The sequence below is a fragment of the Malania oleifera genome, chromosome 4 (assembly GCF_029873635.1).
Source record: "Malania oleifera isolate guangnan ecotype guangnan chromosome 4, ASM2987363v1, whole genome shotgun sequence".
NCBI lineage: Eukaryota > Viridiplantae > Streptophyta > Magnoliopsida > Santalales > Ximeniaceae > Malania > Malania oleifera.
Genome location: NC_080420.1, coordinates 17,447,071 through 17,519,159, shown reverse-complemented (window position 1 = coordinate 17,519,159; position 72,089 = coordinate 17,447,071). Strand labels below are relative to the sequence as shown.

Sequence of the window (72,089 nt, the reverse complement as noted above, 5' to 3'; positions counted from 1 at the left end):
TTTCCCTAGATGGTTGTATGTCATGATTTAACCCCTCATGACAGGATTGTACGGCCCGAAGGTTGGATCTATCCTGGCTGGCCGACCAGGGTAAACCACTCTACTCCTCAGTCAGATCGGCCCTCCTCAACCCATATCTGATGGGGAGCCTGTCCACAACTAGGCACGATCGACCTCATACCATTTACTATCTGAGTTAAGTGGTTGCACTCTGAATTGAATATCTGTATATCTGTAGCTACGATACCGTACTCTACTGTCTGATCCATCAGGGTCTGATACTATATAATACGTTTCTATATACAACTAACTGTTTCACCATGATTTTGTAATAACTATATAAACCATGATGCTGTAATAATCTGTAACTATATCAACTGTATTTTTCTTAGATAACTATGAATTTACCTATTCTAGTGCTATAAAACTGTAAAATCATGGTATTCTAAAAGATGATGTAAACGCATTTTACTGCCTGTATATTTTGTAAAACATATTCCTGAAAATACTATATAAACATGTTTCTATACGATATTCATACTCTCATGCCACAGAATAATTTAAAACACTTTAATCTCAATAATAAATTGCATAAATTTCTGCTCTGAATAATAATCTGGTAAACACATAAACTTCATACTAAAATCATACTAGGTTTTCCTAGCATATCATGTTTCTCTTACCTAACTGTCGAAAAGCCCCTATCGTATACTGATCCTACACCCGCATGGCTTCCTATTCCACACCCCGAAAACCACATTTGCAAGAACAAAATATCAATATTTCTTGGCCTACATCATTTCCTGCAACTGCCAGAAGACCAAAAACTGACTAAAAGACCTTACCCTGATTCTAGGAAGAAATTCGACTCAATCCCATCGACAATCTGCCCCAGCAGACTTAAAGAGAACTTCGCCAGGAGCGTCGTGGTGGCCTCAGATCGTCGATCCGGTGACTGACAAGGCCGAAATCGAAGAGAGATGGAGGAGAGGCAGTAGGAGAGAGAGAGAGAGAGAGAGAGAGGAGAGAGAACGGCACTGAATTTTTGCATTTAACCCTGGTTTTGCACTATTTATATTGCGGGATTTGTCGACGAGCCACGTCACCTCATCGACGAGTCTTGTAGAAAGTTCGTCAATGAACCTACCCACTCGTTGACGAATTTTAGACTTCCCAATAATCCTCTCTCGGTATCTTCTCGTCAACGAGGTCCTGCTTTACCCTCTTCGACGAATCCCCTGTATTCGTCGACGAGGACCAAGGAAAATTTTTTGTCATTATCCCCAAAGTGCAATGTCGTCAACGAACGCGAAGTCGACTGCCTCCTTCTGTTACTGTTTCCATTTCCCTCCCTCTTTATTATTTAAATAACATTATTCTTCGGGTCGTGACACTAACGGTATATCCTTAGTACGCAATTCCCGTATTTTCAGATCCAAAATCTGAACTGGTACCTCCTCATATGCCGGAGTATCCCTGATCTCCAACAATTCATAACTGATCACATGCGAGGGGTCTAGAACGTACCTCCTCAACATGGACACGTGAAACACATTGTATATCTTGGACAGCGCTGGGGGTAGTGCTATTTTGTACGCCGTCGAACCAATTCTCTCTAGAATCTCGAACGACCCAATGTATCTAGGGCTCAACTTGCCCTTCTTTCCATACCTCATCACCCCCTTCATCGGAGCAATCCTTAGGAATATCATATCACTTACTTCGAATTCTAACTTCCGTCAGTGAGTATTTGCATAACTCTTCTGCCGACTCTAGGCTGCCTTGATCCTTTCCCTGATAAGCTCGACTTTTGTAGATGCTTGCTGAACAAGTTATGGTCCCAAAATATGCCGCTCGCCTACTTCATCCCAGTACAATGGAGATCTGCACTAGAGACCATACAAAGCCTCATATGGTACCATTCCAATGCTGGTATGGTGACTGTTATTGTATGCAAACTCAACTAATGGCAGATATCGGATCCAACTGCCCCAAAAATCTAACACACATGCCTGTAACATATCCTCGAGAATCTGAATGGTTCGTTCAGACTGTCCATTCGTCTAAGGGTGAAATGCAGTACTGAAAGTGAGTTGAGAACCCAACGCTCCCTACAAATTCTTCTAGAAACGAGAAGTAAACCACGGATCCCGATCTGAAATGATGGACACGAGCACACCATGTATTTTGACTATCTCCTAAACATAGAGTTCTGCCAGCTTATCTATGGAATAACTGGTTCTAATCGGAATGAAATGGGCAGTCTTCATCAATCTATCAACCACTAACCATATGGCATTCTGGCCATGCAATGTTGAAGGCAATCCTGATACAAAGTCCATCGAGATATGCTCCCACTTCCACGTAGGGATGTCTAGTGGTTAAAGTGGTCTCACTAGCCTTTGGTGTTCTACCTTCACCTGCTGACATGTCAAGCACTGACCCACAAATTTAGTAATTTCCCTCTTCATGTTACTCCACCAGAACGATTCTCGCAAGTCTCTATACATCTTCGTGCTACTTGGGTGAACAGTATAGAGAGAACGATAAGCTTCCTTTAGAATCGTCCACTTTATCTCTGCGTCATCTGGCACACACAATCGAGTGTGAAATATGAGAACTCCATCTTTAGCAACATTAAAATCTGTGTGCTGCTCATCTTGTATCTTCTCTACAATCTCCATCAACTCTACATCTTTCAACTGAGCTGTTCTGATTCTTTCCCGTAAACTCGGTTGAACCACCATACTAGAAATGAGTTCCTGATGATTCCCTTCTACAAATTCTACACCCAACCTCTCCATGTCCATCACGATATGATGAGAAGCCATAATTGTTGAGGTTGACGTACCCCCAGATTTTCGGCTCAATGCATCAACTACCACGTTCGCCTTTCCTGGGTGACAGCCAATGGTGCAGTCATAATCCTTTATCAACTCGAGCCATCTATGCTGCCTCATATTCAAATTCTTTTGGGTGAAGAAGTACTTAAGACTCTTATGGTCAATAAAGATCTTGCACCTTATGCCATAAAGGTAGTGTCGCCAGATCTTTAATGCAAACACAACTGCTGCCAACTCCAAGTCGTGCGTAGGGTAGTTCTTTTCGTACTCTTTCAAATGACGAGACGCATATGCAATGACTTTTCCCTACTGCATTAGTACACAACCAAGTCCCTTTTGTGATGTTTCACTGTATATTACAAATCCACCCTCACCTGATGGAAGAGTCAACACTGGGGCAGTGACTAGACGTTGCTTCAACAACTAGAAGCTCCGCTCGTACTCGTTAGTCCAGTCAAACTTCACATTCTTCCTTGTGAATCATGTCAAAGACCCTGATAATCTAGAGAACCCCTCAATAAATCGGCGGTAGTATCTGGCAAGACCTAGAAAACTTTTAACTTCCTACACGTTCTTCGGTCTTGCCCAATCAACTATAACCCCTACTTTGCTCAAATCCACTTAAATCCCTTCCTTGGATACCACATGACCCATAAATACAACCTGCTCTAGCCAGAATTCACATTTCTTAAGTTTAACAAATAACTTTTTTTCCTTGAGCACCTGAAGTACTAGTCTTAGATGAGCTTCATGCTCCTTAGGGCTCCTCAAATAGACCAAAATATCATCTATGAAAACAATAACAAATTGGTCTAAGTACTCGTGGAATACCCTGTTCATCATATCCATAAATACTTCTGGAGCATTCGTCAACCCGAACGACATAACCAAGAACTCGTAATGGTCGTACCGAGTCCAAAAAGCAGTCTTCGATACATCATCTGATCTAACCTTCACCTGATGATATCTAGATCGTAGATCGATTTTAGAAAAAATCTACGTATCCTAAAATTGATCAAACAGGTCATCAATTCGGGGTAATGGATATTTGTTCTTCACCGTTACCTTATTAATCTCTTGGTAGTCAATCCACATCCTCATCGACCCATCCTTCTTTTTTACAAACAATACCAGTGCACCCTAGGGTGATACAGTCGGTCTGATAAACCCCCTGTCTAGAAGCTCCTGTAGTTGCTCCTTTAACTCCTTTAATTCAGCTGGAGCCATTCTATATGGGGCTTTGGAGATTGGTGCTACCCCTGGGATCAAATCAATTGCAAATTCCACCTCCCGATCAGGAGGCAATCCCGATAAATCCTCTAGAAAAACATCAGAGAACTCCCTTATCACTGGGATATCTTCCAACTTGAGTTCCTCCTTCGGCGCTTCCTTCACCATTGCTAGGTACCCCAGCATCCCTCTAAAAGTAACCTCTTTTCCTGGACAGCCAAAGGATCCGTGGTGCCAAACGCACACACGACCCAACAAACACAAACTCCTGCTCCCTAGGGGGTCTGAATACGACCTCCTTCTTGTGACAGTCAATGCTCGCGTAGCTGGATGCTAGCCATTCCATGCCCAGAATAATGTCAAAACCATGCATATCAAGGACTATCAAACTAGCAGGCAACACTCTCCTTTGAATCTCTACTAGATAATTCCTGATCTCCCTGCTGCATATTAACACTGACCCTGTCGGTGTGCCCACTCCAACTCAATCTCTAACAATTGAGCCTCTAACCCACATAGTTTAACAAATCCCCGTGACACAAACGAGTGGGTTACACCTTAATCAAATAAAATAATGGCACTATCTGACAATATGGAAATAGTACATGTCACCATATTGCCGGCGTTCTCCGCATCTCCCGGTGTAAGTGAGTATACTCGTGCCTGAGCTGCACCTTGCTAGTGACCACCTCGAGGTGCCTATGGATGTCCTTGATACTGCGTCTATGGTGGCGCGTAGTTCAACACCGCATATACATACACTCTCACATCTTAGAGAGTTCACATATTGGATCTCACTTGGGCGTTAAATCCATATCATTTGTGAGTGCACATATTTAAATCATATTGTTGTACAAATCTACTAGTGTTAGAAGCACCTTTACTTGTACGAAAAAGCTTATTTGATTGTAATCCAGACGTGACTTGAGGTGGGAATTCTCTATAAGGAGAGTGTGTAAAGGTTGAGGTCGGCCCTAGTAATTTGACTTGGTTATAACCGGTGTTACTCCACCTGTTAAGTGAGAATCAGTGGTAATCCTCGGGCTTGCGAGCTGCGGCGGAGACATAGGCACGTTTGTCGAACCCTAATAACATATTTGGTGACACTTTTACTTTACTTGCTTTATATTCTGATTCTTGCTTGATTCAATCTCTTTGTTGAATATACTGCATATCTAGTTGACATGTAATTGTATTTGATTGAGAAATACCGAAACTGTGTTGCATGTGCTAAAAATAGATTGATTAATAATCTCTGAAACTTCATATGTAATTAGACTGCCCCTAGGTTGTGCATGATTGCTACTGGCTTAGATAAACCTAAGAAGAATTTTTAAATCTCCAATTCACCCTCCCTCTTGGGATTGCACCAAAGTCAACACTAGGCACACACATGAGACATTTGTGTTTGTCAATATCAAAACAGAGATCAAACTCAAAAAGTCAACACACTCCTATTAACCAGTTAAATTATAAATACAACTGAAAATTTCATTTTCCTTACCTCAACTTTGGAGTGGTGCCTAAGATCCTCAAACACCCAATCTGCTCTGATTAAACTGCAGAGAATCGACGCCGAGATCTCGAAATGACGTTCTATCTTCCATTCAGGCTAATTTCGGGACAAAAATTAGAGAGAGAGAGAGAGAGAGAGAGAGAGAGAGAGAGAGAGAGAGAACCGAAGCCTAGAGAGCGAGTGAGAGAGGGTTTATTTTCTTTCTAAACAAATGAGCTGCTGCCCTTTTATTAGCCTTTATCTCAGACAAAACTGTCGACGGTTTTCCTAAAATTGTCGATGGTTTGGCTTTTAACCTTGCAAATTATTTACCATTTTACCTTTACTAGCCCGTGGTAACTCAAAATTGTCGATGATTTTCTGAGCTCATCCAAAATCATCGACGGTTTGGCCTATGCCAAACCAAATTTCCTTTTTTCTTTATTATTTGTATTATTACTATTTTCCAGGTCCCTACACAATCCTTCAATAATTTCATGTCATAAAATTAAAAAAAAAATTAAGATAAATGATATCAACCTAATAGCTTTGGTGTATTCCCAAGAGGGGGGTGAACTGGGTATTAAAACTTTATTCCTAGGTTTAACTAATCTAACAGCAGTATTACACAAACCTAGAGTCTTTCTAATTAATTATGAACCCAATCAACACAAATGAATCAAGCATATAACATACATGTGCTGAAAATAAAAGTGTGGAAAATAAATTTGCTGAAGTATAAAGAACACGCACGATATGTTATCGGGGTTCGGCTAACTGTGCCTACGTCCCCGCCTCTAGCTCGAAAGCCCGATGATTCCACTAATGCTCACTTAACGGGTGGAGCGGCACTGATGACAACCAGATCAATTAGCACAGGGCTGACCTCAACTTTTACAAACTCTCCTTGCGGGGCAGAGAAGTCCCTTGGTCAAATTCACAGGGCTGACCCCAACCCGATCCTTCCAGGTTAGATCAAACCCCCTCAAACCATAGCCTATAAATACAACATTATTTTTCTCAATCAAGTTGGTACAATGATTGTGCTTTCATGTAAAGCAGATATGTACCCCAAATATGCGCAATATAATCAATGCACCTCAATGATGTAAGAACTATAAGCTCGGTGCTCTATGTGCGCAATCAACACTCAGCCAGATATAATTACAAGTATAGAACTATAAGCTCGGTGCTCTATGTGCGCAATCAACACTCAGCCAGATATAATTACAAGTATGCTTAAGAGTGTTCTAACAAGCTATTTTTTTGAAACTAGATATATCAAATCTCAATGCTAGATTAGGGTTTCAAAGATGATGCAAACAATAATCAAACCAACTCAAAAATATTTTCCTCAATAAAATAGGCACAAGAGTTGTTTGAAAAATTATAGCTTGTAAAATCTTTTGCACACAAAAATATAGGCTTAGGTTACTTGCAATGACAATGCAAGAATCACAACCTTCCAAGTCTTCCCGCACTAGATTTATCAAGTTTAATCAATGAAAGAACTTGATGCTTCTACTCTCAATAAAATCAAACAATCAATATAATCTAATGAGAGTATTAACAAGTATGAATGAAGCACAAGCACACAAAATATACTCACAACACTTGCAAGATAAAGAAGGATGATGTGTATGACTCTTTTGAAGTAGTATAGGCTAAAATAGGGTTTTGGATTTTGAGAGAATTTTGCCCTAATCAAATTTTCTAATCCTTTTCTAATTATGACAAATGAATGGGTATTTATAGGCAAGGAAGGATTTTTGACCGTTGGGGACCCAATGGGAATAATTAAAAATGTTTAAAACGGGTTTACAAAAATTAACAATAAAAATATTTTAACCCGCAAGGTTCGGGTGCCCAGCATGAGGTTCGGGTGCCTGAACAGACTCAGTCACAAAATAATTTTAAAAGGGTTCGAGTGCCCGAAATTATGCTTGGGTGGCTGAATCAAAGTCAGTAGCCTTTGGCGCGCGATTCGGGTGCCTGTTGCTAAGTTCGGTTGCCCGAGGTATTTTTGAATGCAAAGGTTCGATAGCCCGAGTTGGTGAAAAGTGTTCTGACATGGATTCGGTCGCCTAGGGGAGATACGTTCATTACAGGTTTGGTCGCCCGAAACCTAGTCAAACCATTGATATCCCAATGGTTCGGGCGCCCGAGGTGTTTTGAACACCTGGGTTCTGTCGCCCAACCTCTCTCAAGTTTTTCAGTTTAAGTTCATTTTTAGCCAATTTAATTCCCCTGATATGATAAGTGATGTTGGGGACTTATTTCTGCATATATGCTGGGACCTAGGGTCTTTCTAAGACCTTTTTAAATACGCTAGAAAATCTGGCGTCGGTTGACCGAAGGGTGTTCCCTAAGGTCTTTACAGTCTTTGAGCTTTAGTTCCTACATGCATGCCATGCATTAATTATTACAGACCGTTCCTATATTACTATTACAAACCCAAATTATACAAAATATAAATTACAATGAATCTTCAGGGTCTTTAGTCTTCGAGTCTTCATGTGCCATCAAATGATCTTGTTATTATGAACCCGCACACAAACTTGATAGACATTAAATACCAGAGTATTTGTCATTATAAAAATTGGGAATGACCCATAGGGTCAACAATCTCTCCCTTTTTGATAATGACAAATACTTGCCTACTTCTCCCCCTTTTGGCAACAACAAAAAGGGTCTAAATGAATCATTTAAGTATATAGGCAAATAAAAAATAATTATCAGCACACAAACTCTATAACAGGTCATTTAAAGATTTAAATGACATGACAACTAAATTGAACCATAAATATGCACAAGTCATGGCAATTGAAACATATCATAAGACCCGTGAAAGATTTGAGTTTAAAACACACGGCATATGATACTAAATAGTAGGTTTGAGCATAAAAACGATCTAATTAGTTCGCATGCATTTTCAAGTAAGATCCATGAACCAGTTATGCAACATCCGTTGTAAATTTTTAAAACAAAAAAAAAAACAAAAAAAATAACTTCATGACCTAAAATTGTAAAGCATAGATAACACAAGTCATGAAAGCCTTTAGCACACAAGCAAGAACTAAAACATGTTTAGTTTAAAAGTATTTCTTGTTATAATATAATAAATATATATAAGATTTTAATTTAATGCAAGCAAGTACAAGTTTTCTGGTTTGTCCATTAAGCACATACTAAAATATAACCAGAAAATCACAACCACAATGATCCTAAAGATGTCAAACAATTTATAGTAAGGATCACTTGACAACTCAAATGACTGTGGCAATAACAACACATTTCAAATTTATGATTTGCTATAAGAATAACACATTTAAGCACATGCCACAATACAACTTAAAGCACATCTAAGCTTAAAAATGGGCAAGCACAACATGATTATGATTTTAGCTTAAGGTTTCCCCCTATGAATTTGAAGACTAGCTTAGATAAAATGAACAACTTATACTATTCAAAGATTTAATTCATTAAGCATGTCAAGCAGTATAAGCAATCAATCTAAATCTTTAAAATCTCAGCATTTGTCAATTACATATTATCACTTGATTAGTATAGTTGTCCCTATAGATCATAGATGCATCAGAGAGTATATAATGAGGCATGCAATAATGTCCATGACCCAAGAACATTCCATATCAAATCATAAGCCTTTAAGCACTGGATATAATGTTTAGAGTATACTTAAAAGCCTCAATATTTAGTAGACGAAAGTGATGCATATGGATCATTTATGCGCTTCCTATAGGGATGGATCTTAGCCTTTTTAAACGATTGATGATTATGCTAGGATGAAGTTTAATTATTTATTTGAGTTTTCACTCATCCTTTCAAAAAATATTTTAAAGTTAATTTCATCATAATCATCTTTAACACAAAGTTTTGGTTTGGGAAAAATTCTGTCGAAATTTCGGCAGCATGTCGTCTATAAAATCGGATATTTCCAAAATTTTCATGCACCAAAACCTGATAGATTCAAGCAATCACTTCAAAAAAAATTCAATTTGAGCATGCGAGAACCTATAATCCACTACTAGCATGCAATTTTCATTAACTGCATCCGCCATGCAGGAGGCTTTCAATAACAAGCATGCAGTCATGTAGTATAATTAACTCAAGATATTCAATATAGCTTAATAGAAGTTCGTGCTAGAAAAATACATAAACTATCCATCAACAAAATTTTAACAATTTATTAAATCAGGGATAGTAGACTACAATGCTGATTTCATAAGGGCATATGAGCATAAAAGGTATGATATCAAGAGAGCATTTTAATTTATATATATGAAGAATAAAAACTCCCCCTGAATTATGCACTCAACTAATTTAATGCCTTTTTCATTTTCTATTTTCTTTTGCCAAGAGTTATAAGATTTTCAATGGTTTAATCTTGGCGTGAATGCTTTAGGCTTATTAGACCAAAAGGTCACAATGTATATTCGTTTAAGTGTGATAAACTTACGTCTACCTCTTTTCTTATGATTTTCAATATGTGAGAGAGGCCCAAGTTCAAATGGCTTTTCATTTTTAATGTTCGAGCATAGATTTCTCAGACATTTGCAATTTCATATATGTTGAAATCTATAGCAATTATATTAGCCATTTAACTTCACTAAAGATATGAAGTTCTAAAGGATATGACTTAACGTTTTGAGAGTTATGCGTGTAAAGTAGATTAAATACTCTTAAGGATTATAATTTCTGTTAAGTTCGAAGAGTATTCAATATAAGTGGACATGATTCAATATATTTTTTATGGAAGTGGATATGTCCAACCGCTTAGGCAAAGAGCAACTAGAAGTATATGAATTTTTGAACACTTCTTTTTCGTGATTGGAAAGTATCCTTCAGATATGATCACATAGAGGAGCAAGGATACGAACCAAGGAAAGGGTGAAGCCCTACCGAATATGATCGTGGTTTGGTAAGGATTTCCTATGGATGAGATAAACCAAAATTAGAAGATTTTTATATTTTTGGTTCAAAGGGAATATTTTGATTTAATCAATAAAATTTGAATCCCTTAGTGGTTGCCTCTAATCTTTGATTACGAGGGATGTCTTTTTAAACAAGCACTTGTATAATAGGCAATTGTGATCATTAGTGCTTAAGCCTAAAGTAATGAATGCTACTTGTTCAAGGCTTTAAAGTTCAACGATGGGTTTAGGATTAAATGATATATAGTGTGAGGTAAATCCCCTAAACCACAAGCTTGTGCTATGGACAACTATAACTTAACTTAAGATGATTTATCTTTAAGCATGAGTTAAGCATTTTGAATTAAATGTTAGGCATAGATGACATGACCATTTGGAAGTGGATAAAGATTCTTAATATAACAAAATAGGTGAGCGCGTATACTAAGATTTTTATTTTAAGCAACAACCACTTCCTAAACCTGCAGTCATCACAACCCCCTAAACCTAAGCCTAGAATCTAAGGAAACATTTAATAATAAAGTAATATTAATTTAAATCCATTTTTCCTTAGGACTTACGGGGTTTGCTTTCATGATCATCCATATCATTTCTTTGTCTAGGCCTCGGGCACTTCTAAATAGACAATTATAACTGACGTGCCCTTTCACTCTATGGTGCAAGCAAGTTTTGAATAAATGTGAAAGTTTGTGCTTGCATACCCAACTTTTATTACATGTGGAGTGGAAAAATTTATGACGATGGGATTTAGAGAGTGAACCCTTTTTGAAAACATTTTTCTTCTTAACTTTGAAGGGTTTATTATGATTATTCTTTTCATTTTTAATTTTGAAAGCAACTTTAGAATAATCATCTATTTCTTCATCTAAGCAGACAATAATCAAAGTCAGTAGCCTTTGGCACGCGGTTCGGGTGCCCATTGCTAAGTTCGGTTGCTCGAGGTTTTTTAAATGCAAAGGTTTGGCAGCCTAAGTTGGTGAAAAGTGTTCTGACATGGGTTTGGTCACCTAGGGGAGATACGTTCATTACAGGTTTGATCGCCCGAAATCCGGTCAAATCGTTGACATCCCAACAGTTTGAGCGCCCGAGGTGTTTTGAACACCTAGGGTTCGATCGCCCGACCTCTCTCAAGTTTTTAAGTTTAAGTTCATTTTTAGCCAATTTAATTCCTCTGATATGATAAGTGATGTTGGGGACTTATTTGTGCATATGTGCTAGGACCTAGGGCTTTTCTAAGGCCTTTCTAAATACGCCAAAAAATCTGACGTCGGTCGACCGTTCCTTAAGGTCTCTACGGTCTTTGAGCTGTAGATCCTACATGCATGTCATGCATTAATTTTTATAGACCGGTCCTATATTACTATTACAGACCCAAATTATACAAAATAAATTACAATGAATCTTCAAGGTCTTTAGTCTTCAAGTATTCACATGCCATCAAATGATCTTGTTATTATGAATCTGCACACAAACTTGACAGACATTAAATATTAGAGTATTTGTCATTATCAAAACTAGAAATGACCCATAGAGTCAACACAACCTTTTTTTAGATTTAGCAACAACAACAAAAAGTGCAGATCTTCTTCAAAATTTTAAGAGTCCCATCCATCGTACCTAAAATCTAACTAAAAGATATGAATTTCTCCTAATTTATACTATATATAAAAGTATGAATAATGTAAATTATTTTATTGCCAAAAATATCTTTACCTTTTGAAAATAAGGCTAATATTTTTTTATGAAATTTAATTTTTATTAGTATGAATAATATGTAGTCAAAAGTTTCTTAATCTTTCAAAAGTATAACGAAACATTTATAAACAAAATAAATTTTTATACTGTATATAAAAGTTGAGATTTTATAAATTATTTTCTAAAAATCAAATTTAGAAATAAAATTATGGACCGAAAAGTTTCCTCATAGAATTTATTTCAATTTTTAAAAAAAAAAAAATCTTTAATTGATTGCTAAGTAAATAAAATGAAATAATTATAAATATTTCAGGTATCAAATTATCACAATTTAGAAATTGTAATACATATTAATATTTTCATTGGCAAAGTAGATTAAGATTTTTATAAAAATAAAAAATAATTAAAAAAAGTATTTATTAAATATTTTATCCATAATGATATATAAATATTAAATTTACTATATATTTCTCACAATGTTAATTAGAACATCATATATTCATATCTTATATTTTTAATTGTTTTTCCTATAGTGCATTTACTTAATGTCATAATTATATCTCATTTTCAAGATTTCATACTTTAATGCTTGCAAATTAAATTATAACAATATAATATTATTTTTTCAAAATTTTTAGTTAACTTTATTAGGAATTATAAATCAATACTATAGATAAAAACATAGTTCTACCCTCGCAGGCCTCCATATGTTAAATTCAATTTTCAAGAATTTATATATTTTTTAATTATATTAATAATTTTTCATTGGCTAGATTTTTATCTCATGAAATACTATTAGCCATTCAATTACTTATTGCATTTATATCTATATTAGAAGCGAGATGTTATTTATTGTATTCCTCACATCTAGCTCATGACCTTAAATTTTGCAAAATTATTTAGTATATGATAGTTATATTCAATCCTTATTTAGTTTGTTTTAGTTTAAATACATTTATTTCTTGTTATGTATTTTATATGTTTTATATTTTCTTGTCACAATTGCAGATGATGGAGGACATAGGAGTTAGGGATGTGCATAATTTGGTGAAAATCGAATTAATCGAAATAACCGATCAATTTCGATAGGTTCAGTCCGATTTGGTTTTATATTTCGATAAAATTGGTTATTCGATTTTTGATTTGGTTATTCCCTTTTAATATTTATCATTGTTTTTTTATTGATAACTTTTTATTTTTGATTCTCCAATTCATTTATTTAATTTTGATTTTTTTTTGCCTGCATGTAATTATTTGATTTCACTGTCATACATTATTGCTCATGATACCTTCCTTAATGCATTTGAATTTGCCCATATGACCATACATTACAAGTAATGAAGAGGAAATGTATTTCAAATTTTAATATGTTGTACTCCCATTAATAAAATTATATATATAACAAGAGTAGACATTAAAAAAAACCATAAATTTTTAATTTAGTTATTGTTTATGATGAAATAAATTTTTAAAAATTAAGTTATCATTATCTATTGCAAAAATTAAATAACAAATTATATTAAAAGTTTATGGGGAGGTTACATAACACTAATCATTTTATTTTTAGCGATTTTTCAACATATTAACTATTTTATTTATTATTTCATAAATTAATTCATTTATGAGTAACGGTTATACAAATTTATTACTCCAATTATTTTTACCAATTAAACTAGCAATAGTAGTTAAAAATTAAATAAAAAAAATTTTACCTAAAAAAGGTTTAATTTAATTATTAATAGAGAGTGTTTTTTTTTCATACAAACTCATAATAATAGTTAGCACTCATGAAATTCTCAAGCAATATAAAAATAGGAATATCTAACATTTAATAGCATTAAACAATAAAAAAAATATCAAGTTCAATTAACATTAGTGGTAAAAAAATATTAATTTAATTATTATTGAAGGTTATAAAAATTAAATAATAAATTTATCAAAATGTTTCAAAATAATAATCATTTTATTAACATGTGAATTAATTGCTATTAACAATGCATATCAACGGCTATATCAAACCGTCGAGGGTTTCATCAAACCATCGACGGTCACATTTGTCCGCTACAAATTTAAGTGAGGAAAATTCGAGACAAATGATCACAATAAGGACTAAGGAGGGAACGTCAAAAATCTAAAATCAATATTTGAGAGTTATATATGCCAATAAATCAGAATTTATTAATTCAAAAAAGAGTATATATGGCAACAATTCAAATTTTATCTTTAATAATGAAATTTATAATTTATTATTTATTGTCTCTTATGTCATGTAATTGTGTGTAAATATTCATGTTTATGTTCTTTCTAAAGTATGTAGTTTTTACGGTTCAGTTATTTGAATAAAAAAATATCATTATTCTTCATATTTTTTGTACATGTTTGATGGTAATGTATAATTATAAGTATTTAATTAGATTTTCATTAATTCTAAAGATTTTTATGAGAATTACTAATGCTGTTGAAATTTGTGTATTCCAAAAGATTGGGTGAATTAGGTATTAAGAAATTTTTTCTTAGATTTAACTTAGAGCCTATTTATGTTATTATAAACCATTTAGGCTGACGCTTTGGGCCCCATCTCTACCGCCAATGGGTCCAATCTCCTGCAGCCTTTCTAGTTTGGACCAATCAAACAGAGAACTTGGTCATAGAAACGGACAGCTGTCGTCCACCGTCGTCATCGAAATTAAATCCCTCCCTCTGACCGTTCTCTAGTTTTTATTTTTAATTCCCCAACTTTCGTTTTTCCAAAATCAAAGAAACGTTATCTGGTTCCGACCTTGGGGCAGGAGCATGGGATCTCGTTAACGGTGATCCTCCGTATTCTTAACCGCCCGGCGCCATTTCTCTTCATTTCAAACTTCAGGGTTCAAACTCTCCCTCCCTCCCTCCCTCCCTCCCTCTCTCTCTCTCTCTCTCTCTCTCTCTGTTTGTTTCTGGGTCTTCAGTGGTGGATGATTAAAGGGAAGAATTGAATTGGGGGTATTGGGTCCCATGTGCCCATCTTTCTGCTTCATTCTCTTCCCAAGACTCCAAATCTTCAACAAGAAAAGTATTGGAAACCTTTGAAGGCAGCAGAACAAGTTAGCTATGCTTCGTTTCTACTTTATTTTTCTTTTCCTTTTATGGCACTGTTTTCTCCCCTCTTCGTTCACAATTCTTCTCAACTCTCTTTATTTCTTTCTTTTCCTTTAAAAAAAAATTCATCTACTGTTTCTGATAAGAATCTGTTTTTTGTCAGTTTTCCTATTGGCCGGTGTAGCTAATTCTACTCCACTTGTAATTTTCTGCTATTTCTCGTCTCAGAATCCTGCATCCATGGCTTGGAGGGTGAAATTTCAGAATTTCCAGAGAATCTTTCAGGTTTGTAGTCTTCTTCGTAGTGGGTTATGTTTTTTATTTACTTTATATTTTTTTTAGCCACTGGTTTGTAATCTTTCGGGTTTAGTTAATTAAGTTCCATTAATGGTTGTCTTTTTGAAGATTTTAAAATTAATATTCTGCTTTACTTAATATAGCTACTTACCCTTTCTCTCTGTGGTTTTAGTCTTTTAGATGTATGGCAAGTAGGTGTAGGTGTGGTTTTGTCTGATGCTTCTTTTTTTTTTTATTAATCTTTTCTCGCCGAATGAATAATGATGTGAACCTAAATATGGGGAAAATTGTTAAGATAATAAAATGGAAAATTATGGTGGATCTCTAGAAGGGTTGCACTTGCTTGTCTTATTACAGGTCTATGGTGTCCATGAAGCTCTCATCCCTTTTGGGCATGAGGGTTTGTTTCTAATTTTCGCATGATCAGCAATTTTTTCATTTTTTTTTTTTTTTTTGAAGTTGGAGGTTTGAGTTGCGCATGCAACTGTTTTTCAACTCCAGATTTGCTTAAGTTCTTTAATTGTGTTATTGTTCAATTACTGCTGATTTTTCTGTTTTTATTTCAACAAACCCAAGATTAACCAATTTAAAGAACAATAAAGTGACATTTTTATCCTGAATCTGCAGAAATTTTAATGCTTAAAAATAAAAAATAAAAAGAAAGGAAGAAAGAAATGTAGAGATACTTCCACTACTGTATGTGCAGTTTTTTTTTTTTTAAAAAAAAAATTCCCCGTGTCTATCTCAGATGATTCAACTTGGACGCAATTTTTTTATCAAGCAAGTTGTGGCATTCATCACAAAGATTATTTAGTTTAATAACATGCAAAACATAAGTTGTGTGCAATAATGATTTCCAAGCTAACAAGTGAGTCCAATTGTCCTGGGTTTCCCGGAAAAGGGAAAAAAATATCCTCTCTGTCTCGGGCCGTGCCCTTTTGCAAGAGATACTTCAATTACTAGCTGCATAGTATTTTCTTTGTGCTTTCAGCACTTTTATCTACCTGTACTTGTGGACTTCTGGCAGAACTCAATGCTTGACTGTTGCTATCAGTGCCAATCTAAGTTTGTGTTTCATCTTTTCAGGGCAGTGGCATGAGGGAGGTTGAGCTTGGTGCGCACACAATCAGATCTCATGGAGCCACTGTTGCAAGAGACCACATGCATGACTGGCTCATATTGTTGCTTCTTGTTGTGATAGAGGTCATTCTTTTAATCATTCATCCATTTTACCGCTTTGTGGGAAAGGACATGATGTCTGACCTTAAATATCCCTTGAAGGATAACACTGTGCCTGTATGGGCTGTCCCTGTAAGTTTTCCTTTACTGTTCGTTTCTAATTTTCCATTGCATGGAGATGAGTATAGTATGTTTGGATGCCACATAAAATTGAAAATTATTTCATTTGTTCCTCATAGGGGTAGAAAAAGGTCCGCTTTACTTTTTATAGCTTCGAAATAGCTTATTTCATTTTATCTGTCATTGGTCCATTTGTGGGATTTACAGTAGATATCATAAAGTTAATGTCAAAATCAAATATAATTTAAATTTTTGGGTGATGACTCCATTTCCCTTATTTTGGCCATGCATCTACTCAAAAAGAGTGGACATTTTGCTTTAGCCGTAAGGAGAAATAAATGCATGATTTCATTTGCTCCCTCAGTTGCCTAGAGCTTTTGTTGATTTGTTGGATGCAAACACTGTTGATGGATTTTCAAATTTTCCCTTTTATCAGATGTATGCTGTTTTGTTGCCCATTGCCATTTTTATTCTTTTCTATTTCCGTCGGAGAGATGTATATGATCTGCACCATGGTATTCTAGGTAAACATATTCTTCAGTCCTTAGGGAACCTTCCTCATTCATTATTTATTCTCCTTGCATGAGGAAATTTTATAGATATCTGATGACTTAATCTATCTGCAAGAGCAGGCCTCTTATTTTCTGTACTGATTACCGCGGTTATTACGGATGCAATTAAAAATGCGGTTGGCCGGCCTCGTCCAGATTTCTTTTGGCGTTGCTTTCCTGATGGAAAGGATGTATGTTCCACTTGACTTCTTTTGTACTTCTTTTACTTTGTACATCAATATTCCTTCTTTATTGCAGTTTCTAGTTATGCATATTAAGATTTTTTTTAAAAAAAAATTGAAGGATGATATGGATGGAACATCAGTTTTTTCTTCCCTGTTTTTCTTGTATCCCCATTAATAGGACAAGAAAACTGCCAAATTAATCCTGACTTTCTCAATACCAAAATTGCCTGATATATTGTTATAATTCAACTATGCCTGATTTTTTTATTAAAGTTGGTTTTTCTTTGTGAGAGTTGAGATGTTACTATTATTAGTAAATTTGCTAAGATAACCTGATGGTTTTTGTTTTAATGTGAATACATCAAAGCCTATCCGGAATTCTGGCCAACTTTATTGTCACTGCTAAAGTTCTGACCTTTTTGGCTTTATTGTTGCTGCTGAATTCTGGCCAACTTTTTAACTCTTTTTTGTTTTTAAATTGGATGTCGTTGATAATATCTGCCTGCTTTGATGCTTGAAACACAAAACTTTTCACTGATTCTTGCGGTTATCAACTGTTTATGTACTAATTATTATTTCATTTATCATCTTTCAGTCTTATGATCGGTGGGGAAACGCAATCTGTCATGGTGAACATAGTGTTATAAGGGAAGGGCACAAGAGCTTCCCAAGTGGACATACTTCGTGTAAGCAGCGCTTCTTGCTCTGTGCTTAAATATATAGTTTAAGCTGATGGATTTGAACAAAAGTTTGTGTTGAGAATGACAAAGGGATTCATGAAATGGAAAATGGAAATAACATCATTCACTGTGAGTTGCATGCTGCTTTGCTTAGCATGTTTAAAGCATTTTTCCTACTTCATTTTGTTCACCATGTTGAAACCATTTCTCCTACTTTTGAGAGAAAAACCAAAGCAACCTTTTGTTCTCAACAGGATGAACACAACTTCCAAAAGACCAATTAAACAACTTCCAAAATACCTTGTGTGGGACTTTATTCTTCCATTTATCTGATGAAATGTTGGATTTCTCTGCAGGGTCCTTTGCAGGTTTGGGTTTTCTATCACTTTATTTATCAGGGAAAATTAAAGTGTTTGATCGCAGAGGGCATGTGGCAAAACTGTGCATCGTTTTTCTTCCACTTCTCGCTGCATCTTTAGTTGCCATTTCTCGAGTGGATGACTATTGGCACCATTGGCAAGATGTGTTTGCTGCTGGTCTTCTAGGTTTGTCTCATTGCACTTGCACTTTGTCACTTAGTAGCAAAGAAAACTTAACCTAATGCTGCATTTGGGAGCATTGATTTCGGACCTTAGATTTGGATTTGGGTAGATTTGGACAAATTTCAATACAATTTTATATTACATCTTATCCAAATTCAAGGCCTCTCCAAATATAGGATGAAGGTTTTTTAATATTGACTTAGTGGCTTCTGTATGAACTTCTTACAGGACTTTTTGTTGCAACAATTTGCTATCTCCAGTTCTTCCCACCCCCCTATGATACAGATGGTAATGTCTTTTTTTCTTTTAAACTTATCATTGTTTATTGAATCAGCAATTAATGGCATTTCCATTTTTTTTTTTGTGCACTTACTTTGCAAATATTGTTGCGTTGGTGTCGCAGTTACCTTCAATGCTAATAGAATTTCTCCCTATTTTTATCTTTTGGAAATGGGTCCATAGCCCATAGCTTCTTCAACTCTAAAACATCGTTATTGTTCTCTTTTCTTTTCTTTTTTTTTAATGGCAAAATTTTTTGGACCTGTAAAATCCCTTTTATTTGATGTTACTATCTTTCCAGCAATGCATTGGTGAGTAAGAAGACAGGAATGTAATCATTTCAGTTGTTACTCAAGCCATCTTACCTTTATTAGAATTATTTTTTTAATAAATACATTTGACTATAGTAACTCTTGCACATTTCAACAGTTTTCGAGGAATCAGTACATATAGCACTCAACACAGCTGATACCATGGCACATGCCATTATCAGAATTCAGAAATCAATATAAATGAGGCCATTATTGAAATTTTAAAATAATCGCGACATCGACAAGCCAAACACTTTACATTAGTAAATGTTATGCATTTAAAAGCAGTGGGTTCATTGTCCTTCCTATTTTACAATTTGGACTTGTCTGTCTAGTTGAATTATCCCCAAATGTGGCGGAGACAGAGTTTGTATTTTATAAAAATGGAAGAACTACTTGGCACCAGGATGCTTCTGATGTACAAAATCAATTGGGAAAATATTGTGGACAAGTTGGAAACCTGCCACAGCTTGTCTGCAACCCTGGCTTATGGTTTCAGCTTTCTATTAATTTTTTTGGTGTCCTGTGGCATACAATTAAGCATGTATGAAAGCATTGGGTAAAATGCTGGACTTCTCTTTCCAAGAAAACCATAGGTAAAATATAATACTTGTCTCAGGGAGAGGCCTGCTGGTATTTTTGTTAGTTGTCTTCTGATTTTAATACTGAATTTCCATGAATGATGTACTAAGAGCCTGAGCTTCTACTTCTTCAATCTGTGGACTCCAGGATGGGGGCCTTATGCATATTTCCGTGCCTTGGAGGACTCGCAGACCAATGCGCAAGCAGTCAACTCCGCAAATGTGTTCAACATACAGGCCATGGAGACTCAGGTCATGAACACTGAAGCCAGAAGAAACACCAATACTTTCGTGTTACCCGTAGAGCATGATTCAGGCTCACCATTTGATGAACTGGAATCTGGGAGGCCATTTGGTGCATCCAGTGCCTGATTTTGGCCAAGTGTCTGACAAGTGACTTGGGTTTTTTTCTTTTGTGAATATGTAAATGATAGATTCATTTTCTTCTGAACCTTTGTTTAGGCAATTATTAAAATCTATTACTATTTGTGGGCAAACCGTTGCTTCAGCAATACAAAATGTTTGATCGACGATTATGGTGATTGTAGGGAAACATGAATGCATAGATAATCATGATTAGACAACTTTTTCTCCCATTCAGGATGATGCCTATTTGAAAATTCCATGTACTGAACAGTATTATTCTATTATTGGTGATGTTTGACACTCCACCCACCTAAAAATTGGCCTGACTAAGGAAAAACCATTATTTTATGATGATGCTGATCATTCATTCTTGTCATTTTAAGCTCTATGGAAAGTAAAGCATCGCAAACAGGATGCGGGCAGAGAGTGGTTTTTTAATGCTGCAAAGGTGGAAGAAAGCTTATCTTCATTTTTGTGAATCTAAATGGAGACAAGACCTCTTCCTAATGATTCATGGATGAATTATTTGTTGAGTAGCTAGAGCCTGTGTGAGCTGTGCCGCGTGCAAGCTAGAGTCGTGTTGAGCTGTATCCAACGATTTATTGTAATTCCTCCACCACCATTTAATGTAATTCCTTCAGCTATCTATAAATAGAGAGGTATGTGTAGGTGAAAAATGTACAGAGAAGAGAGATAGAATCAAAAAAGAGAGTGAGGAAGAGTGCAGAGAGAGCTGCTTGAGAGTTTGTATTTTTCTCCCGGTTTCATAGTGGATTGTGGTGTGCTCTGTGAACATAGGTCAATCTAGACCGAACCATGTAATTTCTGGTATCATATATTTTCTGGTGTGTGTTTTTTTTTGTTCATAGATTCCTAACAAGTGGTATCAGAGCTTGGTTAGGAGCAGAAACACTAGATTGGAGAAATTTCCCGAAAACAGAGCCCTGTCCAGTCTCTCGAAATTGAATTTTGAGCCACCATCACGTTCATCTCGTTGAGACAAAGCCAATGGTGCAAACCGGAGCTCGAAAGGAGCCTAGATGGTACCACACGTGCCAACACGCGCCATGTCGGAGTCGTTCATGTCTTCACACGCCGACGAGCTGCCAGCCACGCACTCCACATGTCTTCCTCACCTGGCCGCTTCGACCCGACCTAGTAACCTGCTCCAGACCCGGACTGTACCCGACCCGGATCCATACCGGTTGATCTAGATCTGACTAACCGACACGCGGCATCCCCATCAGTCACCACGTGGCAACCGCAGCAACTGACACATCAGCTCTGCCACGTCATCCAGTGGGACCCATAGAATCTACCAGAAGGTGGGCCCCACAGTGCCACGTCAGCAGTGGACCCCGCACCCTACCACATCAGAAGACGGCATTTGTTAATGGTGTCAGTGACGCTGTCAGGAATATTCCGTCCGTTAGAGGTATATTCCATTAAGTTTGATTGTATTTAACCAGATTTGACCGAGGGTTTGACTGGGTTTTTAAAGCCGTTTCGGAGCCGTTTTTCTGAAGAATTGAACCATTTTCAAGGTTTTTGACCGTTCCGAATCCAACCGTCCCATCCATTTGAGCTAATTTCATCTCTAGATCAATGAATCGAGATGTCGAACGAAAAGAGCTCAAAGATCGAGATGTTTAACGGCAACAATTTCAGTATCTGAAAGATGCAAATTGAAGATTACTTGTTTGTGAAGGAGTTGCACTTACCATTGAAGGAAAAGTCAAGATATATGAATGAGGACGAGTGGGACTTGTGAAATGACCCAAGAAATTTAATCAAGACCTCGTCGACGAATGTAGGGGATTCGTCGACGAAGGTAAATGAGGACCCCGTCGACGAAGTCACGTATAGTCGATGAGAAGAAGCCAAGGGGTTGTTTTCCAAGTTCTGAATTTTGTCGATGAGGAGATGGTGTTCGTCGACGAACCTCGTTCTTGACCTCGTAGACGAGATGACGTGGTTCGTTGACGAAGCCCAAAGTATAAATAGCCCTAAACTTGGATTTTTACGTAGAAAATTCAGCAAAAGTTCTCTCTCTCTCTCTCTCTCTCTCTCTCTCTCTCTCCTCTATAGTTCCTCCCTCCTCTCTGTTCGATTTCGGCCCTGTTAGTCGTCGAATTGACAATCTGAGACCACCATGACGCTCCTAGAAAAGTTCTCTCCAAACCTGCCAGAGCGGATCGTTGGTGGGAAGAACTTGAATTCCATCTCAAATTTAGGATAAAGTCTTTTATGCAATTTTTGGCTTTCTAGCAGTTATAAGAAATGTAGTAGTCGAAAAAATAATGATATTTTGGGATATATTATTTTCAGGGTATTGAGTGGGGAACACTGCGAGAGTAGGACCAGTCACAATAGGAGATTTTAGAAGGAATCAAGTAAGGGAAATATGTTATGCTAAGCAATTTTATGATTCAATACAAATCATATGTTTTTAGCAAATTATTATTCAGACCATATATACAATTTTCAGAGCCTGATAATACTGATATTTAAGTTATGTGGCATAAGTTAAATATTAGATTAGTATTGGATTTATATAATTTTCAGAATACCACGATTTATATTATATGAACAAAAAATTGTATTTTACAGTATTTTCAGAATACTATGTTATACAAACCTTAGAACCATAACATTCAGCTACTACAGTTAATCAAATATTTCAATTATTCAGTTATGCAGAAATCTCGGATATTCAGTTATTACAATTTATTCAGTTCAGTTTATATAATATTATGGTTATTTCAGTTGTTACAAAATCATGGTAAAAGCAGTATTTTAGAAATATTAGTTATTTATATATAGTATCAGACCCTGATGGACCATATTCAACCAACAGAGCACGGTACCGTAGCTATATACAGTTTAGAGTGCAACCACTACTCAGATAGTATATGGTATTTAGAAGTTGATCGTGCCTATGTTGTGGATAGGCTCCCCATCAAATATGGGTTGAGGGGGCCGATCTGACTGTTGGAGTTCAATTGACTTACCCTGGTCGGCTAGCCAGGTTAGGTGTTGCCTTCGGGCCATACAACCCTATCATGAAAAGTTAAATCATGACTTTTAGTTATCCATCCAGGGAATTTTCTCAGTTATTATATATACATGTGATCAGCTTTACAGGAATTAGTCTTACCTATAGATATTAGCAGTATTATGAATAAAATATTTTGAAAAATCAATTTATGTTAAGCAACATAGGTATGATTTATATTGTAGCAGGTATATAGGTTTTATTCAGTTTTTGTTATTTATGGTATTTTTCTAAATCAGATTTTACAAGCATGTAGCTCATTTTCCACATACTAGCAATAACATATTTCGTCTTACTGAGCGTTGTCTCATCCCAATAAATTGACATTTTTTCAGGTGATCCAGTTAAGTGAGCAGATCAGGCTCATAGATAGAGGGGGTTACAATGCAGGCTTGACAGTAGGGTGAGTCTTTTTGGAGAAAGGAGTACTTTTGTATAGTTCTAGTTCAGTTGTATATGTATATTTTGAGAGCATTTTAGCATTTTGGTATTGTGTATTTGTGATTATGATTATTTGAACTCAGCTTCTCGCTGCTTAAGTTGAAGGTTAGATTTAAACTAGAAGGTATTAGAGCAGTGTAAATTACAGTATAGAATATATGTAATTTTAAAAATAAAAAAAAAAATTCTAGCAGGTCATTATAGTTTGGTATTAGAGTCAAGTTGTTAGGTTCTATAGACTTTAGAGTGCAGTGGAAGCAATACTAGAGTATATGAAAGAATTTAAGGTTTGTTCTGTGGTCTAGGTACAGGATTTCTGTGGTGGTTTCTGTGTCTTTCCTGGGGTGATGATTTTAGGAAAGTCATAGTAAACTATTTTCAGGTCGTGTGTCTAGGTTACACGATTTGATTCTGAACTTAAAACAGGGGAGATAGTTAAGTATGAATGTGGGATTTCAATTGAATGAAATAGAATAGTTTTGCATAGGAGATAAGGTTCTTAAAGAGTGTTCTTTTTTTTTTTTTTTTTCAGGATGGATCTAGGAAGCAGTGGCACGAATGCTGGGGAAGATAGGTCAGGACCTTCCAGCATAGGAGGTGGAGATACTGATGTCATACTGCGCAGCATCACCTAGCTGGTGATGGTGAGATGGCCAGGAGCTTAGGGGAGCATAGCTGCACGATCTAGTAGTTTATGTAGATGAAGCCCAAATCTTTTGCTGGAGGGGATGACCCAGTTATAATTGAAAATTGGGTTTAGGAGATTGAAAAGACATTGGTTGTACTTCAATGTACGAATGAACAGAAGGTAGTATTTGCGACATTTAAATTGACTAGAGAGGCGGAACGCTGATGGAGATTAGCGCGACTGATTGATGAGAAGAGGCCGGTTCCAGTGCCAGTGATGTGGGATCAAGTCAAGGAGCTATTCTTTGAGCGATATTTCCCTACTATCGTTTGGAGCATGAAGGCAGTAGAGTTTATGCACCTAGTACAAAGGCAGATGACCGTATCTTAGTACGCAGTTCGATTTATTGAATTGTCGCGATTTGCCCCACATTTAGTACCATATGAAGAGAAAAAGACAAGAGAGTTTGAAGAGGGTCTGAGGCAAAACTTGTTTGAGCAGGTAATTGGTTTTAAAGCTCAGAAATTTGCCGAGGTTATAGATAGAGCTATGATCATTAAGAGTGGTATACAAAAAGGTATAGCAGCTCAGAGTCAGAGGAAGAGGCCTGCGCCTCAGGATTTTCAGGCTGGTTCCAGCAGGGGCCCATGAAGAGGAGGCCGTGATAGGGGAGATCAGAGGTAGACGACAGGACCTCGGGAGAATCAGGGTGTGCATACCTTCCCGATATGCCAGACATGCGAGAGACGTCACTTGGGAGAGTGCTGGGCAGGGAGAGATGTATGTTATCGTTGTGGGAGACCCAGCCACATGGCACATGCATGCCCAAGACCGCCAGAACAGGTTCTAGCTCCTAGGCCCTATAAGGGAGGATATCAGGTGCCTCGTGGAGGCCACTAGAGGAATGTGGCCCCGGCGAGGGTTTACGCATTGACGCCGGGTGATGCTGAGGCTGCTACGGATGTGGTGATAGGTACTTTTACTGTTTTATCACATTCCATTATTATTTTATTTGATTCAGGTGCTACTCATTCCTTTGTCTCTGCATCCTATATTAAATTATTTGGAAGTGAGACCTAGTTATTAGATATAGAATTGTCAGTAGCTACACCGTCTGGATTAGTGATGAGGTGTTAAAGGGTACTCTGAGGCTATCTAATAGAGATTCAGGAGAGAGTTCTACCAACTGATCTAATCGTGTTAAATATATGTGGGTTTGATGTAATACTGGGTATGAATTGGTTGGCAGTTAATCACGCCAGTATTGATTGCCGTGAGAAAGAAGTAATTTTTAGACCTCTGGTGTGTAGGAATTCAGATTCGTTGGTTCACGTCTACGTACTCCGTTGCAGCTAGTGTCAGCCGTGTAGGCGAGCAGATTGCTTCTGAATAGAGGTCAGGAGTTTGTGGCTTTTGTAAAGGAAGTTTCAAAAAATGAATTGAAGTTGGACAGTACACCAGTAGTATGAGAATTTTTAGATGTTTTTTCCAGAAGAGCTACCTGGGTTGCCTCTCGAACGCAAGGTGGATTTTGTTATAGATTCACCTCTAGGGACAACACTAATCTCTAAGATTCCTTACCGTATAACTCCATCTGAATTGGAAGAATTAAAGGATCAGTTGCAAGACTTATTGGATAAGGGATTTATACGACCCAGTGTATCGCATAGGGAGTTCCAGTGTTGTTTGTAAAGAAGAAGGACGGGTCTGTGAGGATGTGTATTGATTACAGAGAGATAAACAAGGTCACTATTAAGAATAAATATCCTCTGCCCCGTATAGACGATCTGTTTGATCAGCTCTAGGGTACACGAGTGTATTCCAAGATCGACCTCAGATCAGGTTATCATCAAGTAAGGGTAAAGGCAGAGGATGTTTCAAAGACAGCCTTCAGGACCAGGTATGGGCACTACGAATTCCTTGTTATGCCATTTGGTCTGACGAATGCTCCAATTGTGTTCATGGACTTGATGAATAGAGTCTTTCACCAGTATCTAGATCAATTTGTAGTAGTTTTTATTGATGATTTACTGGTTTACTTGAGGAGTTTTGAGGATCATGAGGTGCATTTGAGGCAGGTACTGCAGACACTTAGGAAGGAAAAGCTCTATGCCAAGTTTAGCAAGTGTGAGTTCTGGCTTGAGAAGGTTGCATTTTCGGGTCATGTGATTTCAGGAGATGGTATCTCAGTGGATCCCAACAAGATTGATGCAGTGATGAATTGGGTCAGGCCGAAGAACGTACAGGAAGTCAAAAGTTTGTTGGGACTGGCAAATTATTATCGTCGATTTGTTGAGGGGTTTTCAGCCTTATCAGGACCTCTCACACGTTTGACTTAGAAAAACTCCAGATTTGTGTGGGATGAAGAATGTGAGCAGAGTTTTCAGGAATTAAAGCAGCGGCTCGTCACTGCACCAGTATTGACGATTCCATCAGGAGATGATGGTTATGTAATTTATAGTGATGCGTCTTTGAAAGGGCTTGGTTGTGTACTGATGCAGCATGGTAGGGTGGTAGCATATGCTTCTAGGATGTTGAAAGAATATGAAAAGAACTACTCTACTCACAATCTGGAATTGGCTGCAGTGGTACACGCACTGAAGATATAGAGACATTACTTATATGGTGAGAAATGTGAAATATTTTCTAATCACAATAGCCTAAAGTACTTCTTTACACAGAAAGAGTTGAATATGCGCCAAAGGAGATGGTTAGAACTCATCAAAGATTATGACTACACCATCAGTTACCACCCAGGTAAAGCTAATGTGGTGGCTAATGCACTAAGCCGTAAATCGGAGGATACAACGCTAACAGTAATTCAGCACCCGATTCAGATGGACTTGGAAAGTCTCAGCGTGGAGTTAGTGGAAGATGATTCTTAGACGTTTATTGCCAGTCTGGTTGTACATCCTACACTATATGAAAGAATTAAAACTGCTCAAGGGGATGATCTAAAATTAGCAGAAGTAATAGCCAGAATACACGATCGTTAGGGAAAGGAATTCAACATTTTTGACGATGGTGCTTTAAGATTTCGCACCAGATTGTGCGTGCCTGTAGATGATAGCATTAAGAGAACAATTCTAGAAGAGGTTCACAGATCTCTATACACTGTTCATCTTGGCAGTACGAAAATGTATAGGGACCTACGAGAGTATTTCTTGTAGAGTGGCATGAAAAGAGAGATTGAAGAATTTGTGCAGCAGTGCTTGACGTACCAGAAGGTTAAGGCTGAGCACCAGAGATCGCCATGATAGTTGTAGCCCCTCTACATCCCTAAGTGGAAGTGGGACCACATATCTATGGATTTTGTTACTAGGCTACCGTCGGCGCCGTATGGTCAGAATGTCATTTGGGTAATTGTTGATAGGCTGACAAAGAAGGCTCATTTTCTGCCCATTAAGTTAGCTACCCTATGAACAAATTAGAAGAGATTTATATACAGGAGATTGTTCGACCCTATGGAGTGCCGGTATCTATAGTCTCAGACCATGATCCACGTTTTACATCTCGGTTCTAGAAGAGCTTGCAGGTGGCTTTAGGGACTCAGTTGGCATTCAGCACGACTTTCCATCCTCAGAAAAATGGTCAGACAGAGAGAACAATCCAAGTACTTGAGGATATGTTGCGAGCGTGTGTGTTGGATTTTGGGGGTAGTTGGACCCAATATTTGCCACTGATAGAATTTGCCTACAACAATAGCTATCAGGCTAGCATAGACATGACTCCTTATGAAGTGCTCTATGGTAGGAGGTGTCATTCTCCTTTATTCTGGAGTGAGCTAGGGGAGAGGCGAGTTCTGGGGCCAGAGTTAGTACAACAGGCACGTGATAAAGTCCGACTTATTTGAGATAAAATCAGTGCAGCGCAGAGTCGGCAAAAAAGTTATGTAGACACTTGCCGTCGAAAATTGAAATTTGAAGTGGATGATCATGTATTTATGAAAATAGTACCACTGAAGGAAATCATAAGGTTTGGGAAGAAGGGTAAGTTGAGTTCTACGTTTATTGGCTCATTTGAGATACTTGAGAAGATTGGGTCAGTTGCTTATTGGCTAGCTTTACCACCATCTTTATTCAGGATTCATGACGCATTTCATGTTTTTATGTTAAGGAAATACGTCCCAGATCCTTCCCATATTATCAGTTACGCAGAATTGGAACTCAGTGATATTCTAGCATATAAGGAAGCTCCAGCACAGATCTTAGATAGAAAAGAATAGGAATTGCACAGCAAAAAGATATCATTAGTAAAAGTTTTGTGGAAGAATCACGCGATAGAAGAAACTTCTTGGGAGCTTGAAGATGAGATTAGACAGAAATACCCCCATTTGTTCAATGGGTTATAGTAGTGAGGTGTAAATTAAGGTAGTGATAATTTTATTTTGTTCAGTTCAATATAATTGTAATGTAGAGTATAGGATAGGTAGTATTTTGGTTTTGGAGGAATTTTCTTTTATAATTGTAATCTCCCAAAACTACTTATGTAACCACGGTATTCCTCCGCCATAAATGAGGGCAAGTAATAAAATAAGTAGACTGCTTATCTTAAAGGATGAGGAATCATATGGTAAGTAAATTTCGAGAATGAAATTTTATAAGGAGAGGAGAATGTAATGACCCAAGAAATTTAATCAGGACCTCGTTGACGAATGCAGGGGATTCATCGATGAGGGTAAATGAGGACCTCGTCAATGAAGTCACGTCTCGTCGACGAGAAGAAGCCAAAGGGCTGTTTTCCAAGTTCTGAATTTCGTTGACGAGGAGATGGTGTTCGTCGACGAACCTCCTTCTTGATCTCGTCGACGAGATGACATGGCTCGTCAACGAAGCCCATAGTATAAATAGCCCTAAACTCGTATTTTACGCAGAAAATTCAGAAAAAGTTCTCTCTCTCTCTCTCTCTCTCTCTCTCTCTCTCTCTCTCTCTCTCTCTTTTTCTCTCCTCTACAGTTCCTCCCTTCTCTCTCTTCGATTTTGGCCCCGTTAGTCATCAGATCAACAATCTGAGGCCACCACGACGCTCCTAGAAAAGTTCTCTCCAAACTTGTCGGAGCGGATCGTTGGTGGGATGAAGTTGAATTCCATCCCAAATTCAGGGTAAGGTCTTTTATGCAATATTTGGCTTTCCAACAGTTGTAGGAAATGTAGTAGTCGAAGAAATAGTGATATTTTATTCTGGAATATATTATTTTTAGGGTATTGAGTGGGGAACTCTGCGGGAATAGGACCAGTCACAATAGGGGATTTTAGCAAAAATCAGGTAAGGGAAATATGCTATGCTAGAAAATTTTATGATTCAATACAACTCATATGTTTTTAGCAAATTATTATTCAGACCATATATACAGTTTTCAGAGTCTGATAATACTGATATTTAAGTTGTGTGGCATGAGTTTAATATTAGATAAGTATAGGGTTTATATAATTTTCAGAATACCATGATTTATAGTATATGTACAAAAACTTGTATTTTATAGTATTTTCAGAATACTATGTTATACAAACCTTAGAACCATAACATTCAGCTACTACAGTTAATCAGATATTTCAGTTATTCAGTTATGCAGATATCTCGGATATTCAGTTATTACAGTTTATTCAGATCAGTTTATATAATGTTATGGTTATTTCAGTAGTTACAAAATCATGGTAAAAGCAATATTTTAAAAATATCAGTTATTTATATATAGTATCAGACCCTGATGGACCATATTCAGCCAACAGAGCACGGTACCATAGCTATATACAGTTTAGAGTGCAACCACTACTCAGATAGTATGTGGTATTCAAAAGTCGATCGTGCCTATATTGTGGACAGGCTTCCCATCATATATGGGTTGAGGGGGCCGATTTGACTGTCGGAGTTCAGTTGACTTACCCTGGTCGGCCAGCCAAGTTAGGTCCCACCTTTGGGCCGCACAACCTTATCATGAGGGGTTAAATCATGGCTTTCAGTTATCCATCTAGGGAATTTTTTCAGTTATTATATATACATATGATCAGCTTTACTGGAATTAGTCTTACCTATAGATGTTAGCAGTATTATGAATAAAATATTTCAAAAAATCAATTTATGTTAAGCAACATAGGTATGATTTATATTATAGCAGGTATACAGATTTTATTCAGTTTTGTTATTTATGGTATTTTTTTAAATCAAATTTTACAAGCATGTAACTCATTTGTCACACACTAACAAAAGTATATTTCGTCTTACTGAACGTTGTCTCATCCCAATAAATTGACATTTTTCAGGTGATCCAACTTGGCGAGCAGATCAAGCTTGCAAATAGAGGGGGTTACAGTGCAAGACTGTCAGTAGGGTGAGTCTTTTTGGGGAAGGGAGTGCTTTTGTATAGTTCTAGTTCAGTTGTATATGTATATTTTAAGAGCATTTTAGCACTCTGATATTGTGTATTTGTGATTATGATTATATGAACTTAGCTTCTCACTGCTTAGGTTGAAGATTAGATTTAAATTAGAAGGTATCAAAGCAGTGTAAATTACAGTATAAAATATATGTAATTTAAAAAAAAAAATTCTAGCAGGTCGTTACAAGTTGCTTGACCAAAAAGCCCTCGGGACTATTAGAATGACGTTGTCAAAGTTTGTGGCATTTAATATCAAGCACATATCATCCACCAAGTCTCTGATGGATGCACTTTCCAACATGTACAAGCAGCTGTCAGCCGCTAATAAGGTACATTTTATGAAAAAGTTATTCACACACACACAATCTCCATACTAAGCATACCTCCCCAACGGCATCAGTAGGGACTTCACACACACACAATCTCTATGCTAAGCATACCTCCTTAACAGCATCAGTAGGAACTTCACACACACACAATCTCAATACTGAGCATACCTCCCCAACGGCATCAATAGGAACTTCACACACACACAATCTCCATATTGAGCATACCTCCCCAACGGCATCAGTAGGAAAGGAATACCACCCATCCGCAATTATTGTGCGGTATTGGCATATCATCAATCATATTTCAGTAAATAACAATTCAGTTCAATATAAATATTTTCATCATTTTCAGTGTGCATTTCATTATCTCATAATAATATATATCATATTTCACGTATTTCTACATTTCCCAAAATACTCATATCAGTAATTTGTACAAGCTCATTTTTCATGCAAATAATCTCTACTCACGTATAAATATCACATTTCATTATTTTCCACTAATCACATCAATTATTCTCGTTTCAATATTTTCTTAGAAAATACACATCGTTATATTTTACATTGCAAAACATCACAATTTAATATTACTCAAATGCCACACAATTTATCTAATATTTTTATCATAATAACTTTCAAGCAAAATACAATATGCTTACTTTCACATATTAAGTTAAACAATAATTCTAAAAATACAGTTATAATTTATTCCCCTTACTTGACTCACTGAAAATCTCGTTAGGACTCAAAATCCTACGCCCTTGGCGCCCAAAATTCAAATCCTGCAATTTACATTTTTCTTAAATTAATTAACCTATTTTCCAAAAATAATACCCATATAACCTTCCCTAGGCTCTATATACCTCAAATTAACATTTAAACTAATATTTAACACCCCCACTTAATTTTCTGAATTATGCTTGCGGGTCCCAAAATTACACCCGCGGCTCTCACCCGGACCCTAAATTTCAAAAATTCTACTTCAACTCCAGATGCTCAACATTTTAACATTTCTAAATTAATCCTAATTAATTAAAAATAAGCCCCTTAATAACCCCCGTACCCCAAATTTGAGGTTTTGCCCACGACGACCCCACGAGAATTCCGTCTCGTTAGACTTGTAGAGAATCATCCCTAGATTCTTGTGGTAGTGTCATTTCTTCAATTGAGCTTATAATTTGCAAGAAATGAGGTAAAAATGGAGATTTGGCTTACCCCAAGAGATACGTCTATGTCACTCCTACCACCGATCCGCTTCTATAGAAATGACGGCAGCGGAGAATGGAGTCTAGCGGTATCTTCCGATTTCCGATTGGGTGAAAATCCGCCACGTAACTAAGGAGAGAGAATGAAGAGAGAGTGAGAGAGAGCACAGTTGGGGGGGGGGGGCTGCTAGATCTACACCAATTCAGAAGGAGCATCCTAAAGCTTCAAGCTTCAAGATGCTTACTTATATATAATAATAATAATAATAATAATAATAATAATAATAATAATAATAATAATAATAATAATAATAATAATAATATTTTATTAATATTAATAATAATATATTTTTATTAATAAAAATAAATTTTAATTATTGTATCTTTTTCCTTTTCTTTTTTTAAATTCAATTAATTATTATTATTATTATTATTTGGGAATCACTCCACTAATCTTATATAGCTATTTTTGGGGTTATTACATATATTCACTGTTGGTACAACAGCTTAGTTGGATGTCACAGATACAAAATATTGTTGTTCTATTCACTACAGAAGTTGAGTACTTAGTAGTGACAGAAGCAAGTAAAGAGATGATTTGACTTCAAGGTTTGTTAACAGAGCTCGAAATAAAGTAGAAAAGGAATATTTTGTACAATGACAGTTAGAGTGCGATACATCTGACAAAGAATTTTGCATTTTATTTCAGAACCAAACACATTGGATTACGTTATCATTTCATCATATCTCTATTAGAAGATGAAGTGTTGACACTAGAAAAAATCCAAGGTAGCAGGAATCTGACAGATATGTTGACAAAAGTGGTGACTACATAGAAGCTGAAGTTGTGTTCAACTTCAGTTGGTCTTCATGCCTAAAGCCATATTTGAGCACATCATTTAACCATATACTGGTTGAGGAGGCGTCTCTGTCTCCTAGTGGGAGATTGTTGAGTAGCTAAAGTCAGGAGACGTGTGTGTGAGCTAGTGCCACATGCAAGCTGGAGTCGCGTTGAGCTGTGTCCGCCGATTTATTGTAATTCCTCCATCACCATTTAATGTAATTCCTTCAACTATCTATAAATAGAGAGGTGTGTGCAAGTGAAAAATGTACAGAGAAGAGAGGTAGAATGCAAAAAAGAGAGTGAGGAAGAGTGCAGAGAGAGTTGCCTGAGAGTTTATATTTTTCTCCCGATTTCATAGTGAAATGTGGTATGCTCCGTGGACATAGGTCAATCTAGACCAAACCACGTAATTTCTGGTGTGTGTTTTTTTTTTTTGGCTCACAAATTCTTAACATTATTTACCTCATTGAAATGTTTAACAAGTACTACTTCCTAAGGTCTTTCTTTCAAGCTCATACTCCCAATAACTTTTTTCGTGACTTTCCCTCCAAAGAAACTTTACCCCTGCAAAAATTCTTTTCTATTTTTAGTAGAGGTCCGTTTGGATAAAAAATTTTACTTGAAAAAAGAAAAGGAAAGAAAATAAGGAAGTAACTCATTTTTCCTTGTAGTTTTCTTCTCAATTAAATATTATTAAAAATGAAATTTGATCACAAATAAGGAGGCCTTTCTTTCAAACTCATGAAAGTTCAAAGAACATTTTCTTCTTGAGTTTACCTCCGAGAAAATTTCCCCATGCAAAACTTCTTTTCTATTTTCACTTTTCAGTAAAAAGAAAAGAAAATTTTCAATTTGTGTCCGTATTATTTCAAAGAAGTCCCACAGGTTCATATTTAATATATTGATGGATAAATTATAAACTTAACCAATTCAACAATTGTGCAGAATCTGCAGGCACATGAATTAGTTCACGGGCATGGGTGCAAATTAAAACACCTCCAAAATTGTAGAGATCATTTTTACAATTTTTTTCTTATTGCTTCATCAATTCATTGGAGGATGATAAAGGGAATGAACAAAAAGTAAATTTCTTTCGCCATTTTCCTATACACTTCTGGAAATTTTGTTTTGAAAGAGTAGAACAGCTCATGCATTAGTTTTCTGCCTTACTAAATGGTGCGGGAGGGAGGATTAACAGGTATGACATTCAACATCATTCACGTTGGGCCACTTGGAGAAGAGATTTAGAACTATGCTTAGGCGTTTTGACCATTTGAGGAGCTGAGCTGCTTCTTTATTTGCTTTCTGCATTTTGTTTTCATGTGAAATCCTTCCTAGCTGCTCCCTAGTTCTTTCTATTTCAAAGTCAATGAAAAAGTATTTTTGTGTTTGTTGTGGCCACTGGCCCTCCTGAAAAACCAACCTGTCCCATATGGGTCACATGGGTCTACCGAGGACTCCCTTTTATGCATGTCAAGATTTGGCTTTCTATATTTCTACATATTACATACTTTTAATCAACTTTTATTATAACAAATTCCTTGAACTGATGGCTTTGAATTTGAATTGTGTTTCACTGTGTATCCAAGTCATAGGAATTGGATGATTGAGAGCTTTTGAAGAACTTCAATTGGTCTTTTTGTACAAGTCATTCTTTTAATTTGCTCCATGTTTTGATCACCTTATAACACAAACAAACCTCATGTTAAATCTCAAAATTTGTAGATGAGATTATATGGGTATTGAAGGAATTTAAAATGAGATAAGAAAAGGTTCAGTCGTATAAAGTGCGGAGAAATAGATTGACAGATATTAGGGATAGGTCAACTTATCCTAGCAAAAAGCATGTGTGGCTGACCAGTTCAATTGGAGTGATCTATGGATTTGGGCAAATCATGTCAATGGCTAGATAACAGTCAACCATAAATTGATTGGCCCAGGGAATGGATCAATTAATTGGAGTGTTTGAGACATTTATCAAGTAAAATTATATTTGCATGTTTGACCCCAAAGTCTACATATATGCCCTCTAAGCCAAAGAAACATAATAGAAACCATTGCTAACACTATTTGGGTGCTAACCCCAAAGTCTACATACATGCCCTCTAAGCCAAAGAAACATAATAGAAACTATTGATAACACTTTTTGTAGTTGCACAATCTCATTAATCTCTTGATTTGTCAATCGTTTTACAAAGAGAGAGAATTCAAAAAACTCTTATGCTAAATTTTGATGACTTGTTTTAGATAGTGTTGGAAGCATGATTTTTTAGCCTTGGATTGGATTTGTATAGACTTCGATGAAACTCAATACAAATTTGTACTATATTTTATTCAAATCCATACAAATTCAAATCTAAATTCTAAACTTTTAATTAGACCCAATTTTCAACCGCCCCCCCCTTCTTAGATTAACTTTGGGATACTAAAATCATTTTAATTAAGATATTTCAATTTTAGCATATTAAAATGGAAGCTATGACTATGCATTTGATTCAAAATATCACAGGCCTAGAAATCTATGCATGAAAGTATGATTTCCTTTTCATAGAGATTCAAATTACCTACAAATACTTTGAGAACTTTTTGTAAACATAATGAGTTCGCTATGTAAGATTTTTTAGATGAAACAAACTGAGCATCAAGGATTTCAACTCATATTCTTGGCCGCGTCTCCTTCCCTTTACTACAAACGAAGGACTATCATCCTTTGCACTCCCAACATTTTTGCATTGGAAGATTTGGGTAATCAATAAGCAAGATTCAACCATGCCCTCATTTACCAAACACCATCTTTTTTCTTGTAAAATAATCATTAACATCATTTTTTGCATTCTATCCTCTGCCACCTAGCTATTGCTATATGCAAGGAATTCAAACCCATGCATGTTAATTTTTAGTTGATTTAAAATTTCAACAACCTAAGTAAAAAAATGAAAGAAATTTCGACGCACCAAAGATCGAAAATAGAAAATTTAAGAAAGGTAGATAAGGAAAGAGAGAAGAGCATACTAAAAGGGACAAATAGCAGACAAGCTTGGTGAACTTTTGAAGCTCTTTAAAGGAAATGCAACTTAATTAGTACTAAACTAGGAGTATCTTGGTTCCAAGGAGGCTAGGTAATCAAGGACCTCAACATTTGGTGATTCATATCTAATTTTTTATTATAATGTGTGGAGGCATTCTCTTTAGTGATATCTGAATATAGAAAATTATATTTCAATAACCTAAAAAGGATGCAAGAATGCTTCAATAGGACAAATAGGTAGAATGGCTAAAAGAAAAAGAGCTATATTCATAGATGGATGAGCTCTACACATATCGAAAAAATGAGTTATGCTCATAGACGAATGAAACCATTGCTATGAGTTATGCTCCTAGATGAATGAACCATACTCATATCAATTTATGAACTCTACTCATATTGACAATGAGCTTTGTTCATAGATAGATGAGTCTTGTTCATATTAACAAATGAGTTATGCTCATAAACAGATAAACCTTGCTCAAATCAACAAATGATCTATGCTCATTTCAATGGATGAGCTATGCTTATAGACAAATTAGTTCTACTCTTATAACTTGACAAATAAGTTTACTCATATGTCTGGATAGATAAGATCTACTTATACTAGGAAAAGTGAGCCTTGCTCATATAAATTAATAGCTGAGATATGCACACAACTCAACAACCGCTCATATTGCGACCAATAAGCTTTGCTCATGTTCTGGATATGAGCTCTACTCATATTTAGGTGAATAAATGAGCTTCGCTCATAAATTTAATTAAATCATAAAAAGAAGCCTATACAATTCAGCTATAGCAAAGGGGAAATCTTTACTATATTTGCAAATAAAGAAAAGGGGGACTTGAAGCAAAATGTTTCAAGTTATATATTTTATTCAAATAATTTCTCAGTTTAAGCGGAATCACTAATCAAATGAGATTGAATGGTGAACTCATTGGTTGCTTGGTAAAATTTTATTGACTCAAATTGCACGGCTAACCTACTTAGTGAGATGTGATGCACCAAAATACTAAACATCAACATGAATGTGTCAATTCACATTTGGAGAAAAGATTGTTGGCCATAGTATGCAAAGCCTCTTGGGCTCGCAATAGAAAATATTGGTGCCAACTCAGTTTGTAGACTTTTCAATTGCACTAAGTGTTCCTTTTTTTTGTTTGGAATACGCACCGGGTATCCACGCGTCCGTTTTACGATCCACGTAACTAATCCTGCGTCCCTTAAAGTTGACCCCACGACTCTCAAGGGAGGGTAAATTCAGGAGTCCAAGGATGGAAATGAGTTCGGGAGAGTTTGAACACCCGACCTCGTGAAAGGCACTCCCACAGCCTGCACTACCACCTGAACCACACGCTGGGGATTGCACTAAGTGTTCCTTGACTTTATAGAACATTGCTAAGCTTTTTAGCTTTTGGTTAGGCTTGGAAATGAATTTTTCTTTATTAGCCTAATGATTGCTCAATTTAACGAGGGAGGAGGTTGATGATTCTAAAACACTCCCAAAACTAAAAAATAATTTCCAAACTTAAAATTTCTTTACTTTTATTTTTAAGGAAATGGATATCAAATTTTGACAGCAACACTTGTCAAACATCATATCAAAGTCTCAAAATTTCCATCAACCAAACAAATAATTGTTCATATTTCTTCACATTTTATGGGTTTTCGGACTCTATGACAAGGAAGAGTGGGTAGAGTGGCGTGAGGATTCTATTAGTGGAAAGAGACAGGTTTGTTGGTTTAATCAATTTTTTACGTTATCTTCTTCTTCTTTCTTTGTTTTTTTTCGCCAAATGTTTCGTCAGCTGTGAGTGTGATGGCCCTCTCCTCTACCCTAAAGGTGTTAACGCGTGCGGTTAAAGACGAGGGAAGCTACTATAATAAGAACAAGCAAAGAATACCAAAATCCAAAAGATATTTATTTTTCTTTTTGTTCTTTTCAAAGGAGCGGAGTTGGCGCACACGGGATTTCATTATCTTATAAAAAAATAATTTAACAACTAGAGGGGATTAATGATGTCTAAAGTTGCATTTTGGGGTCGGGAAATTCGATCTTAAACTTAAATTTGAGTGAATTGAGATAAATTTTAACATAATTGTATATTACTTTATATATTTTTGTTAGTTACGTTTAATTTTATTGTTTTAATTTGGTTGGTTGCTGATATTATGTTTTTTAGAGAGTTTTCTATAATTTATCTTTTGTTTATTTTGTAACTACAGTATTTATCCGCCAAAAGTGAGAGTATATTAATAAATAAATGGAGGTAGCGCCCTCTTTTAGTAAAAATAAAATAAAATAAACATAAGATAAGAAAAAAAAAAGATTGCTATAAATTATTTTAATTCACATTTTAAAATTTTACTTATACCTATTTTTATAAAATGTTTCAAAGTGCACTTATTTTCAAAAAAATGTCTTGATAAAATGTTTTATTTAATTTTTTATAAAAAAAATTCTAACTGCATGGTTAATTCATAGAAATTAGGGGTGGCACAACGGGTTAATGGGTCGGGTTCGGATGAGTCATAAATACGTTCGGATCCGAGTTGACCCGTTTATTAACGGGTGACTATTATGTAAACCCAAACTTATCTGTTTAATAAACGGGTCACTTGTTTTAAAAATATAACTTATTTATTCTAAAAGTTTTTAAACATTTCATATAAAATGACTTTTTTTAAATAAAAAAAAAAACACTCCATTTTATTTTTAAACGGTTCATAAACGGATCACCCACTAGGTGACCCATCTCGAATCCGCCTAATCCATTTAATAAATGGATCGAGTCAGGATTGACTCGTTTATAAACGTGTCAACTTGTATTAAATCCAAACCCAATTTAAACGGGCGGGTCACGAGTCACTAGTTGGGTTTCAACCCGTTTTGCTATCCCTGATAGAAATGGAATGAAATTGGATGAAACGCATTCAAATTCACTGCTTGATTTCTTCATTTTGTGCATTCAAATTTTTATTTCATTTGATTCCATTCTGGTATTATTAATTTTAATTGAGAAGTATATTAAATTTAGGTTGCACAGCAAAGATCTAAATTTAGGTTGCACAGCAAAGATTAATGTATTTATTTCATTTTATATTCATTTTCACTTTTCTCAAAATTTAGAACAAAAAATCTTGTTATTAAAAGTTTGTCTTTTTAAAAAATTTCAAGAAACATTTTTTTTTCTTTTTTCTATTTTTGCCTAGCTTTGCAGGTGACTTCTTTCAACTTATAAGGCAAGTGCATTCAACTCTTAACATTGCTTTAAAATTTAATAAACTTAAATAGATTTTACATAATTTGAAATTTAAAATTAAAACCCTATAGTTTCAACCAATAAAGCGCTGCATACTAATCTTATTGTATTTGAAAATAATATTGTCTTTGAATTAAATGATAGCACAAAGCCAATAACTTTCATTTGGAAGAAAATGCATCTCCACAATTTCACAAATGACCAAAAAAAAAAAAGAACGCACACACACACACACAGACTAATATTTGAGAATTTAAAAAAATGATAAGAAATAATTGTTTAAAGTATATATATGATGAGCTCGGAAGAGTAATAAGAGGAGATTTATTACACTTACAGTTTCAGCATCTAACCCTAACGCATTCTTTATTTACAATGAGATATTAATTAAGGCTTTCTGTTTGTTGTGAGGTGGGGTTTAAAGATGAGGGAAAAAAAGTAAAAGTAGAGTTTAGGAGGATGGATTTTAAGATGTAAATTCATATTTGTGTACTGTTAATGAATGTTATGTTTTCAAATATAAGATAAAAATAAATAATTTTTTTCTTCTTTCTATGAAGCACATTTTACATTTGATCATTACTTTCACTTTCTTTTTCAAATTCTTAAAGCATTCTTTTTTTCTTTTTTTTTTTTCAACTAATGGTTTTCGAGTACCCTCGAAACCTAATTAATTCTAATGGGTAGAAGGATTTTTACATAATTGTTACTCTACTCCCGACCTCATGTAAGAGGATATGATATATGATCTATTCACTAATAACAAAGATTGTTTGATTCAACCTATGACACAATATTGTAGCCCCCACATTGTTGTAATCTATGAGTCCCTACCACATGACATGGGTCCATGACGTTGAACACTTTTCACATTATCTATTTTGTCGTAACATCTTAGAAAAAAGTCTAGAATGACGAGAAATAGTAATGTTAAAAGTTTGATGGATTGCCACTAGCCTGTTATTTTCCAATATATGGTTAGTTCGCCTAATTACTACCTGTTGATTGGTTTCAAAACTAAACCTAAACCAAGAAACCAGTAGTCTCAGTCTACATTTACCAGAGTTGGGATCGAGAGTTCAATTATGCGAGAGGAAGATACTAACACCCTCTACACACTCATTCTACGAATGATACCTAATTAATCATTAATTATCCTTAAATTGAATAAATGGTCTTAATTAACTTCTTAAAAAATAAATGAATTTTAAAATTTTAAAAGAAAATATGAAATAAGATACAAGTTAAGAATGTCTAATAAGACTTCTAAAGAAGGGGATCTTATTAGATAAACCCTCATAAAAACTAATATAGGTAAGGTCTGAAACACCTATTTACCCTTTTGTTTAATCATCAGAATGCACACACATAAAAATAAAATATATATACAGAGGTTTAATTCATATGGTTAAGATGATTATTTTAAGCATTCGTCTTTAATTGTCATCACTTAGTTTTTCCTCTATTTTCCACTAGTTTATGTTTGCGGGTTATTAACATCATCTTGCATATAATTTGTTTATGTTTGTTTTCGGTTTGTTTTGATTACATATGGATATGTTTATATTGTTTTAGTTGGGTAATGGTTCTAGTTTTTTTTTTGTATTGGTTTTGATGTCTGTGATGATTTTGTTAGCTTATTTGTAAATTTCATGTGTCTTTCTTGTAACCACGGTATTCTTATGTCATAAATGAGAGCTATAAATAAAATTAGGGTTTCCGTAATAATAATAATAATAATAATAATAAATTCATCAAATTTGAGTAAAATAGTCTTTAAAATATTCTCAAATTTTCAAAAAAAAAAAAATAGAATTTTTCAGAAAATTTTTCATTTTTTCTACAATTCTCTAAGATTTTCAAAAACTTTTAATACATTTTATTTATTTTTGGCATTTTTATTTTTCCATTTTTTTGTTATTTGCATCAAAATTACTCGAATACTTTTTATTTATTTTTTCTGATTTTTAATATTTTCCTTTGATTTTGTGTGATATTTTACTATTTATTTCCAATTTTTTAAAATTAAAGTTTAATTTTTAAATTAAAGGAATAAGCTGACGATTTAGGACAGGTCAAACTAGTTCAACTAGTCTAAACCGGGTTGACCCAGTTTAGGAAAGAATAGCAATGTGTTAGCCAACAGTGACAACATGTGGTGCTGATATTTATTTAATTTTTATTTTTATTTTTTTTTTGAATTTACTACAATAGGATGACCCAGGTCTTTCGAGTCGAATATAGGGTAATCAGGTAGGGGTGTTCAAATCTAGGTATCAAAGTCTGGGTATTCTAAATTCAAGTCAAATACCCAAATTCTATTTGGTATATTCTCAAATAAATAAATATATATATATATATATATATATATATATATATATATATATATTCTGTTTGAATTTAAACACTAACGACAAAATCCTGAGTTCAAAATTCAACATTGCTACAAATTTAAAATTAATACAAAATTAACCAGTCCCAACCTCTGTCCCTGAATTTTTCACTTTGCAATTTTCTCTTCCTTTTACTTGAACCTCTTGAATTCCTTTATGCCAATATTCCACCGCTTCTACAATTCATGCCTCTTGGTCTCCTATCCTTCTCCACCTTCTCAATTTCAAACTCTCAGTCTTGATCCTCTCTCAAAATTTTTAGTAAGCAATTCCTCTCGTTTTTCTTTGTCTTTGTATGTGTCACTCAATTATTCACTATACAAATTTTCTCTTCCTTTTACTTGAACCTCTTGAATTCCCTTCGCCCAATATTCCACCACTTCTACAAATTCAAGCCTCTTGGTTTTCTATCTTTCTTCACATTCTCAAATTCAAACCTTTGTCTCAATCCTCTCTCAAAATTTTTAGTGAACAATTCCTTTCTTTTTACTCTATCTCTATGTTTGTCTGTGTCTCTATCTCACTCTGAAACTTACTATTTATAAGCCTAAAGGATCAATTTCAATTTGATAAATGAGAATTTAACTAATCAATCAAAATTAAATAAATTAATCATTTTATGTTTGCATGTTACTAGTACAAATTCCCACATGTCTAATTTTCATTTTTCCTTTTATACTTCTAGGTTTAAAAATGAAGATGTTGGCCCACTTTGCTTCATTTTCTATTTTTTATTTTTATTTTTAAATTATTCATTTTTTTTTTTCCATTTTTCCCTTATATTCATTCCTATATTTTTATTTTCTTTTTTTATTATATTAATGAATATTTTCCCGAATCATGTTATACAAACCTCATATCTACACACTCATTTGCCAAAAAAGCAACTAATTAGGATTAAAATATTATTTTAATCAGTCGAACAAGATATAATTCATCTCTCATCCATGTAACTCATCTCTCATTCATATAATTTTTCCATTGCATTTTAAAATCAAAATCCAAGAGGTCCAATTTAAAAGTCAATAACTCGATGTGTGATGTCAGAGGCACTGCTCCTGTTTTTAATTTTTTTTTTTCCTGTTTTTTTTTGTTGTAATGCCAGGGCCCCTTTGGAGTTCGACAAATTTATTAGATGGGATTTGAATTCTTCGCTAAGAATAAAACAATACACAATTTTCAACCTAGTAAAAAAAATATAATAATAAAATAATATACTTACATTTTAAAAATAAAAATTTTGTGAACTTGTAGTATGCACATATTGCATACCCACAACTAATTTCCTAAAACAAGAAAGATACCACAAGTCAACAAACTTATAATTTATAAAAATATATTATTCAAAGTTTAGATTATACTTGTGTCTTCCAAATATCATTTGTAATTAGACACGCTCATATGCCATCAAGATAAGGGGTCAAAGTTGAAACTTTAAATTTCATTTATTCATTGTAAGAAATATAAAAACAAAACAAAACTCGCAAAGGTTGAATTAAGGATTCAACTTGGTTTATGCAATGTGTTTGGCTTCTGATTCATTTTTCAATTTTTTTTTCTTCTAAAAACGTTACCCTTCGATTGGATAATTCAAATTTGAAGTCATTATTCTTGATATTGAAAAACAAATTTCTAATTTACGTGTTAAAAGCCTACCTATAGTTTCATATAACATTGTTTTTTCAAAAGGTTATTAATCTCACATTGAACTTGTGAATATCTCAAATAAAGAGAACACGTGTTTATTTTCTCAAGTCGTAAAGTCAATTAGAGACTTTTCATGATAAAATTATATAAATTAAATATATTAATGAAAACACTCATAACCCGATAGAACTGTGGGCCTTCGATCTAAAATCAGGTGCTTTCATGTTGCTCTAATTAAATAACTAATAATAATAATTAAAAAATTATTAAAAATGTGTAATTATTTTTCGGTCTGATGCGAAAACATGGTGGCATTTATTAGATATATATTTTAATATTTAATTTAGTTTTTAAAGTAATAATAAGACTAATTAACTAAATTAGGTATTATTATTAAAATGGGTCATTTACTATTATATGTTTTAAAATATTTAGTATGTTTCGGTTATTGTCGCGCTGGGCCTGTGTTGAAAACGGAAGGAGGGAGCTCTTTGGTCGGCGGCGACGCGTTTCAGACCTTTCATAGGGATTTGGTACAGCTCCCCATGCCGTCTCCTCCGTTGTCCTGCGAGCTGCGACTCCTGTCGCTGCCCTCTTAAGATTCCACCCTCTTCCTCCTCATTTTTTTTTTTCTCTCTCAAGCTGTCTGCGCTCGGATTCTTCATATTCTTTATTCAGGTGAGTTAGCCTTTTTTTTTTTTCCCTTTCCGTTGTTTCTGTATTTCAATTTTCGTGGTTGTTGATCCGCTATTCCTCGAAATTGTTCGTTGTTTTAACAGGATGCTTGGCTGCCGAGAAAATTGATGAAAGTCTAATATAATGAAAATTTGAATTTCTTTAATGTGGCGTTGTGTTTAAAATTTTTTATTTTTTTTGGGAAATAGAAGCGCTTGTTAACTGGGCCAAATGGGTGTAATGGGCATTGTTAAGAGGAGGGTTTTTCAACACAAATATCATTTTTTTTTTTTTTGGTTGTTGTTCTGGATTTTAATTCCTATTAAATTCTCAATGACCAAACAATGCAGAAATTCCGGTTTTCATTTTTATTAAGAGAATTTTTTTTATTTCTATTTGTTCTTCATGAATGTGTGGGTATCCGTAATTATGCTTGAACCGAGGAGTTAATTTGGTTTTAGTTTACTTTGTTCATGGTTATAGCTTTTGATAATGGCTATGACTACAATATATTTACATCTGTATGGTTGTGATGGTGTCCTCCTTGTTTACATGTGTGCGTGGGCGCGTTAGCATTTCAACCCTGTCTTCGCATTTGACACATTTGCAGCTTTCTTAGTATCTTATATGGGCAATTTGTATAGAATATTAACAGGCATATAGAGAGCAAACCACGCCCCCCTCTCCCTCCTTTTTTTGTTTTCTGAGTATCCCTTATTTTATTATTTCTCTTTGAAGCTATTATTCAGAAACTTTGGGGATCCATCTGTAAATCTGAAGTTGTGTACACTGACACACAGGCACACAACCAGATACGCACATGTCTTAAAGTTTGGAATTTTCTTTTCTTTTCTTTCTTTTCTTTTTGCATAGCTATGGAATTGGCATTTTAGCTCTGTTGTAAAATTGAAGGAAATCTACCGAGTTCAGACACTTTTTGATGCAGTTGATGGCTACAGCCAGGTTGACAAGATTCACTTGTAAACGGCTTCCAAGGGTTTGCTTAAATATAATTATCTATTGTAAAAGCATTAGGAAATAAATAGCCAAAATGTATAAGTAACAAACTTTCAAATTGAATTGAAAGTCTAATACTATTGGCCTAATTTGTGAGCTTTACCTGTTCAGGTAATATAAAATTAGTGACATTATCAGATGACAACAAATATTGTAAATTCCATTGCTTAGTGCTCTTGAATTGTTGATTATAGTTAGGAGCAAACAAGATGATTTAAGCAAAGCAGTTTAATAAATACTGCTGCGCTTCAAGAGAATTTGCAGAGGCAAAAGCATCTTTAAAAGCTAAAATATTCTAGCCAGATTCAAGTTTTGTTGGTACTCCTGTGTTTTCCAAATTTATTTGTCAGTGGAGTAGATTGTTCTTCATTCTAAAAGTATTATTAGGCAAGCAGCCCAGCGCTGGAGTAGTGTTTTTAACTTTATAATTATATCATTATATGCACAATTTTGGGGCTTGACTCCATGGCGCATCTCCTGCCTTTATTTTGTACTGCTCAGATTTATCCTGTTATCCAGATTTGTGACTACGAACACTTTCTAAATTATGACTACCTTCATTTCATTATATTTCTCAATTATTGTTTGAGAGGGTTTAAATAACTAGCAAAGTTGGCATGAAACTCCTGCGACCCTACCAGATTTGCATTATCTAGGACTGCATTCATTTCGTGAAATTCCGATGGTAGATTAACTCTGGGAAGTAAACCATCCCAAACTATTACATTGTCTACAATGCATCTGCCTTTAATGTCTTTATGCAGCTATCATCTATTACCCATGGCTGTTTCACATTAGGATTGGTAGGGTATGTGGTATATCTTGTCATTGCTCAGCATGGTTGGGGTCACTTCTCAACTACGGATTGGTCACATTAGAAGTATTCTGATGAAAGGAGAATAGTCCAAAAAATTTTAAATTAGAAAAATCCTGATGATTTTTCCAAATTAGCCAGAGGATTAGGTTTATCATTAGTAGTTGCAGCTATTAATGGTTCTGTATTATCATTCTAGGTGTGATCAAGGATGCTCATTTCCTTTGTGACCTGCCATCTTTGAATGGTTGTTTATTTTACTTTGCCGATAAAACAAAATATTGGATATTACTAGCTATGATTTCTTCTTCTTCTTCTTCTTCTTCTTCTTTATCAGATTTTTCTGGTTCTTCTAAACATATTTGCATCAACTGACCTTTTTCTTTTGTATTCTGGTTAGTTAAAATGCCCGACCTTCAGTTTGGAACCCATACTGTAAGATCCCATGGAGTTAAAGTAGCAAGGGTGCACATGCATGATTGGCTGATTCTTTTTCTTCTTGTCGCGATAGACGTTGTCTTGAATGTTATAGAACCATTCCACCGCTTTGTTGGAGAAGACATGATGACAGATCTGAAGTATCCACTGAAAAGCAATACAGTTCCTTTTTGGGCTGTTCCTGTATGTTTTGCTTTTAAGAAATCATATAGGAAAACTTCCATGCCTGTAGGAACTGAATGTTACTTCTATGAATAACTGAACGTCATTGATTTTATTTTTCCAACCTTTCTTGTGGCAGATACTTGCAGTATTGTTGCCTTTTGCTATCATTCTAGTCTACTACTTCATCAGGAGAGATGTTTATGATTTTCACCATGCCATATTGGGTAGGTAGTCTTCCCTTTTAAAGTTCTTGTAATGCAGACGTATTTTATTTGCATGCCATTTCCACACAGCGAGTTGATGACAGAAGTTAATTGACTATATGTATGTATTGTTCAGGTCTTCTGTTTTCTGTTCTTGTCACTGGAGTTATAACTGATGCAATCAAAGATGCTGTTGGTCGACCTCGTCCAGACTTCTTCTGGCGTTGTTTCCCAGATGGAAAAGGGGTAGCTATTACATTGCCTGCCTTAATTTTTATTTTTATGTTCGTTCACTTCAACTTTACCTAATTTTGTTCTTGTTAAGATGGATGAGCCGTATAGTTCTAATGAACTTGCTGTTAGGCATAGCACCAGTATAAGATAAATTAGGTGAGGGATTGGTTTAGACCAAATAATGCTTGAGATAGAAAGAATGATTAGATGGTTTTTAAGAGGCTTTAGAAGGCAAGGGATGGACCTAGAATATCTTGGACTAAGTATGTGAATATGGATTAGACAGTACTTCAACTTTCTGGGGATATTGTCCATCCTGTGGAGTGAGTGAAAAGAATTCTTATAGCCAACTCACCTATTGGGACTTGAGGCTAGATGGTTGCTTTTATTGTTGTATTAATATTTCTTGTTCTTGCTCTTGCTTGTTCCTATATTTAGTCAATGGATGGATATGTGGCATGTCCAGGTGTTTGATTCTGTTACGAAGAATGTTCTTTGCACTGGAGAGGGGAGTGTCATAAAGGAAGGACACAAAAGTTTCCCAAGTGGACATACTTCTTGTAAGCAGTAAAATTACTTTCAGAGGATTAGATGTAGTGTATGTTTACAGTTTCTATTTTGAATTAGTGCTCATTATATTTCCAATTCCCAATGTATACTCAGGTTACTAATCTAATCAATTTACCTCACCTTGTAGAGTTAACTCAGGAGTTAATTTTGGCATTACCCGAGGGTGTCATATGTTTCATGTTATATGCTGTTAACCTTACATTTTCATCTCTATATTTCTTTCTTCTCTAATAACTTAAGCCCTATATTGTACATGCTTTTGGTGCCTAACGCCAAACATTAACTGGAATCTGTGAACCATCATTGATGCATAGAATTCTTAAAGTATATTTCATGTTAATCTTTCTTCTACCTGTTCATATTGCTTTTAATTACAGCCTCATTCATCATCCTTCCAAAGAAATTGTGTGAGCATGTCCTGTATAAATATAGCATGGCTTATGCATGTATCTATTATAATTAATGACATTTTAGGGACCTTGCATGAATTGTTTGACATGCTTAAAAAGAAAAAAAATGTTATTTTTCTTTGTGAAATAGTGATGTATTTATGCATTCACATGCAAATAATGCATTGTACTGATTCAATTTCATAAAATAAAAAAATCTTGTTATTTTTCTTAGTGATGTAGTGATGTATTTATGCATTCACATGCAAATAATGCATTGTACTGATTCAATTTCATGGGACATTCTTATTTAAAAAATATTCATGGGGCATGAGAACCTCTTAAAGATTGCACATTCCTTAGAGAATTTCACCATTGTTCTATTTTGTGACTGGGAACTAAGTGTTAGTATTTGCTAGTATTGGTGTATATGTGGATGTTTTCACATATAAATATAAGCTTAGAGGACTAAGTTATCAATTTGCAGGGTCTTTTGCAGGTCTTGGTTTTCTTGCATGGTACTTGTCTGGGAAAATAAGGGCATTTGATCGCAGGGGCCATGTTGCAAAGCTTTGTATTGTATTTCTTCCTTTACTTGTTGCAGCTTTAGTTGCAATTTCTCGAGTTGATGACTATTGGCATCACTGGCAGGATGTCTTTACTGGAGGTCTTATAGGTCTGTGCTTCTAGCACTACATTTTGCGGACCATGAATTTTCTGTAACTTATTTCCTGTTGCTTGTTTGGCTTATTTCTCACAATGTATCTTCTTCTCTGCTCTTTTCTGCAGGACTGATAATTGCTTCATTTTGTTACCTGCAATTTTTCCCTCCTCCGTATGACATTGATGGTATCTCTTTCATGTTCCTTATTGATTTTTCACATTTTTGTTTATTTAGTATTCAACAGGATTTCATTGAATTTAGCTTTTGTTTTTCTTGAAAAATAAACTATAAAAAAAATAAAAGTAAATACAAATAAGAACACAGAGTTTTTGGCACCTTTAAATCCATTGGAGCCCATCCAATTATTGTAGAGTTGAAACAGATCAGAGGTTGGCATGTTGCGTAATTTGCCATCACTGGGGATTAGGACTTGACAGCTTTGGATTTTTCTGGCATTTGCATGGAAAAGTTAGGAGTAATACCATACTTGTTGCGGTTTTGGTTTACCATGAAATGTACGTGACTACACAAAAATGATAGGAGTTTAAGGGTGCAACTTACTTTTTCTAAATTCAAATTCTGAGTAAACTTGATTAATACAATTCTAGTATGGAACATGCGGGGTTTAGGCACGTCGAAAAATCGCTTACATAAGTTAATGAGGAATTTTTTGCCTTCTATTTTGGTTCTTTCAGAGCCATTTTCTGATGAAAGTCTGATGTCGCAATGGGCTGACTTTCTAAATTTTCCGAATTTTTGTGCGAATGCTTCAGTGGGAGGTAAAATTTGGATATTTTGGGAAGAGGAAGTGCACTTTGAGTTATAACATATGTATGATCAAGTTATTTTGGGTATTTTTAGTTCTGTGGACCAGATTTTCTTGGCTTTTTTTGTTTATGCTAAATGTCGTCAAACAGATTCCCGAGAACTTTGGAATGATTTGGAGTTTGTAAAGAGGGATGATTTCCCTTGGTTAGTGGCGGGAGATTTTAATATTATCTGTTCAGATTCAGAACGTATTGGTGGTCATATGAGGCCGTTATCGGCTATGGAGGAATTTAATGACAACTGTGATCTTATGGATTTGGTTGGTACTGGCAACAACATGTCTTGGTGTAATGGTCACAGTGGTAATTCTTGGAGTTGGGCAAAACTGGATAGGATGCTCTATAATTCAAATCTTCTCCAAGTTCTGCCAAATATTTATTTTAAGTATGGAAAGAGGAGGACTTCAAATCATAACCCATTGATTATTCGATTTCATAGAAATCTGCATTGATATGGTCCTTCTCCCTTCAGGTACCAGAATATGTGGAGCACGCACCAGTCTTTTAAGTCTTGCGTGGAGGAAGCCTGGAGGGAGGAGTCTCATGGTTCGGGTTTAGTTAGACTTGTTGGTAAATTGAAACATATGAAAGTTGCAATTCAAAACTGGAACAAACATGTTTTTGGAAATGTACAACAAAACATTAAAAAATTGGAGGAAAGTATGGAGGCTCTAGAGGCTCAGTTTCAGGAAGGGTATTCGCTAGAAATGGAGGAAGATTTTTTCTTTACTAAACTCGAGCTAGAAGCATGGGAAAAGAGGGAGGAGATTCATATTTCTCAGCTAGCCAAAGAAAAAAGGTTGGAGGCGGGGGATAACAATACAAAATTTTTTCATGCATTTGTGAACCAAAGGAGGAAGAAGACTATGATTCATTCATTGAAACTTCCAAATGGAGAAGTGTTGGATTCTATGGAAGCTGTTCATGAGGGTGCAGTGAGGTATTTTCGAACGTTCTTAACAGGTGTAGGACCCAATCGAATAGCTAACTTTGTTGATATAATATCTCCTATGGTTCCTGAAGAGGAAAATATTGATTTTTGACGTGAACCGTTTGAGGTGGAGATAAGGGATGCTATTCTTTCTATCCCAAGAAATAGTTGCCCAGGTCCGGATGGTTTTGGTTCGGCTTTTTTCCAGGATTGCTGGGATATTGTAAAAGAAGACGTGATCGATGCAGCTAGAGATTTTTTTGCTGGGACCCCTTTTCTTAGATTTTATTCTGCATCTTACATTGTTCTAATCCCAAAAGTTTAGAATCCTCAGAGTTTTGACAAGTTCAGGCCTATTAGTCTTTGTAGTGTTATCTACAAAATTTTTTCAAAAATTATTGTTGCAAGGATGACAGGTTTATTGTCTGCTTTGATTTCTCCGGAATAGGGAGTTTTCATTCCTGGTAGAAGTATATTTGAAAATATTTCTTTGGCACAAGAAATGGTTCATTCTCTGCATAAGAAGTCTAATGGTGGAAATGTAATGATCAAAGTGGACATGGCTAAGGCATATGATAGGGTCGATTGAGATTTTTTAAATTTGGTTCTGGAAAGCTTTGGTTTCTCACGAAGATTCTGTGGTTTAGTGGCGGAATGTGTTTCCTCTCCTTGGTTCTCCATTATGATGAATGACACTTATAAAAGGTTCTTTAAACCTTCTCGAGGGCTTTGCCAAGGAGATCCTTTATCTCCTTATCTATTTATTGTTTTACAGGAAGTTCTCTCTTAACTTCTAAAGAAAATTTTTATGAAGAATAAAATAGGGGCTTACTATCATCCTCGTGGGGCGCCTTTGGTATCTCACCTTCTCTATGCAGATGACATTCTTATTTTTGCCAATGGCAAGAGAAGTTCCATTCGAATGCTTATTAAGACTTTGAAGAAGTATGAGGATTGGTCTGGTCAATTGATAAATAAAGAAAAGTCAAGTATTTTTTTGTCAAAGAGAATTGCTTTTGCTTGGAAGAGATCTCTGTTAAAGACGACTGGCTTTGTAGAAGGAGATTTTCTTGCTACATATTTGGGTGTTCCTTTGGTATCGGGTCAGCTTACGACCCGTATTTTAGAGCTTCTAGTTGATAAATTGAGGAAAAAGATAGCGGGTTGGAAATTTAAGTTTTTATCTCAAGGGGGCGCCTAATTTTAATTAATCATGTATTATCATCAATGGCGGTTCATCAATTGGCGGTATTGGACATTCCTACTACTGTCTTCAAAAAGATAAATTCTATGTTATCAAAATTTTTTTGGAGTGGAGTAAATGACAAAAGGAAAAGGAATTGGTGTTCCTAATCTAATATATGTAAGTCTGTTTGTGATGGTGGTTTCGGTGTTAGGGATTTGGAGGAGGTAAAAAAATCATTGCATATGAAGTTTGTGTGGAGATTGTTAACTATGGATAATCTGTGGACTCAATTCTTTAAAGCCAAGTATTTGTATAAGAAACACCACTTGATAGAAATGAAACTAGAGAAAAGAACCAGATTTTGGAGATCGATTGTTCGTGTGATTTTTGAAGTTTTAGAGCATGTCTGTGTCCGAATTAAAGAAGGGTCGACTTCTTTCTGGTTTGATCGTTGGTTAGCCTCTGGACCCCTTTGTGCTAAGGTTCAGGAAATCAGTGACCATAAGCTTCGAACTCGAGATTGTTGGGATAGAGATGGGTGGAATGTTGATTTATTAGTGGATCTGTTGGGTGAAGATCAGGTTGAGGAAGTAATGAACTCTGCTATTTCTTGCAAGGGGGGTCTAGATACAGTAATTTGGGAACCTTCAACAGATGGGAAATTCACCACGGCAAGTGTTTGGGAAATTATAAGGGAGCATAAAGAGGAATTCTCAGTTGCAAAATGGATCTGGTATCCTATGTTGCCAAAAAGGGTGTCAATTTGTATGTGGAAGTCTTGGTTCGCTTGTCTTCCGGTTGATACTTGTATTAAAGAAGTAGGTGTCCGGATGACCTCTCGATGCGATTGTTGTTCAAATGCCAAAATTGAATCTCTAGACCATGTGTTTTGCACCGGATCTTTTGCTCAGGAGGCATGGAAAAAAGTAGCAGTGGCGTTGGGTGTTAGTTGTATGGCAACGAGTACTTGGAAAGACAGAGTTAATGTCTGATTTAGTTGTGCAAGACGGGCCTCACAGTTAGGTATTTTGATAGGTCTTATACTTAGTCTCATCATTTGGAGACTTTGGACTCGTCGATGTAGAGCCAATTTGGAATCAATTCATGATTCGGTGAGAACTGTGTGGCTTGATATTAAATATTGGCTGAGATCCATTTCAGACAAGTTAAATAAATGTGCACCTGCTTCTTGCATGGATATTGCAGTCTTTTGTGCTTTGGATATTCAAGTAAAAAATGTGGGGGTTTGTCTTCCTCGTGTAGTCAGATGGTGTAAATCTGGGATAGGTTGGGTTAAGTTGAATGTGGATAGAAGTTGTAGAGGTAACCCAGGGAATTGTGGTGGTGGAGGCGTGATAAGAGATGAAAAAGGTTTATATTTAAAGCAGTTTTTCCCTCATTATTGGGTTATGGAACAAATAACATGGCTGAATTGAAGGCGATTATTTTAGGGATTAATCTGTGCAAAGATCTCGGATTTGATCAAGTGGAGATTGCATGTGACTCTGCTTTGTTGGTTCAGTGGATAAATTTTGAGAAGTGCTCGGTTTAGAACTTATGAGAATTGTGGGAAGAACTTATGCTAGCATTAAGAGGCATACAGTTCAAAGTGGAAAATGTTTACAGGGAGGCGAATAAAAGTGCAGATTTCTTTGCCAAATAGGGCGAATATGGTATTTCTCGATCATATAGTTGCCAAGATGATATTTCTCAGCAAGTTAGGGGAATGATTCAATTGGACTTGGTGGGTTTTCCTTCTTTGCGCTCATGATGTTTTGTGTTATTACTCTTTTAGTAGTTTAGTTTTTTAGTATTTTGGTTGCTGGTGTTTGGTTTTTTGGTTTAGTTTATGTTGGTTAAGTTAGTTTTAGGTTTTGGAATTTTGCTTTTATTGTCTCAAAGGCTCAAAATTGTAACCACGGTTTTCCTCCATCATAAGTGAGGGGTTTTCTAATAAAGTTTAGGAGGTGCCGCCAAAATTATGAGTTAACTTCTATTGAACTTTCTAGTCTCAAACTCACAAATGATTTTCTAGATCTCCTCGAACTGTTTTTAACTCTTTATTCATTGTAATTGCAAAGAAATCTTATTTTGATAATGATTTCTCAAAAAATAAAATTGGTATATGGAACACAATTGACTAAAAAAATAGGTTTATAGTGCCCCTTTTAGCTTAAAAATGCCTGAAGAAAACTAACAAGTACAATAAAATTAACCTAAATGAAGAGCACTGCAGATGCTGGAACATTGTCTTCTTTGAGTCATCGCAATTGATATCCATTTCATTTTCTAACTAGTGCTAGTCCCCCCAAAACCCTTGGTATGTTCAGATTTATGATTGTCTAATGGCTAGTAAATCATAATTTTTGTGTAATGATTCTCATAAACCACAGATTTCATGTAAACAGTACTTCTTTAACATCTTGTCGGGGACAGGCACTCAAAAGATTTAAAATTCTTCTTAATTCTTTGTGTGCATTTGGAAATGTTTTTGTTGGTGGTTTTTGTTAATGTTCCCAGTTCTTTCACAAAATAGGAGCAGTAAACATTGTATGATTTTCCTTGGAAAGAAGTAATGTGTGTTTTAACCTTTCCTCATTCTTCATTCTTCAATCTTCCTGTGTGTTCTGGATTATTTCCTTGGATTTAACAATCAGAACAGGAGTTCCACTGTTCAGTTCCTTGTGATGAGACTTAGCCTGCCTGTTTGCTCTGGAACGAAAAGAAAAAAATGTGTGTATATTCCTTGGATTTAACAATCAAAAAAGGGCTTCCACTGTTCAGTTCCTTGCTTGTGAAAAACCAAGCCTGCCTGTTTGCTTAATGGGACATGATTATGCACTTAAATTACCACTCTTTTTTCATTCCTGTATGCCAGAGAATGAATCAATTCCAGAGAGCACTACTAAGACCTGCATGCCCTAGTTTCTCATTTAGTTTTTTTTTGGGTATAATTGTTCAGGTTGGGGACCTCACGCATACTTCCAGATGTTAGCTGAGTCTCGAAACGGTGAATCCACCAGCACAAATGGTCTTAGAGTACAATCAATGGACATTGAAACTGCATACCCCCAGTCTCATAACGGCATGGAAACATCAGGAAATATTGTCCGGGATACAAGCCCAATACTAGATCGGATGCAAAGTGGGAGAAGACAATGACTGTTGGCTTTGACTGTATTAAAGAGAAACACCATTGATGCTCATGCTTTACTGGATCAGTTGAAGTGTGCTCCCATCTATTTAGTGATTTGAATATTCCTAATCTTATCGCTCAGATTCTTTCTTCTTTCTCTCTTTTTTCTTTATTTTTATTCTTGGCTTCTCATGTATTCAGTGTACATTCATTCAGATGCTTGAATCATTTCACTTTGATCTATTCATCCACTTCTCTTCCCAGACATCATATGATAAAAAAATTAAAAAGAATAGTTAAGCACTTAACTCAGCATACTGCACAGATTATGTGATCACGTGATTTGTTACCTTAGAATAAGATCCTCTATTATCATCCTACCTCGAGTGTACAATCTATCCATTTCTTTTTCCTCCACTCTTTTATTTTTGTGGATACATAGGTTGTTATTCTTTGCTTTCGGCAAAGGAGTGATCTAACACTCAAAATAGTTGGATGGCTTGGATTCATGAACCCGCGTATTGTAACAATAGAGGATCTACTAATCTCTCATTTTGCTCAACAGAGGGAGTATAGGTATCCTGTGTTGGTCATATCATTTTGTTGAAATTTAGTAGAGGGCTAAGTCTTTTGTTCAATAATATTTTTTATTTTTTATTATTTTTTTTTAATTTTTGAACTTTTTGCCTTGTTTGCCCTCAATAAATGTTAGCAAATATAGCCCGGAGACCAAATCCCCAGATTCCCAATACCCACATCACAAGATTCACAACAGAGTATTGATTTTTTTAGTTAGGAAAGTCCATATATGTACATAGACAAAATATGGAAACTTAGACGGGAGCTATCAACCACTCGGCCATCTTTCCAAATCTCCAAAAGAGAATTGTTATAATTAATCTATAAAAATTCTATATGATTTCGAGAAAGTCACTATGGTGAAATCGGTAGACATTCTGCTCTTAGGAGGCAGTGCTAGAGTATCTTGGACTCGAATTATTGATAGTGAAGTAGTACCGTGAGGGAAGGGGATCTACTCATCAATCGAGACATCATTTGAATTCCATTAGTAATGAGAATATATTATATTATATATATATATTATACATATATATATATATATATATATATATTATATTTTATGAATTTATATTATATTTATATTGATATAACATGAGATAGGAAAAGTGTAAATTGATATTGCAAAACTAAAACTGAACCTTGAGCCCGGATACCATATCCCAATTCCCACATCAAAACTGAGCATATTCACATTTTTCTAATAAGGAAACTCAAATGTATGTAATCTTTGAAATAGGAAACTGTGTAAATTCCACAGCAGGGCAGCCAGCGCAGAATTTGGAAACACCATCTGTCTCACCGGAGATACAATCTGAAATAGGAAAGTGTTTATGGAGCAGCCGATCCAGAATTCGGAAACAACAACTCCCTCTCGAATTTGGGAACTTGGAGATAGGAAACTTGTAGATTACGTGTTAATCAAGTTTATTTCGTTTATTTATAGCATCCAACTCTACTTCATTGATGCTCTAAACGGTAATCTCTCCCTTGGCTCATTCAATTCTCGTCTTGAATCAATTAAAGAAGAAGAAGAACGATGGAGAAGGAACTACGGCTGCTGAGTCTCGAAGATTTTTCTGGGTTGGAGGCCCCAAGCAATCCATTCGAGCAGCTGTTAATGGTGGCTATGGTTGCATCCTCTATTCATGAGAATAACAAGAACAAGAACAAGAAGTGCAAAAGCAAGAACAAGAACAAGAAATCTATGGAGAAACAGAGAGCACTGATCCATCTGCAGAAAAGGAAGCGACTTGCCAGAGGAAAACGGCTCAAGAAACCATCTGTTCCTTCACCTTCCCTCTTCCTGCAGCAGCTTGTACCACCTTCCTTCTGCCTCAACCTTAATCCAAACATTGTTTCGTCATCATCATCATCCTCCCATCTACACACCATCTGCTCTTCCTCTGAATCTGAAAAAGAGAATAAAGAGGTCATGGTGATGAATGCAATTGCACCAACTGATCATCATCTAATGACAAAAAAACAGAAGAAGAATCATCATCATGGTGAATGCAGCAACTCATCAAACTCCCTCCATCAGCCCAGTTCCAGTACCAGTGCCAGTAATTTTGTTGTGCATGAAATGGCCGACCATTTGAGACACCGGATTACACAAATTGGCGGTACGGAGAGTATTCTTGTCATCCAAAAAAGACTCTCGGACACCGACGTCAGCAAGTCTCACAACCGGCTCTCCATCCCGGTCCGGCAAGTGAAGGCGGAATTTCTCACGGCCCAAGAGAAGGATTCCCTCTGCCGACGCACCGGAAAGAAAGTAAGTGGCATAGAGGTACCTATGATGGTTGAGCCAGACCAAGAATTCATGACTGTTAAGTTGAAAAGGTGGGATATGAAGAAGGACAAAGGCAAAATGAGCTCATCTTACGTGCTCGTTTCGGAATGGAATAAGATCGTTGGGAAGAATGGGCTGAAGAAGGATGATGACATTCAGCTTTGGTCATTCCGGCGCAACACGCAGCTTTGTTTTGCTCTAGTACAGTTCTGATTGCAACTCAGTGATGCTCAATTGGCTAATTTTTTGAAGCTGTAATTAGTTAACTAGCAGTTCAGGAAATATTACTATTATCATTTCTATTGTTGGCCAATATCTTTGATTCTAAGTTTTGCCTGTAACCTAATGGAGTTCACTGCCAGCTTCATTTAAGTTTGAATATATGAAAACTCATAAATAAAATAGGCAATTTGAAAAATTACACACTGCTGTTTGTGGAAGCGTGGAGGAGTTAGAGCTTTGGATTTCACCTTCTACATGCAAATCAATGACAAATTAGTGGACCTATCACTGCCAAAGGCTTTCTTGTTCAATCATTAGTGCTACTTATACTGCACTTTATCTTTGGCTTAGCCAGAATGCATGCACCCTGGCGCCAAGCTTTGAGTTTTACTGTTTTCGATTTGTTTTGAGTTCAAATCAATTATTAGTATATGCAATCCAATGCAAGAAAATTAGTGCTGGTATTCCTCTTTTATGGTTTTACTAGGGGTTTTGTTGAGTTTTTCCCATTTCAATTAGAAGAGAGAGTTGACACAGATTAAGCTCGATTCCTGAAGCCTCAAAGGAGATCTGTAAAATCATCAAAACCACTTCCAAACGTCCAAACCCAGTTAAGCAATGAAGAGCCCTCAAAACATAGGTTCTGGAGCAAAAGCAGTGCTTGAAAACAGGAGGTAAAAGCAGAAATGTCGAGGTTACCTTAGCTACTTCCTTATTAATTAGGATAACCAATGTTAGTTGAGAAGAAATTTCATTAAACAAAACAATACACATTTATGGGTACTTGAACATAATTAGGAATAAAGGAGCAAAATGGCAAAACAATCTACCCGCGTTTATTTATGTACTCCATCAATATCTAGTACTCGAATTGCAACAAAGGAAACTTGAATGTTTGCACTCAGAGAAATAAATAAAACCACTCTCAGCTTGTAAAGGATTTTAGGAATGGGGGATCTTGGAGCAATAATCACACGCAAAGAAAAATAAACATCCACAATGGAAACACCGGAAATTACGTGGTTCGGTTGAATCGACCTACGTCCACGGAGCACACACCACTACACTATATTAGAAGAAAAAATACAAGGTGTCTCACTGCTCAACTCTCTCTGTCTCTCTGTCTCTCTCTCTCTCTCTCTCTCTCTCTCTCTCTTTTTTCTTCAACTCTCTGCTTTGCACACACACTCTCTGCGCATAACACAACACTTCACACAGCTCACACACTACACCACTACACAATCTCCACACACACACACACACACACACACACATATATATATATACAAGGGGGAGTAAAAATCAAAGGGGCAGTGGCTGCATTTTCAGTATAGTCTGCAGAGATTGGTGGCCGCCGGTTTCCAATGTCAAAGTTAACAGTTGGGCTGGTGCGGCTGTCGACGACTCCACACCTCTAATTTCAAAGATCTCCCACTTGGAGATGGAGACAGCATCTCAACTGAAATTGAGCACAAATTCAGCTTCTCTGTAGTCACCACCTTTGTCAACATGTTAGTTGGATTTTTGCTACCTTGAATTTTTTCATGTGTCAATACTCCATCCTCTAATAGAGATCTGATGAAGTGATAACGCAATCCAATATGCTTGGTTCTGGAATGAAATGCAAAATTCTTTGTCAGATGTATCGCACTCTGACTGTCGCTGTAAAAGACATTCTTTTCCTGCTTTAATCCAAACTCTATCAATAAAACCTGAAACCAAATCATCTCTTTGCTCACTTTTGTCACGGCCACATACTTTGCCTCTGTAGTGGATAGAGTAACGATTTTCTAAATCTGTGATACCCAACTCACGGCAGTAGCACCTACTGTGAAAACATATCCAATAGTGCTTCTTCTGTGATCTATCTCACCGACAAAGTCTGCATCTACATATCCTTGCAATGCAGATCACTTTTTCCAAAGCATAAACATTTGTTAATTGTAGCTTGAAGATACCGTAAAATCCATTTTACCGCTTCCCAATGAATTTTTCCTAGATTCAACATGAATCTGCTGATGGTTCCTAGTGCATGGCTGAGATCCGGTCTCGTGCAAACCATGACGTACATTAAGCTTTCTACAGCTGAAGCATATGGCATTTTGTCCATTTCATTTTTCTGTTCCTCTAACTCTAGAGACTGAGTCTTTGATAACATGAAATGACTAGCTAATGGTGTGCTAACTACCTTAGCATCACTCATGTTGAACCTTCTAAGAATCCGCCTGATGTACTCAGCCTGAGACAGCTGCAAGGTTCCCTTCTTTTTGTCTCTAGTGATTCTCATCACAAGCATCTGCTTTGCTGGACCCAAGTCTTTCATTTCAAATTCAGTGGACAGCTGCCTTTTCAATTTTCTTATCTCGTCCATGTTTGATCCTGCAATTAGCATATCATCAACATAAAGAAAAAGAATTATGCAACCTGATTTATACCTCTTGAAATAGCAATAATGATCAGCGTTGCATTTGCGATAATCATTCTTTTGCATGAAGCCGTCAAATTTCTTATACCACTGCCTTGGAGCCTGTTTCAAACCATACAGACTCTTATTCAACCTGCAAACAAGTTTTTTTTTGCCTTTCTCTGCAAAACCTTTAGGTTGGTGCATGCATATCTCCTCCTCTAGATCACCATGGAGGAAAACAGTTTTTACATCTAACTGCTCGAGGTGTAAATTCTCTGCTACAACAATGCTCAAAACTGTCTGAATGGTTGTGTTTCACAACTAGTGAGAGGATTTCTGAGTAGTTAATACCTTCTATTTGTTGGAAACCTTTGACCATGATTCTTACTTTGTATCTTCTCGAACCATCATGTTGTACACCCATTTGTTTCAAAAAGCTTCTCTTCCCTTGGGCAACCTAGCTAGCTCCCAAGTCTTGTTGTTGGTGAGTGATTTCATCTCATCTTTTATGGCAAGTTCCCACGTTCTAGCCTCATTCACCTGACACGCTTCATCATAACACTCTGATTCACCTGCATCAATTAGTAACAAGTAATCCAAATATCTCCTATTTGGTACATGCGGTCGGGAAAACCTCCTCAAAGTCGGAGAAGGAGTCAGAGTTGGAGTCTGTGGTGCTTCAGAGCACTCCTCTGTGATAAATTCCTCTATCTGGGAATTATCAATAGTCTATTGTGTCACATTGCTATTAGTGAAATCATCCAACTCTACAATATCAGGGTTATATAGTGCGGGATTACTTGATGATGTTGTGTCTTTGTACATAACATTTTCATTGAAAACAACATCTCGACTTCTAATTATTTTCTTGTTTTGATAATCCCAGATGCGGTAACCGAACTCATCTTCACCATATCCAAGAAATGTGCATTTTTTAAATTTTGGATCAAGCTTGCTCCTAGCCTAATCACTTATATGTACATAAGCAACGCAAACGAAAACTTTTAAATGTGAAAGTTTTACCTCCTTTTTGCTCCATACCTCCTCCAGTAATTGAAACTGCAATGGTACTGATGGACTTCGGTTGATAAGATAAGCAGCTATGTTGATAGCTTCTGCCCAAAATTGCTTTGGTAAACCTGCTTGTAATCACATATTCTGGCTCTCTCAGTCAAGGTTCTGTTCATTCGCTCTACTACGCCATTGTGTTGGGGTGTACCTGGCACGGTTTTTTCAAGTCTGATCCCATGCTCATAGCAAAACCTTTTGAATTCTCTATTTTCATATTCACCACCATTGTCTGATCTCAACTTTTTGATTTTCAAGCCTGTTTCATTTTCCACCATGGCTTTCCATTTCCTAAAAACATTATACACTTCAGATTTATGTCTTAAGAAATAAACTTATACCTTCCTAGAATGGTCATCAATAAAGGTGACAAAATAGGATTTCCTGCTGATGGATGAAACTAGGTTCAGTCCCCAAACATCGGTGTGCACCAGCTCTAATTTATCTTTCTTTGGAGTTCTGTCGAATGTTTGAAAGCTGACTCTTTTATGTTTGCCAAGGTTGCAGCTTTCACATTGGTCAATATTAGCTGACTAGAGACCTGGTATCTTTCCATTTGAGTTCATGATTTTCAAACCTTTCTCACTCATGTGACCGAGTCTATGGTGCCATAGGTTTGAATCTTCATTCCTTGCACCTTTACTTGCAAGCTGTCCAGCAGATATTAAATTTTTCTTGAGATCAGGGATATATCTGACATTAGTCAAACTCCAAGTGGTACCTGTCAAATTTATTTTTGCTTCTCCTTTTCCTACAATTCACAAGGTTTGTCATCACCAAGATAAACATTGCCAAGATTACCGAGTACACACCTATTAAGCATTTCTTTGTTGCCTATTGCATGAAATGAGGCTCTAGAGTCTAATACCCAAGACTCTCCCTTTCTTTCTAAAGAGCATAATAGTGCATCTCCTTCTCCTGAAGAAGAGGCGACATTTGCTTCGGTCTTATTTTCTGGCTTCTTTTTTTGGGAACGACATTGACTTTTTGTAGTGGCCAATCTTGCCACAATTCCAACACTCAATCTACTTTTTGTTCTGAGTATTGTTAGAATTTTCTGGAGCTCTTGATTTGGACCGTCTACTTTTTGATCTTCCACGGTTTTGATTTCTATATTGATTTCTACCCCTGGTCTGTTTCTCACCTTGTGTGACCAAGGCACGCCCTTGGAGGTTAACAATTGGCTTTTTAAGGGTGTCAGTATCCTGTAGTGAATCCATCACTTCTTTCGAATTCAAGGTTTCCTTACCAACAAGCAATGCTATGACGAGACTATTATAAGAAGGTGGTAGAGATGCGAGGAGAAGAAGTGCTTTATCTTCTTCTTCAACTTTTACACCAATACTTATTAGTTGGTTATGATCTTATTGTAATCATTTATGTTGTCAATAATATTTACCCTTTCTTCCATTTTTAGCTGATAGAGTTTCTTCTTCAAAAATAGCTTGTTTGTTAGAGATTTTGACATGTATTTCTGTTCTAATTTATTCCATAGCTCAGCAGGTGATGATTCATCCAAAACAGAATATTTAACTTCATTTGACAAGCATAAACGAATAGTACTAACCGTTTTCATTTCCATCTCTGCCCAATCATCATCATTGATATTTTCTGGCTTCTTCCCGATTAGTGGCTTGATCAAGTCACGCTGAATCAAGATATCCTTGATTGTACTCTGCCATAAACTGAAACTGTTATAACCGTCAAATTTCTCCGCGTCAAACGTGGATAAATTGTCATCCATTATAAAACAGTAACTTAGAGGCTGATTTTGGCAAAATCAACTGCACCAATACATCTGAAACGGTCAGAATAGCAAGGAATAGGTCTGACCTGATTTTTGTGTGGATCCCACGGATGACGTGGCAGGCAGGCCCCACTAGTAACGTGGTAGGTGGGCCCCTGGTGACGTAGCAAAAGATTGCAAATTCTGGGCGTGTCAGCACTTCTACACACATTTCTCCAAAAGAATGAAAAAAGAAAAGAATAAAAAACACTTCTGCAGCTCCAATTAATTGGTGCAAAAAAAAAAAATCTCCCACCTTACTTTTGTTAAAAAAAAAAAAAAGGTGAAATGACAACACCCCTTTATATTTTAATAATAAAAGACCTTAGCCCCTTTTTAGAGACTTGCAGTGGAAGACTCAGTCTTCCTCTTCATCCTTGTGCTTTGTCTCTGTCTCTACGCAGAGAAAAAAAAATATGGTCCTCACCAGACGCTGCAATCACTCCTGACTGAGAGATCCGACTGCGATCAGCAGCAAACAATTTTTTTGTGGGGAAGCAATGAGGAGCTAATATGGCGGTGTGTGAAGTCACCATTCACGCCTCTGTGACAGCTGTCCAAGCTTTGTCACAACATCGCCGAACCCGAAGTAAGCACAAATTTTAATCACGCTTCTCACCTCTCCAAGATTTGATACCAGTTATTAGGAATGAGGGATCCTGGAACAATAATCACACACGAAGAAAAATAAACATCCACAATGGAAACACCCAAAATTTCGTGGTTCGATCGAATCGACCTACGTCCACGGAGCACACACCACTGTACTATACTAGGAGAAAAAAATATAAGAAGCCTCACTGCTCAACTCTCTCTCTCTCTCTCTCTCTCTTCTTCAACTCTCTGCTTTGCACACACACTCTCTGTGCACAACACAACACTTCACACAACTTACACACTACACCACTACACAATCTCCACACACACACACACACACACTATATATATATATATATATATATATATATATATTTATATTTATATATTTATACAAGGGGGAGTAAAAATCAAAAGGCGGTGGCTGCATTTTCAGCATAGTTTGCAGAGGTTGGTGGCCGCCGGTTTCCAATGTCAAAGTTAACGGCTGGGTTGGTGCGGCTGTCGACGACTCCATACCTATAATTTCAACAAAGGATGCTTCATTTTTGCTGGAGATTGAGTTGTAGAGATTGTTGTGGTAATGTTTTAGCATAGTCCAGTTGATGCTTAAGGACATGAGACACTCCACTAAAGAGGTGGTAATTGTACTAAACAGGAAAATGACAACCTAGCATGAGAAAGCCTATACGCATCAATGTATTTTCTTTATTTTCTTAACAGTCTCTAACACTCTACACCTAGCTAGATTGCAGCTATATATGTGTCCTAAATGAAAGATATAATTCATTTTTATACTAGAGCAAAACTTCTGTTAAAGCTGAAAAAAAAAAAAAAAAACTACACAAGAAAATTTTTTCATCAAACACAGCATAAAGGTGAGGAAATTTAATGTTGTCATGCATTGGTGCCATATATTTCATGTTATATGCTGTTAACCTTACATTTTTCATCTATAAATTAATATCTCTAATAACTCAAGCCCTATATCATATATGCTATTGGCGCCTAACATTCCCAAACATCAACCGGAAGAACCATCCTTAATGCATTATAGAATTTTTAAAATTTATATATTTCAAGTTAACTTAATTTCCTTTTCAAAATTGTAATAACTATCGTGAAATTAAGTTTATGATCTAGTCATACGATGAAACTATGAAAAAGGGCAGTTGAACAAAATTAAGGTTAGAAACGAAAGTCTCAGAAAATTAATTTGATTTTATGTCTGGGAGATCAACCACAAAAGCTATATATCTTTTAAAAAGGTTAATGAAAAAGTTTAAGGAAAAATAGAGGGATTTGCATATGGTATTTATTGATCTAGAGAAAACATATGATAGGATATTTAGGGAAGTTCTAAGGCGAGTTCTACAAAAAAAAGTGTATGTAGTAGGTATACTGATGTCATTAAGGATATGTACGATGAAGTAACGACTAGTGTAAGGACTATAGATGGAGAAACTAGAGAATTTCTAATTACCATAGGTGTACAACAAGGATCTGCTTTGAGCCCTTATTTTATTTTTTATTTTTTTACTTTAGTAATGGACCAATTGACTAAGAGTATTAAAATGAGGTTCCATGGTATATGTTATTTATAGATGATATTATATTGATTAATGAAACTAGGGGCGGAGTAGAGACTGAATTAGAATTATGGAGAGAAACTTTGGAATCTAGAGGCTTTAGGATAAGTAGAAATAAGACAGAATATATAAAATGTAATTTCAGTAATGGTAAGAGGAATATTGGAGACAAAGTTAAACATGATGATGAAGAAATAAATAGCACTTATAGATTTCGATACTTTGGATCTATTATGCAAGCTGAAAGAAAAATTGAAAATGATGTAATGCATAGAGTTAAAGCAGGTTGGGTAAAATGGAGAAGTACTTCATGTTGGGAAAAATGAGTGATTCCCACAAGTAAATCAATGGTGTAATGAAAATAAATAAATAAATAAAGTGAGACACAAGAAATTTAACGTGGTTCCCTCAAATATTGAGGTATGTCCACAGGACATGACGGTCCAAATCCACTATCACCAAAGTTCGAATTGTCATGACCCGAAAGTTCTACTTTTTTTTTTTCTTTTCTGATACCATATCTTCACAATCCATTTAATATATATATATGTAGCAGAATCATAAACATCAAATCCGGAATACAATACTAGAGTTCTAGTACTATCATATATACATAAGTCACTCTCCAAAATGTTACTACAATCCCAGGTATATAGAACATATCTACAAACAAAACAAATCTCACCAGCACTTACTTTCAATATACTAACTACGCCTTGCCCTGGAGTGCTAAGCTTGATCCTCCCGAGGTCCTGAAATATTGGAATAAATATCAGGGTGAGACACCTCTCAGTTTGACGAGATAGATTATTATCAGTATGTGGCAACATAAGTTTTAATATATATATAAAACACATCCATTTAATCATCAATTTCAACTGAGAAAATGTATAAAACTGTACTCACGCATATATATATATTTGAAAACATTTACTTTTCTCGAAACATGTTTAATTTCAATAAAATGTCTCCATGTAAATAAACCAACATATTTTCACAAAGAACTTCCCCCGTAGGGTTTTCCTGGCTAACGTCATGTTTCCCCCCATGATAGGGTTGTGCAACCTAAAGGCTAGACTTAACCGAGGTTGGCCACCACCAGACTAAGTTAACTTCAATATATGTCTGTAGTACGATTGGCCTACCACAACTGGTCCGGACCCAAGGTGGTCAACATCTCTCCGCAGATCTAATCAACTATCAATCACCAACACTACCATACCAGATCAATGTGGTTGCACTCACTCCTTTAATTTTGTAGCTACGGTACCGTGCTCTATACATCAATAGTCGACAGGATTCTTAATTCATATATATAAAATTTACGTAGTGTTATATAATATCAATATAACAAACTCTTCATATCCTGCCAACGTTATGTTGGTATATATATATATATAACGAACTCCTCATTACCTACCAACGTTATATTGCAAATTCATAACCAACAATATAAAGAACTCCTCATATCCTGCCAACTTTATATTGTGGTTTCCATAAAAATCATAAAATGTACAGACAATATAACGAACTCCTCATATCCTGCCAACGTTATATTGCATTTTCCATAATATTCATAAAATCAACGAACTCCTCATATCCTGCCAATGTTATATTGCCATTTTCATAACAACAGTATCAAAATCTCATTTTCATAAATTTGTAAACAGTCAGTCAAATCACATCTCGTATAAAACCATCATTCTCAGGTTCAGTATAAATCAATAACCAGTTAAAACACATCTCGATATAAAACCATCATTTTCAATTCCATTATAAATCAATATATCATACTCAGCATTATAGCCATCATATCATTACTAGTAAAATCATCATATACAACCAAGCCATAACAATTATCCTCATGCCACAAAAATTTTATCTAATAAATTATAACATTTTATCTTCCCAGAAAAATATAGATTTTTTTGAAATATCATTTTCCACATGCATATATAATCAAAAAAAATTTTATATAATATTTCCAAAAATTTTTGACATAACCTATTCCCCTTACCTGTTTCCTAGAGAAATGACTGCGGGGATCCTAAAGCAGTGCTTAAGGCGTTCACACAAATCCTTGTATTCACATACCCTAGTTTAATCGGCTCAACCCCGGGATAATTACTATCCTAACATCCCTAGGCTCACACGCTCCCATTAATCGGTTAAATTCTACAAAAAACGCGAGTATGATTCACTTCTCATATTTAAATTTAATTTCTAACATATTTAAAAAATACCAATATGATCAAATCCTCGTAGTTTAATCTAATTCCAAAATATCCACAAACCCAGACATATATTTAAATCACATAAATATAATTGAATTCATATATTCAGATTTAATCGAGAATATTTTAAAATATGTATGACAAAATCCATTCTTCTTACCTTAGCCTTGGAATGGTGTCTAGGAAGCCCAAACCTAAAATCTGCTCCGATTAATTTGCTCAAGATCAAAGTCGGGACTTCATGGTGGTGTTCATTTTTCGATTTGTTTTACGAATGAAGAAGTAATCTAGACAGAGAGAGAGGGAGGGACGAAGGGGAGAGAGAGAAAGTTGAGAGAGAGTGTGTGTTGACTCTATGACTCTGATCCCATTTTGATTAGAACAAAACCAATGTTTCTTACCTGTGCACTAAGCTTCTTGAACAGGTTCATCCTTAGCACGCACTGATGGTAGGAACACAAGGAAACCATACGGACCACAAAGATCATGTTTCATATATGACATCCGATCTATTTTTTTCAGTTACCACTCCATGATTCAAACAAAATTCCAAACTCATATTCAAATTTTACGTACTGATAATGGTACGGAATATTTCAATGATATCTTGGGACATTATCTTCAATAAAATGGAATTGTTCATCAAAGTTCCTTTGTGGATACCCTTCAACAAAATGGGGTTTCTGCATATAAAAATAGGCATATTCTTGAAGTAGCTCGGGAATTAATGTTCACTACAAATATGAAAAAAAATTTTGGGGAGATACCATTTTAACAGCTACGCATCTCATTAATCGAATGCCTAGTCGAGTTCTTTCTTTTTCCACTCCCCTCCAAAAATTCCAAGAATGTTTTCCCAACTCTCTGCTCAACTCCAATCTCTCTCTGAAAATATTTGGATGTACTTCACAATCGGCATAAATTGGAACCTCGTGCCATTAAGTGCATTCTTATTGATTACTCTCCTACTCAGAAAGGCTACAAATGTTATGATCGTGTAACAAAAAAATTGTTTGTTAGCCTTGATGTCACATTCTTTGAAACCACTCCTTATTTCCAAAAGCTCTCTCTTCAGGGAGATAAGTGGAATGAAGATCAGTTCTTTGATTTCTCTACTACTGATTCTGTGCCATCTACTGAGTCTCCCATTGCATCATTTCCTAAGTCTCCTATTGCATCATTTCCTGAGTATCCCATTGCATCATTTCCTAACCTGTCCTGTGCAAACGATCACTTAAACTCAAGGGGAGATGCAAAAAAAAAAAAAACAAAATAATAAGGAAATACTTATTTACTCGTGAAAGCCAAAAACAAAGTACAAGGAGAATCTCATACCTGAGGCACCAAGAGAGTTGGAATCGGTGATAGCTCCAAGCAATCATGAGTCCACGCCCAATCCCAGTCAGGTAACAGATGTCCATGAGCTTCCTTCTAATAAGTTAGCACCTGATGACATTAATTTACCTATTGCAGTTAGAAAAAAAACTAGGTTAGGTACTCTATATCCCTGGTCAAAATACATGTCTTATGAAACTTTATCTACAGGGTATCGTGCTTTTACCTCTAACCATGATAGGATGAAAATTCCAAAGAATATTTAGGAAGCCCTGAAAATTCCAAAATGGAGGGAAGCTGACATAAAGGAAATGTGGGCCCTAGAAAAAAAAATGGAACTTGGGATGTTATAAATTTGCCAAGAGAAAAGAAGCTAGTAGGTTGGAAATGGGTTTTCACAGTGAAATATAGAACTAATGGGATAGTTGAACGGTATAAAGCCCGACTGGGTTGCAAAAGGGTTTACACATACCTATGACATTGACTACATGAAGACATTTGCACCAATGGCAAAAATGAATACAGTTCGGGTCCTCTTGTCCTTGACAGTTAACTTAGATTGGCCACTACAATAACTCGACATTAAAAATGCATTTTTAAATGGCGAGTTAGAAGAAGAACTCTACATGACGATACCACCAAGTTTTGGTAAGATAGGTGAAGAAAACAGAGTATGTAAACTCAAGAAGTCCTTGTATAGACTCAAGCAATCTCCCAGAGCATGGTTCGACAGATTTGAAAAAGTAATAAAGAACCAAGGATATCGACAAGGGCAATCTGATCATACTTTGTTCTTTCAACAGTCTGAAAGTGGTAAGAGAACATTTCTGATAGTGTATGTTGATGATATAATCCTAACTGGAGATGATACAATGGAGATGGAAAGATTAAAGAAAGTCCTAGCTATTGAATTTGAAGTTAAAGACCTGGGACAAATGTTGTATTTCTTGGGAATGGAAGTGGCTAAATAAAAAAAGGGTATTAGTGTCTCTCAGCGAAAGAATATCATTGATCTCCTAACCGAAACTGGCATGCTTGGATGCAAACCTAGTGAAACCCCAATTGAAGCAGTAAAGAGGGTCGAAGACTGTGGAATACCAGTTGAAAAGGAGAGGTATCAGATATTGGTTGGTAAACTAATCTACCTATCACATATCAGACCCGATATTGCATTTGCGGTAAGTGTAGTAAGCCAACACATGCATTCACCGAACAAGAATCAACTAGATGTCATGTACAAGATCCTCGGGTGCCTCAAGGGCTCTCCGGGGAAAGGACTCTTCTTCAAGAAATGTGAAAGCAAAGAAGTAGAAATTTTCACAGATGCAGATTGGGCAGGATCAGCGGAAGATAGAAGGTCTACCACCGGATATTGCACATTCGTATGGGCAAATTTGGTATCTTGGAGGAGCAAAAAACAAAATGTAGTGGCTCGAAATAGTGCTGAAGTTGAATTCAGGGCAGTTACACAAGAGATATATGAAGGACTGTGTTTACAAAAAACTCTTGGAAGAATTACAAATCTCGGTGAAATTCCCTATCAAACTTTATTGTGACAATAAAGCAGCCATCAGTATCTCTCTCAATCCAGTTCAACATGACAGGACTAAGCATGTAAAAGTGAACCGACATTTTATCAAAGAGAAGGTTGAAGAAGGAATCATCTGTATGACTTATGTACCTACCAAGGAACAAACTGCAGACATCTTTATTAAAGGGTTAACCCGACAAAGCCTTGATGATTTCATTTGCAAGTTGGATATGATCAATATCTATGATCCAACTTAAGGTGGAGTGTAGAAATCCCAAGTATCATCGTGTATCTTGAGTAAATTAGGGAAGTATGTAAATATAGAAGATTGTATATTATTGAGAGTGATTCTGTTAGGAGACCTTCCGATTGTATTATAGATATTGTATATTGGTCTGTACAAAATTATTCAAGAAATACAGAAATTCCATTCTACTTTCACGTGGACATAGGCATTGCTGAATGTCACGGTCCGCCTTTTTCACACCGTTGTGAAGGGCCGTGCGGCGCTAGCTAAAGCACTCTTGCTTAACTAGCCAGCCTTTTGTTTACCAACATTCAACCACGAAGCACTTTCATTAACATTCAATCAGATAGCAGCGGAAATAATAATCAATTCATGAAAGCCGTGGCAACCAAGCAGTAAATATTGAAGCAAACGTAATTCATTAACAAATCCTCCGTTGACATGTTGTACTTAGCGAGGGAGGCAAGTAGGCTAAGCACGTTGACAATTGCTAGTGAGTTTTACAATGATTGATGAACACTCACCCTCCCCTAAAGAGCTTTCTAGGCCATTCTCACTCTAGCACTAGGAAACATCAAAGTGACCGAGGAGTCATACTGCCTTATTTGGCTTACAATGAAAGAAATACTAGAAAATAACCCTACACTAGTATTTACATGATGGAAACCCATCCCAAACACACGAGATAAGCGGTCATAGGCAAGCATAATGCCCTGAACAAGCTTAGCCCGTGACATTCTCCCCCACTTATGCGGTCGACGTCCTCGTAGACTTTTGGCGGTAGGTACACTTCAAATTTGTCCACGAACAGTTGAATATCTTCCGCAGAAATCCAGCTGATTTCTTTGTCATTAAGGCATTTCCACTCCACTAGGAACTTCTGCCGCTTCTTCCTTGAGGATATGAACATTCTGTTTGCAAGGATCTCTTCAACATCATGTCTGTCAGGTGGCACTGTCTTCAACTCTACGCTGTTTGACTGACTCCTGCTCAGGTTGTTGGTGTTGGCGTTGAATGGCTTGAGGCAATTGACATGAAATTGCGGTCTTCTCTCTTGTTCTGCCCATTTCTTCATCTGCTTAGAAGCTTTCTCCAGATAGGCTTGGGCAAAGTCTGCATTCTGTCTCCCTTCACTGGTGAAGATGTACGCCTTAGGACTCTTTCGTCTGTACGGCTCGCCCACTGTGTGAGGTAACAGCGGCAGCTGGTCTATAACAAGCACAAAAGGGCTCTTGTTGGACGTGGAGCGCCTTTGGGCGTTGTCACAGAATGGAGCCACATCAAGTAGTTGCATGCCATTCTTCTGGTTGTCGTTGACAAAATGGCACAAGTACTCATCTAGCAGCTCTCTGAATCTCTTCATCTGTTCGTCTGTCTGTCGATGATAACTCGAAGAGATGTCAAGGTGTGACCTGAATATCCTGAAAAACTCTGTTAAGAAGTTGTTAGTGAACATTAAATCTTGGTCACAAATAATAACTTGGGGAAAACCCCAATGTTTCACAATAGTCACAAGGAACAATTGTGTCGTCCCCTCTACCGAACAGTACTTTGGTGCGGCCATGAAAGTACCATACTTCTTCCGCTCCCCCTTGTCTTGTTGGCAAGTGAGACAAGTTTTGGTATAATTAACCACATCATCCCGCATGTGCAGCCAATAATACCTTCCCAGTAGTCCTGTCATTGGAGTCATTCTCCGCGAATACCCCTTAACGAACTTCCTGCAGCATCCAGTAAGGCCAAGAAAGGAACGCAACTCCTTCACTGTTGTGGGGATCTTCCGTTCTTGAATCCTCCTTACCTTCTCCATACCCCTCCGGATACGACCTTGTTCAACGACTTGACCAAGGAATTTGTTG

General features: G+C 36.0%; 3 protein-coding genes across 10 annotated transcripts; all 3 read left to right on the top strand.

Moving 5' to 3' along the window:
* The first annotated feature begins 14,858 nt into the window (after nt 1-14,858).
* Nucleotides 14,859-20,554, top strand: LOC131153634 (lipid phosphate phosphatase 2-like). 7 transcript variants are annotated; one of them, XM_058106070.1, is made up of 9 exons: nt 14,859-15,298; nt 15,522-15,578; nt 16,677-16,901; nt 17,326-17,413; nt 17,522-17,631; nt 18,221-18,311; nt 18,662-18,850; nt 19,076-19,135; nt 20,167-20,554. In XM_058106070.1, exons 2-9 carry the CDS (start codon nt 15,534-15,536, stop codon nt 20,388-20,390), a joined length of 1,032 nt encoding a protein of 343 aa, XP_057962053.1. In that variant the 5' UTR covers nt 14,859-15,298; nt 15,522-15,533; the 3' UTR covers nt 20,391-20,554. The 7 variants fall into 7 exon arrangements, with proteins under 7 accessions (XP_057962053.1, XP_057962055.1, XP_057962056.1 ...); XM_058106072.1 differs by having other exon boundaries at nt 15,457-15,578; XM_058106073.1 differs by having other exon boundaries at nt 14,895-15,082.
* Nucleotides 20,555-44,015: 23,461 nt separating this feature from the next.
* Nucleotides 44,016-55,091, top strand: LOC131153633 (lipid phosphate phosphatase 2-like). 2 transcript variants are annotated; one of them, XM_058106068.1, is made up of 8 exons: nt 44,016-44,269; nt 46,498-46,718; nt 46,837-46,924; nt 47,040-47,149; nt 47,604-47,697; nt 48,584-48,772; nt 48,886-48,945; nt 54,667-55,091. In XM_058106068.1, the coding sequence occupies exons 2-8, from the start codon at nt 46,503-46,505 to the stop codon at nt 54,864-54,866; spliced, it is 957 nt and encodes a 318-aa protein (XP_057962051.1). In that variant the 5' UTR covers nt 44,016-44,269; nt 46,498-46,502; the 3' UTR covers nt 54,867-55,091. The 2 variants fall into 2 exon arrangements, with proteins under 2 accessions (XP_057962051.1, XP_057962052.1); XM_058106069.1 differs by having other exon boundaries at nt 44,022-44,269; nt 48,596-48,772.
* A 1,367-nt stretch (nt 55,092-56,458) lies between these two features.
* Nucleotides 56,459-57,427, top strand: LOC131153708 (B3 domain-containing protein At3g25182-like). The gene has a single exon (XM_058106157.1). It carries the CDS (start codon nt 56,459-56,461, stop codon nt 57,425-57,427), a length of 969 nt encoding a protein of 322 aa, XP_057962140.1.
* The last annotated feature ends 14,662 nt before the right edge of the window (nt 57,428-72,089 follow it).

What these genes read in the sequence shown, in the direction of transcription:
- LOC131153634 (XM_058106070.1), top strand. Translation starts at nt 15,534, where the DNA reads ATGGCTTGGAGGGTGAAATTTCAGAATTTCCAGAGAATCTTTCAG. An exon ending in ATTTCCAGAGAATCTTTCAG is followed by an intron (nt 15,579 to 16,676) that starts GTTTGTAGTCTT and finishes TCATCTTTTCAG; the next exon opens with GGCAGTGGCATGAGGGAGGT. An exon ending in TGCCTGTATGGGCTGTCCCT is followed by an intron (nt 16,902 to 17,325) that starts GTAAGTTTTCCT and finishes CCCTTTTATCAG; the next exon opens with ATGTATGCTGTTTTGTTGCC.
- LOC131153633 (XM_058106068.1), top strand. Translation starts at nt 46,503, where the DNA reads ATGCCCGACCTTCAGTTTGGAACCCATACTGTAAGATCCCATGGAGTT. An exon ending in TTTTCACCATGCCATATTGG is followed by an intron (nt 46,925 to 47,039) that starts GTAGGTAGTCTT and finishes TGTATTGTTCAG; the next exon opens with GTCTTCTGTTTTCTGTTCTT. An exon ending in GTTTCCCAGATGGAAAAGGG is followed by an intron (nt 47,150 to 47,603) that starts GTAGCTATTACA and finishes TGGCATGTCCAG; the next exon opens with GTGTTTGATTCTGTTACGAA.
- LOC131153708 (XM_058106157.1), top strand. Translation starts at nt 56,459, where the DNA reads ATGGAGAAGGAACTACGGCTGCTGAGTCTCGAAGATTTTTCTGGGTTG.